This window comes from Trachurus japonicus, chromosome 1 (assembly GCF_045865225.1).
Source record: "Trachurus japonicus isolate A0001 chromosome 1, Traja_1.0".
NCBI lineage: Eukaryota > Metazoa > Chordata > Actinopteri > Carangiformes > Carangidae > Trachurus > Trachurus japonicus.
In genome coordinates, this window is record NC_140907.1 from 39,508,296 (window position 1) to 39,580,384 (window position 72,089).

General features: G+C 40.6%; 3 protein-coding genes across 4 annotated transcripts in view; all 3 read left to right on the forward strand.

Annotated features, from left to right (window-relative positions):
- Window positions 1–7,364: 7,364 nt before the first annotated feature.
- abcc10 (ATP-binding cassette, sub-family C (CFTR/MRP), member 10) lies at window positions 7,365–51,385 on the forward strand. Its single transcript, XM_085788114.1, has 26 exons — window positions 7,365–7,421; window positions 7,779–7,843; window positions 9,262–9,475; window positions 12,954–13,426; window positions 15,300–15,499; window positions 17,670–18,056; window positions 20,130–20,477; window positions 21,779–22,006; window positions 22,943–23,099; window positions 24,637–24,770; window positions 25,442–25,521; window positions 26,410–26,581; window positions 27,428–27,526; window positions 27,777–27,966; window positions 29,188–29,265; window positions 29,729–29,923; window positions 32,458–32,587; window positions 33,971–34,169; window positions 36,292–36,635; window positions 40,763–40,932; window positions 42,014–42,174; window positions 43,009–43,262; window positions 44,687–44,832; window positions 46,465–46,562; window positions 50,037–50,149; window positions 51,174–51,385. Exons 3-26 carry the CDS (start codon window positions 9,300–9,302, stop codon window positions 51,313–51,315), a joined length of 4,674 nt encoding a protein of 1,557 aa, XP_085644240.1. The 5' UTR covers window positions 7,365–7,421; window positions 7,779–7,843; window positions 9,262–9,299; the 3' UTR covers window positions 51,316–51,385.
- A 4,215-nt stretch (window positions 51,386–55,600) lies between these two features.
- On the forward strand, window positions 55,601–65,485 carry LOC146992587 (uncharacterized). Of its 2 annotated transcripts, XM_085787742.1 has the most exons (6): window positions 55,639–55,700; window positions 58,118–58,172; window positions 58,278–58,395; window positions 58,516–58,685; window positions 58,959–60,307; window positions 60,851–65,485. In XM_085787742.1, the coding sequence occupies exons 2-6, from the start codon at window positions 58,170–58,172 to the stop codon at window positions 64,842–64,844; spliced, it is 5,634 nt and encodes a 1,877-aa protein (XP_085643868.1). In that variant the 5' UTR covers window positions 55,639–55,700; window positions 58,118–58,169; the 3' UTR covers window positions 64,845–65,485. The 2 variants fall into 2 exon arrangements, with proteins under 2 accessions (XP_085643860.1, XP_085643868.1); XM_085787734.1 differs by having other exon boundaries at window positions 55,601–55,700; window positions 58,959–65,485.
- Window positions 65,486–67,904: 2,419 nt separating this feature from the next.
- Window positions 67,905–72,089, forward strand: part of LOC146992588 (B-cell receptor CD22-like) — a 199,764-nt gene continuing 195,579 nt past the window's right edge. Inside the window, exons 1-2 of the mRNA XM_085791023.1 lie at window positions 67,905–68,108; window positions 69,713–70,024. Of these exons, the coding sequence (XP_085647149.1) occupies window positions 68,036–68,108; window positions 69,713–70,024 (385 nt within the window). The 5' untranslated portion in view covers window positions 67,905–68,035. The remainder of the gene's footprint in view (window positions 68,109–69,712; window positions 70,025–72,089) is intronic.

Sequence of the window (72,089 nt, forward strand, 5' to 3'; positions counted from 1 at the left end):
GTGAAAAAACTCACTGAATTAATATATTTAAAAGAAACATTTGATATTTACTACTTTGTTTTGAGGGTACAAAGGAGGTGACAGAAGATCTGGTGTCTCTGATGGTGAAACATCAACACTTAAAGGGTTAAATCTGCAGTCAGGGGTCAGAGGTCACTGTGCCTTAACAGTTCAGTCATCAACCTTTTAAAATTAATTTACTAACAAAGCTGCAGAAGGTGGAGGAGTGTGGGGTTTGTCGCACATTGTCGTGATCTGAAGGCAACAAAATACAATGGTACTGAACTAATTTCAAGGATTTAAAAAGTTACAGAAGTAGAAAACAACATAAAACATAAAATTTAAAATCTAGATTGACACCGTCACCCTCGAATATATCTGTGGCAAAGTTTCAAAAGTTGGCTGACAAAGTTTCTGCACTGCAAAAACTCAAATATATTACCAAGAATATTTGTCTTATTTCTAGTCAAAATGTCATTTCTAGTCAAAACTAATCTCATTATACTTCAAATAAGAAACATCACATAAAAAAGTAGCTTGTTTTTAGACACTTTTTTACTTCTTTCAAGCAGATTTTCACTTGAAATAAGTAAAAAAATATGGTAGTGGATCAAGTTTTTCTTCCTTATTACAACAAGCACAAAAAACTTGCTTTCACTGGCAGATTTTTCTACTTATTTCAAGTGAAAATTAGTTTGAAACAAGTGAAAATGATCTAAAAACAAGTAAATTTTTAGGCGATGAGTCTTATTTTAAGTGGAAAGAGTTTAGTTTTGACTAGAAATTAGACATTTTGACAAGAAAGAAGACAAATATTCTTGGAAAGATTTTGAGTTTTTGCAGTGTGTGGCAGGGACGGCATGGCATCTCAGAGATGGTTTAAAAAAAAAAAAAAGCAATATGTGAGGCGTTTGAGGGAACTTGAGTCACAGAAAATGTTGACACCCTTAAAAATCAGCTCTAAAATCAGTGTATGTGATGTAATTGGGAAATAACAGAGGACCGAGGATTGATCCCTGTGGGACGCCGGAATTAAGGAAATTTCAAATTCTCCATAAAGGAATCTCGAGTCACAGAAAATGTTCACACCCTTAAAAATCAGCTCTAAAATCAGTGTATGTGATATAATTGGGAAATAACAGAGGACCGAGGATTGATCCCTGTGGGACGCCAGAATTAAGGAAATTTCAAATTCTCCATAAAACGCTTAAAGTTCAAAGCGATTTCGCAGTGCGGTGCAGTTGACCTTATAAAAATCGAGTTGATTTCTTCGTTAACCACAAGGAAGAGGTTGTTAATAACGTCTCGGGCGATGGGAGGAGTCTGTTTATCTGGTTTTGTGATGAATATGATTTCATTTCATAGATCTATGTCGAAGGTTTTTCATGTCGGACAGTTAAAAAAAAAACATTAACTTGTACCAATGATGATGAGTCCAAACTGTCCAAATGATTGTGAATATAATTTCTCTTATGAAAACCACAGTTACGTGTTATTATTATTAAACTACCTAAAAACTCTCTACTACCTGTGTGGAGAGAGAAGTGCTGCAAAAAACGTTGGACCTTTCACTTCCTGCGTTGTCAAGGGCAACAGGGCTAAAACTAATTCCCCCTCACACAAAGTTTTGAGAAACAAGATCCAAGAGTTTTTTGTTTTTTTTCAGGTGCTAATGATTGAATCTAGTAAAACATATTATTATTGATAAACCTGCTTGTTTCCCTCTGAGAGATTCAAACCAAGTGGACGACACCACCGGTACGCTGCACATCAAGGGCTGGGCTGTTGTTTTTATTGTTTTTTTTTGCTTTTTTTGTTGTTTTTTGGTACTGAAACGTGTCTGTGTGTTTCTGAGAGATCAGATTCTTGTTCTTTACTTGTTCTTTTAATCACATTTTGTGATTTTGCTTGTTTCAGACAGTATTTGATTTAATGGCTTCTTGTTTAAGATCAACGTAACGACTTCTGCTTCTTTTGGTGTCTAAAAAAACCAAAAAAACCAAAAGAAAAGTGAGAATCTGGTACCTGAACCAGACGACACCCAGCCCCACTCGCCACTCCTCGTGTACGTTATATAAATATATATATATATTTAAAAAAAGAACAACAAATTCCAGGGTAACTCTGCTGTTCGTCTGCTTTACACCTTTTTTAAAGGGATAGTTCAACATTTTGACAAATTGGCCCATTGCCATAATAATCCCTATAATCATAGCAGTAGGTTCGTTACCTTTAATTGTCGGTGCAAGCTATTTTTAGAACGGCGGAGCAGAGCCGTGAGCTGCTCAGAGCTACGCTACGAACGGAGGCTCATTATGGGATTTCTTAGTTTCCCTCATCAAACTCATTAAATACACAATCCAACAACTCCACAACGCTCTGGTGGACAAGTTGTGAGCTGCACATTCACCACGCTATGAGATAATAACACAACGTTACCAGACAGAGTTGTTTTAGAGGGAAATTCATGCAAAACCACTGATGCACGTTGCCTTCAGGGACAGTTTTTCAGCAAGCGTTCTCTGTATTTACCCTGTATTTACCTCAAAAACAACTCTGTGTGGTAACGTTGTGTTATTATCTCATAGCGTGGTGAATGTGCAGCTCACAACTTGTCCACCAGAGCGTTGTTGTGGAGTTGTTGGATTGTGTATTTGATGAGTTTGATGAGGAAAACCAAAGAAATCCCATAATGAGCCTCCGTTCGTAGCGTAGCTCTGAGCAGCTCACGGCTCTGCTCCGCCGTTCTAAAAACACCTTGCACCGACAATTAAAGGTAACGAACCTACTGCTATAATGACTATAGGGATTATTATGGGCCAATTTGCCAAAATGTTGAACTATCCCTGGTTATTTGTAGCCTATGCATTTGCTGTAAGTAAATATGATTGGGTTTCCAGATTTTCCGGCTTGGAACGACAATCATGTCACAAGATGCAAAAAAAAAATGTCACAAAACAAAACAAACCCGACATCTTTCTCAGGCCTTCGATGGATCAGTTCCTTTGTACATTGACTTTTTCTCGGCTATGTGATTTAGCTTTAACTCTGACTTTACACTTGAGAGGTTTCTGTGTGTTGATAAACCGACGACCAGCATTAGTAGTCTACTTGCCAGCCCATAGGGCCCCATTGTGAACCCGGAAATGTTGAGTACCCCAAAGTTTTATGTTAGAAATAGATAGTATGGGTCCCCCGTATTCAGAAACTGCCGGATGCTAACTTATATATATTGGGCAATTAGCATAATTGACATACTTAGCATAAATTAGCATAATCGCCTATATGGGCAATATTTCAACAAAATTGACTTGGCTGATCTGAGCAATATTGGAGTGGTTTTAGGGGTTATTGATGATGCTGAATCCATTTCTGACATTTTCAAAATTCAAAATGGCTGTCTAAACCGGAAGTGACCGGATTTTAACCGCCAGTGGGCCGATTTTGATGGATTTCACTTGGTCACTTCCGGTTTAGACAGCCATTTTGAATTTTGAGAATGTCAGAAATGGATTCATCCGGCAGTTTCTGAATACTGGGGACCCATACTATCTATTTCTAACATAAAACTTTGGGGTACTCAACATTTCCGGGTACTCATTGTTGGCAAGTAGACTATAGGCCTACTTACTGTACAGTATTCTCACAAGTCACTTAAATATCGACATAACTGTTTATGCTTATATCGTTTTTTGATATAATGATGATGAAGACGTTGCTGACGTTTCACCCAGTTGATCATTTTTGAAGCCCATGGTTTACGGGAGTTCCTGATTTTTATTTTTTATTTTATTTTATTTTTTTATGTACGAACGATTAATTAATTAATTAATTAATTAATTCAGCTCTTTGGTCAGATGAGCTCGGTGCCATCAGCAGGTAGTGGAGTTTTCACTGTGGCGTGTTTTGATACTGTGCCTCCGCCTCTGTACATGGCAGAGAAATTTGACCAAAGAGCTCAGGTCAAGTTAAGATTTTCTTCTTCTTTTTAAAGGGATAGTTCACCCAAAAAATTCAAATTTCATTATTTCATCTCATTATCTCCTCCTCCCCCTCATGTGGACTAAGGGCTGGGAGAAGTTTCAGAGTCCTCCGTGGCTTCTCTGAGTTACAGGGGGTCTCGGCGTAGCAGTGCATGTCCATATAACGGTTGCAAATGGATACCAACTGTCTTCGTAACAAAAAGACACACCAAAAAACATCCAAATACCTCCATGCTGCTTGTCTGTAATGTCCCTCTTGTATTGAAGCCCCGACATGAGAAATTGTTCCGAAAAAAATTAAATAAGTCTATATTTTAAGCTTGTTTGTAGCGGAAGCTCCCAGTGTTGCTCTTCCTGGTCCGTCCAAATCAATGCAAATCGCACGAGATTCCGGCAGAGCAACACTCCGCTACAAACAAGCTTAAAATATAGACTTATTTAGTTTTTTTCGGAACAATTTATCATGTCTGGGCTTCAATAGGACGAATCTCCTTGTTGTTTACAACTACTTCCGGGTAGAAAACCAGCATTCGAACAATAGTGACGGACGAGAGTTTCACTATCTAATTTTTCATGTCACTATATCACCGTTTAGACTAATCTGATGTTAGTAAAGTCTATAAAACCAATGACTGGACAAACATTACTATTTCTGTGTGCACATTTTTGTAATTAGTCATGGTTATCATAGATTAGCCGGGCTAACGGTTAGCTACCTGTTTAACTTTAATAACTCAGTGACTCAATAAACGCTCCATGAAAAAATATTTTCTCCAGTGGATATCTGAGTTCCAACATGACTGAGCTAACTGGAGTAGTTTCATGTCGTGTCCCACAACGGGAGGGTTTTAACAGCTGACGTCCTGCTGTTAGCTTAGCTACCGCCGTTAGCTTAGCTACCGTCAGCTGTCCCTGTCAGCTGAGCCACTGATGCTTTCTAGACACTGTGATTCCCCCAAACTGAATAAATACAACACATAGCAACACAAAACACACACACAGAAATAGTAATGTTTCTTCAATCATTTCAGATTTGTCTAAACGGTGATAGGGCGTGAAAAATATGATATATAGCTAAACTCTCGTTCGTTACTATTGATCTCATTCAAATTATGTGCTGGTTTTCTACCCGGAAGTAGAATGTAAACAACAAGGAGATTCAGTCTATACAAGAGGGACATTACATACGAGCAGCATGGAGGTATTTGGATGTTTTTTGGTGTGTCTTTTTGTTACGAAGACAGTTGGTATCCATTTGCAACCGTCATATGGACATGCACTGCTACGCCGAGACCCCCTGTAACTCAGAGAAGCCATGGAGGACTCTGAAACTTCTCCCAGCCCTTAGTCCACATGAGGGGGAGGAGATAATGAGTGAAAATGAAATTTGAATTTTTTGGATTTGACTATCCCTTTAAAAGCACTTTTGAACCAGTTCAGCTAAAGTGCGTCATTGTTAAAGGAGGGGTTGGGGTTGTTGGGGGATGCGACAGTCAGTCGATGTAAAGCTTAGGTGGCCAATATTTGGTGTATTTTTTTAATGTGATGCCATTGGAGGTGGAGAGACAGAGCCTGCTCATATTTATGTTTGTATTTCATGTCTAAATATGTAAATACAGTGTGTGTGTGTCTGGTGTAGACACAAGGTAAATGTAGGATGACGAGAAACAAAAAGTTACGCTGCCTATAGTGTCGCGGTTGGCGCGGTCAGCCCTGAAGGAAACAGACTTTGTACAGTGTGTAAGGAATAAAATATAATGTGACATTGTATAGCTTCATTCCTGCTTTGTAATAAAACTTCTAGATCTTTTTTCTATTGAATTAAAGATGCCTTAGATAGCTGCACCCAGTATTTAATGATGTTTTTTTGTTTTTTTTTCCCTGTCTAATTCCAGGTAACAACATTTATAAAATAAAAATCCTTTTGTGTTTTTAACTTATGTTACATGTGCACTGTTTAAAAGAAATTCCCAGGTTCCAAAATTTGTAAATTTAATCTTGATTGTAATTAAAAACATAAGAAGATTTTCCAAATTGAGACATTTCTAGTGCTTGTTTTCTCTGAAATTAAACACTTTTTCTCCTTCTTCTCCTTCTTCTTCTCCAAGATCATCTGTTATATAATGTTCTGCAGCCATGATTCTTTTGTGTACATCAGGAAAACCCCAGAAAACCAGCTAATCCACTTTATAAAACTGGTGCTAAAAAATAAAAGTTTGCCCCCTTTTTTACAGCCGCCCCCTGAATAAAGAACTCAAACCATTCTGGCTTCTTTTATTATCATTTTAGGATCAGTTATAGATAGAGAAACACTTTCTTAATTTAGTAATTTAGTAATTGCATGACATTTATAGAAGATTTTTTATGTATTTGTGTTCATAAATTCAACATATTTGAGTTTTTTATAGAAAGAAGATGAGGTAAAAGAAAAAAAAAGTATACACACCCCAAAGAAAAATAAATCACATGCAAATATCAGCAAATTACAATATAGAAAGGTACAGACTTTATAAATCACATTTTAATCTACAGTATATTTTACACTACATATTTAAAGGATATTCAAGATAAACAAACTGAAGATGATAATTTTTACACTTTTGCCATTAATTCATGTCTATAAACAGTGAAACTTTATTTTTATTTAAACATTATTGGTGTTTGAGTTAAGTTAATTCTCAGGATCTTGTCTTGTCCAGCCATGTAGCCTATTTTAAATAATTATTGTTCATAAATTTTTGCAAATCAAATCATTTTCGAGGAAACGCTGCAGCGGCTTTTATTTTGAAAACCTCTCTGCCCCCTCAATAAAGATCTCAAACCATTCTGGCTTCTTTTATTTTCCGTGACTCATTTTAGGATCAGTTATAGATAGAGAAACTTTTTCTTTTAGTAACTTAGTAATTGCATGACATATACACAATTTTTTCATTGTATTTGTGTTTATAAATTCAACATCTTGGGAGTTTTTTTTAAGTATTTTTAAAGTATACACGCCCAAAGAAAAAGAAATCACATGCAAATATCAGCAAATCAAAATATAGAAAGGTGCAGACTTTATAAATCATATTTTAATCTACAGTATTTTTTTTTTTTTACACTATATTTAAATGATTTTCAAGATAAACAAACTGAAGATGATCAATTTACACTTTTGGCATTAATTCATGTCAATAACAGTGAAACTTTATTTTTATTTAAACATTATTGGTGTTTGAGTTAAGTTTCTTCTCAGGATCTTGTCTTGTCCAGCCATGTAGCCTATTTTAAATAATTATTGTTCATACATTTTTTGCAAATAAAATCATTTTGGAGGAAACGCTGCAGCGGCTTTTATTTTGAAAACCTCTCTGGCTGCCTGCTACGTCATCAGAAATGGCCGGAGGAGCTGCAGCTGTCATCCAGTTGGAAGAAGCCGGTGGTGATGGTGGCTTTAAGGTTGTTTATCTATCATTTAATCCAGTTTATTCACATGTATATTGAGTTGTATTGATTCATTTCGCACCGGTTTGTGTCGTTAGTGAATTATTTACGTGATATTTTGTCTGAGCCGCTTAAAACGAGCGGGAAACGTTGATGTTTTCGTTAGCTGAGCTAGTTGGTTAGCCTAGCCTCGTTTGTTTACATGTGTGTTCAGTCAGAAAGAAAACCGTCACCGTCTGTCTCTGTGTTTGTTCTGTCTGTCTGTCTGTCTGTGGTTAAATGTTAAATGTGCTGTGAAGTGAAACTGTGAGTTTAACCCTGACTGAATGACATGTTGTGTTGTTGTTGTTGTTGTTGTTTGTACAGAGTCAGACCTCCTCCTGCTGCTGTGGCTCCATGGACTCACCTGAGGTTTTTATAACAGAGGAGTGAAGCAGGTGAGACCGGAAACTCTGATAAAGTCAGTTTGAATGGAAACATCAGCGACAGACAATAAAGTTTTTTGAATTGAATTGAATTGATTTAACACGGGTCAAACTGATTTATTAAAGCTGGGCTACTTTAACCCTCCTGTTGTCTTTCTGGAACAAATTGACCCAATTTGTTCCCTTCCTCCTTCCTTCCTTCCTCCTTCCTTCCTTCTTTACACAACCCTTTTCCCCTTCCTTCCTTCCTTCCTTCCTTTCTTCCTTCCTTCCTTCCTTCCTTCCTTCCTTCCTTCCCTTCATCCTTACTTCTTCTTCCTTCCTCTTTTGATCCAATTGACCCTCCATCTTTCTGTCCTTCCCTTTTCCCTTCCTTCTTTCCACAATCATTTTCCCCTCCCTCAATCACTTCCTTCCTTCCTTCCTTCCTTCCTTCCTTCCTTTTTGACCCAATCTGTTCTGTCCTTCCATCTTTCTTTCCTTCCTTTTTCCCTTCCTTCTTTCCTCCCTTCTTTCCATTTGTCCTTCCTTCCTTCCTTCCTTCCTTCCCTCCGTCCTTACTTCTTCTTCCTTCCTCTTTTCACTCAAATTTCACTCATTATGTACTAGGGCTGTCACTTTTTATTCGACATTCGAATATTCGTGGGGTAATATTCGAATATATCCGAACGAATTACGGGTCATTCAATATTCGTTCGAACCTAATTTTTCTAAAAACTGACAGCCCTATTATGTACTCGCCCTCATGTGGACTAAGGGCTGGGAGAAGTTTCAGAGTCCTCCGTGGCTTCTCTGAGTTACAGGGGGTCTCGGCATAGCAGTGCATGTCCATATAACGGTTGCTAATGGATACCAACTGTCTTTGTAACAAAAAGACACACCAAAAAACATCCGGCTCGTTTGTAGCGGAAGCTTCTCGAAGCTTCTCTTCGTCCAAATTTGACGAACCAGGAAGAGGAGCTTCTGCTACAAAACAAGCTTGAAATATAGACTTATTTAATTTTTTTTGGGACAATTTCTCATGTCGGGGCGTCAATACAAGACGGACATTACATACGAGCAGCATGGAGGTATTTGGATGTTTTTTGGTGTGTCTTTTTGTTACAAAGACAGTTGGTATCCATTTGCAACCGTTATATGGACATGCACTGCTACGCCGAGACCCCCTGTAACTCAGAGAAGCCACGGAGGACTCTGAAACTTCTCCCAGCCCTTAGTCCACATGAGGGGGAGGAGGAGATAATGAGGGAATGAATTTCAATTTTGGGTGAACTATCCCTTTAAACTCACCAGTTTCAGGCTGCGAGGCAACAGGCACCTCAGGGAGATCTGGTTTTACTGGTTAAACATGAACCGAAGTCTCTTTTATCTCTCTGTGAAATCCCTCTCATCCTTCACAGATGATAATGCATCTTGTTGTTTCTCTCCAGATGTTTTCTCCGACGGCAGCTGTTGAGTAACCGTGGCGATGGCTGCGTTCGGCCCGGCGGAGCTGATCTCCGGCCTGTGTCACACGGAGCGTGACGAGCCGTTCCCTCTGTGGCGGGACGGACTGCTCAGCCCGTGTTTCAACCAGCTGGTGCTCGGAGCGCTGCCCCACGCTGGGATGGCCGTCTTCAGCGCCTGCTACCTCAGCGTGGCCCGGTGAGAGCAGCAGCAGCAGGAAGATAAAACATTCATAGAGTTGTAAAATTATTTAAAGGGACAACGAGGAGTTTTGGAAAAGCAAAGTGTTTTCTCACTACATTTATGAGCCTCCGCACCGTGAAATTCTTCGACCGGCGCAAGACAGACTCATGTTTTCATTCATCAAGAATTAAAGTCAGAGGTTGGAAGACGATCACATAAATGAAACCGAAAGTAAAGAAACGCTGGTCGGCTCGCCCAGCATTTCCACCACCGCTAATAATAACAAAATAACTATGGCTGTTTTCGACTAAGGATTTTCATAGTCGAATCTGATTCGTCAGATTTTGCTGTAGTCGACTGATCGTCGAACCTTTTTTTTTTTTTTCGCTCATTTGAAAAAAAACAAAAAACCTCCACTCATTTGATTGTGCCAGTGTTAATTTTGTTTGCTATTTTTCAATTTAGTTTTAGTCTTAGTCTTGTGTCAAATGCCCTTATAAGTTTGAGTCATATCTAGTCAGCTTGTATTCTTTTTTGTTTAGTCACATTTTAGTCGACGAAAAGTCTTGGCATCTTAGTCTAGTTTTAGTCAAAGAAAATCCAAAGTATTTTAGTATAGTTTTAGTCAATAGTCTTTTTTTAGTCTTTGAAAGCAGATTGACAGTAATGTTAATCACAACTAATCTACTCAAACCAATAGATTCATTTTAGTCTTTTTCTCACTCATCTCACAAGATTTATGTCATTATTGACAGCTGTCAGATGAGCCAACTTTCCAGCTTGTGTGTGCGTTTATGTAGGCTATTTGTTAGTATCTAAATAGAGATGAACACACACAGCGCAGAAGCGACCGACCAGCGCGGAGACGCGTCTACGCCAGGGACACCAGCCGCAGCGCGAGGCGCCGAGAAGCAGAGCCCTTTGATGTTAACGATTGTGTCGTTCACACCAGAGCCGTATCAGTAGTTGGGTTTCCATCCACCTTTTCTTATGCGCATTTTGTGAAAATGCGCATAAATACTTGAATGGAAACGCCAGAAATTCGAATAAAGGCAGTAAATGCGCATAAAAGTTTACACGCTTGGAGGGGGTGGATTTGTCAGCGTATCGAATAAAGGAAATGCGAGTTTTTGTGATGGAAACAGATTATGCGAATCGAGGCAGAGTTTGTGGGTGAAGCTGCTGGACTTCACCCAGCCACGTTCAAACAAATGGAGAACAACGCGGTGTCCCAGCTCTCGTCTCTGCACCCCGCGACACAAACGCGCTCCGTAACCCATAATCTTTTGTTTATGACGGTTAAGACTACACAAACACACGCCGTAACATCGTTATGTAACGTTATCCACCGCTACATTTATTGATTTTTCACCGGCTTCGTATGTAAACAGATGCACATGGAGGAGAGGAGCGTAACCAAAACAGCGGAAAAGCGAGCGGACTTGGACAGTTCCCGACTGTCTTTCTGTGTAAATATCTCATGTTACAACATGAAAACCTGCGTCTTCAAGTGCGGCCTATATAATATGTACAGTATTTTCTTTTAAAATGTAGCTGGTGCGGCTTATACAGGTGCGTCTATAGTCCTGAAAGTACGTAAATTGTCCATAATGTTGAGTGTCAGCTGAGTGTCAACTGTTGGATACAGTCACGCTCTCTTATGACGTAATCTCACGGTGCACTCCTCCTAATCGCAAAACACTAATGAATGGAAACGGGCATAAATTCGCTTTGCTTTTTGCGCATTTTTACAAAATCCGCTTTTAAATTCGATACGACTTGGATGGAAACCCAACTACTGGTTCACAGCAGCAGCGCCGCGGCCGCGAGACGCCAGCGATGCTGTCAAGCCGGGCAGGAAGTCGCACAAAGAAACAGCGAGAGAATCCGGTTAATTTTCAAAATAAAACACAGCGAGCGGAGCAGCGATTCCGCTGCCGGTTTACAGCGCCCGCACCCCCCCTGCAATGGCCATGCGCCCCTCCGCCCCCCCAGCCAGTTTGTAGCCTACTCGCCGCACTTACCACAGAGAGCAGAGCACCGGTGTGTGTGTGTGCGTTCCTCACTCAGGCACACACACACACCTGGCAGCAGCGCAGGAGGAGAAAAACATGACATGCATCCAGTGAAGGCACTTTTTGGATTGTAGCCTAATTTAAAAGTCTGTGACGAAAAAAGAAAGAGACATTTTATTAAGTTTTTATTTGATTAAGTAGATTTCGTCTCGTCTTTTTTCGTCAACAAAAAATGCGTGTAAATTTCGTCACAGTCAGTGTTTAAGGGCATTGATTTCGTCTCGTCTTCGTCTCGTTTTCGTCATGAAAAAAAACATTGTTGACGAATATTTTTCGTCTCGTCTCGTCTGACGAAATTAACACTGGATTGTGCAACTGCAGTGGGTGATTTATTAATACTTAGTAAGAAGCTAAGACTACCGTTTAAACGCACACATCATTTTGAACTCTTTATTAACAGAAAGTAGGCAGGTTTTGTATCAAAATAGTCTTTTTATAACGGAAAAAAGACATTCTATCTAACAATTTATGCTCAGCAGCCGTGGGCACCCCCATATAGTCAGAATGGTACGGTCTTGGTTAGATTCGACTACGAGGTTCATAGTCGAATCAGACCTCTCGGAATCGAATCGTCGAATAGTCGACTTTTGGAGGTCAGCCCTAAAAATAACCATAGAGACAAAACAATATGTTTATCTAAAATGGAGCCATTAACAAGTGGTAACGTAGATTCATCCACATTAAAGCAGAAGTAAGCGATCCGGTCGTTTTGGCTAATGCTGCGTTCCAGGCAGGCTTTTGAAATCATAAATTACAGCTTCAAGTCACAACTTACGACTTTGTAGCGTTCCAGGCAACCCACTCGTGTTTCTCCGACCTGTTTTACCGGTGAAAGTCACTATAACGGCCACTCGTAACTTCCGACCCGTGAACTCGTACCAGATCGACCTGGTACCACTTCACAGGTCGGAAAAATACGAGTTCCGAGTTGCCTTGAACGCACCATAACAGTCCTCATCCCTACGTCGCCACATTCAGGCGCATCCCTTGGCTGCACACACAGAGAGGACTGCCCCTTTATGCCGTTCTCTCTCCTCATTGGATAAAGGTTGTAGGATACGATAAAAGTTTTCTCCTCGACTCAGAGCAGAGCAGAGGGACTGACAGACCCGTGTTTCAGACCAAACACTCTATAGAAGTGATTGCTGTCGGAAGATACAACTATTTAAGACTTAGATTAACACAAATATATCACTTACTTCTGCTTTAATATGAGACTTTTTTATTGTCGCGGAATTTTTTGTTCTTTCGATGGAGAAACTCCTGGTTGTCCCTTTAAAAGTTTTACTGGGTGCTGCTGTAAATCAATATAATCTGTTGTTGAAAGAATTAAATTCCTGCAAATTCAAACCTTCTCTAGATAAACATGTAAACACCACGTTGTTGTTGTTATTGACGCTCTGTCTTCGTGTCCTCAGCTCCGTCCTGCTGCAGTCGCCTCGTCCCTGTGGTTGGACGCTGCGCTCGGCGGCGGCGCTGCTCTCGGCGCTGCTCTTCTTGGTGGACTCGGTGCTGGTGGTGTTGCTGCGGCAGCCGGACGTGTACCTGTTGGTCCTGGCCGACGGCTGCGGCGCCGTGGCCTGGCTGGTCCACCTGGGCGCCGTGGCCGCGCTGCAGCGGAGCGCCGCCTACAGGACGACCCGAGGCCCCGCGCCGCTGCTAGTCCCCGTCGTCCTGTCGGCGCCCAACCTCGTCCTCACCCTGGTGACCTTCTGCCACGACGACGGTGACGACGGGTATCTGACCCCGACGGAGCCGCTGAAGCTGACCCGGCTCGTCCTCGCCGCCGTCCGGGCGTCGGCGCTGCTGCTCTACCTCCTGGCCTTCCTGTTCCCCTGCGTCACCGACGACGACGGCGGCGGCTACGGCTTGTACATCAACGCCGACGACGGTAGGGCTGGGAACCGAAATTCTGTACTTTTTCGGTACCGACCGAATTCCCACCAAAGTACCGAGTATCGATTCACATAAAGTCAATCGGTACCACATTTCGGTACCTGAACGCACCTTCGTCGTGCGTCAGCGAGAGAGAGAGCAGTCTGCATGAGCACCGCACACTCACACCCGCCCCCCTTCTCTCTCTCTCTCTCTAAATGAGAGACAGAGAAGCGGTAGCGCCAGCCCGTCGTTTTAAATCACTACCTGAAAAACAGCCGCCCGTCATTTAACGTGAAGAACGGACTGTTGTAACAATCCGTACCGAAGCGGTCCGGTCCCGAGTCCCGAGTCCCGCTTCTCATCACAGCGGCGCCATTCAAGTCCTCGTCACGTAATGAGAGCATCTAAACATCTAAACGAGGATGAAGTCTCCCCCACTCCTCTCGTCAAAACATGAAGTCCACATGTTGCAGTTTCAGTTGTTTTTTTTATTTGACACAGAGCTTTCTGATGGCTGTAGGAGTCTCTCCATGTTTCTCATTTTCCCACAGTAAAAACGGACATTTTTTCAGACAAGACGACAGTCTCATAAACATTTTTTTTTTTCATTGAATGACTATTCCATTATATGAAAATCATTGCCCATCCCTAAAACATAAAATACTCTTAAAGGCTGAGGAGTTGTGATGTTGTTAGGAGGTAAATATTCAAATTTTAGACATTTTGATTTTATTTTTTTTAAATTACCACACACACAAAAAGTACCGAAAACAGGAACCGATTGGTACCGGTATCGGTTCCCAGGTACCGAGTATCGATACCGTATTGATTCAAATGCGAAAGGTACCCATCCCTAGCTGGGACGATACGCTTTTCTCCCGATTCAATTCTTCTACGATTTTTTTGGATGGCAATTCGATAGGCGACATATTCTGCTCATTTCTGCTTCTTGACATGGTACCTTGATGTCTAAAAGTAATGTTAGTAACATGCTTTGGTCAGAAAAACAGTTAGTTAGTTGCAGCTCTACTACACTGCAAAAACTCAAAATCTTTCCAAGAATATTTGTCTTATTTCTTGTCCAAATGTCTCATTTCTAGTCAAAACTAATCTCTTTCCACTTAAAATAAGACTCATCACCTAAAAAAATAATTTGTTTTTAGATCATTTTCACTTGTTTCAAAGACATTTTCACTTGAAATAAGTAGAAAAGTTTTTTGTGCTTGTAATAAGAAAGAAAAACTTGCTCCACTATCAGATTTTTCTACTTATTTGAAGTGGAAATCTGCTTGAAAGAAGTAAAAAGTGTCTAAAAAGAAGCTTTTGACGTTGATGTTGACATTGTTGTTTAAGTTGTTTAAGTTATTTGTCTTATTTCTTGTCAAAATGTCTCATTTCTAGTCAAGACTAATCTCTTTCCACTTAAAATAAGACTCATCACCTAAAATAATGAACTTGTTTTTAGATCATTTTCAGAAATTTTCACTTGAAATAAGTAGAAAAGGTTTTTGTGCTTGTAATAAGGAAGAAAAACTTGCTCCATTGCATTTTTTTCAAAATTGAGTTTTTTGCCTAATATCATCCATTAGTGGTCTGTTAATGCCTGTGTGGTGTTATTTTTAAATTTTCAACATTTTTTAATTAGTTATTCATAAAATAAAAAGGTTCTATCAACCAAAACACAAGCTGAGTTGGAACTTTGATGCTTAATATCTCGGAACTACCCAAAACGGAGATAGAACCGTATAATAATAAGCTCACGAAATGCACATTGCACAATATTTCAAAAAATTCAACAACAACAACAAAAAAAAAATTCATAAAAAAAAAAATCGTCAAAAAGGATATTGTGATATTTATGTGAATCTATTTTTTCTCCCCCCTAGGGGACGGACCGCCGCTGCTCCCCCAGAGCGCCGCTGCCGGCGAGGCGGACACGGGCGAGATGGTGGCCGAGGACTCGAGCGGCTGCGTGTCCAGACTCTTCTACCTGTGGTTGACGCCGCTGCTCAGACAAGGACGACGAGGACGACTGGAGCGGCCGGCCGACGTCTACCACCTCCCACGGAAACTACGGACTAGCGTGGTGCGTAGGGACGACGTCACCATTACTGGTTTAGTTTAGTTTATTAGCTTAAAGCAGAAGTAAGTGATATTTTTGTGTTAATATAAGTCTTAAATAGTTCTATCTTCTGACAGCAATCACTTACATAGAGTGTTTGGTCTGAAACACGGGTCTGTCAGTCACTCTGCTCTGCTCTGAGCCCAGGAGAAAACTTTCCTTGTATCCTACAACCTTTATCCAATGAGGAGAGAGAACGGCATAAAGGGGCAGTCCTCTCTGTGTGTGCAGCCAAGGGATGCGCCTGAATGTGGCGACGCAGGGACGAGGACTGTTATGGTGCGTTCAAGGCAACTCGTAACTCGTGTTTTTCCGACCTGTGAAGTGGTACCAGTTCGATCTGGTACGAGTTCACGGGTCAGAAGTTACGAGTGGCCGTTATAGTGACTTTCACAGGTAAAACAGGTCGGAAAAACACGAGTGGGTTGCCTGGAACGCTACAAAGTCGTAAGTTGTGACTTGAAGCTGTAATTTACGGTTTCAAAAGCCTGCCTGGAACGCAGCATTAGCCAAAACGACCGGATCGCTTACTTCTGCTTTAATAAGGGACAATGTGCAATTACACTAATCATTTAAAGGAGAAAATGAAAAGATGGTTGCACCAGATTTAACTCCCAGCTAATTTCCATCTGTAGTCCCTACACAATTAGGGTTGCAAAGGGGCGGAAAATGTCCGGTAAATTTCTAGAAACTTTCCATGGGAAGTTAAGCTGGGGAATTTTGGAAATATTCCAAATTGGAAACTTTCCTTGGGAATTTGGGGAATTTATGGGAATTTATGGGAATTATTGGGAATTTATTGGAATTAACTTGAAATTGGGGGTAATTTTTTTTTTTTTTTTTACTTTCTTTTTAAAGGACAATTCCAGGCGAATTCAACTCTGGGGTGTATTTTCATATCATTTTAGGTCTAAAAGAATGAATCTGAAGGTTTTCAGTTTAATGTCTCCTGTTTTGCGGTAGTTGTGTCTGTCCCCGCGTCGCCACGGCAGCAATGAATGGGAGTGGATGTAAGTTCTGCTGTTTAGGCTGTTTACAGCCCTCAAAGCCACAGACAGCGTCAGATGGAGACTCAAACATGCAGCCAGAAGTTTATTTACTTCAACAAGCCGACATGTTTGTAAAACTAGATCTAATTCAAAGTCTCCCGGAGTCTGGCGCGAGACCCAGTTGCCGTGCGCGGTGTGTTCAGGTGCAGTGGGAAAAGCTACCGTTTGTGTCATAAACACAGGAATATCAACTCTTGATTTGCTTCAAGTAAAAAAAACTTCTCGACGCATCTTTGAGTCGCCACCTGACGCTGTCTGTGGAAAAAAATGTAGACTTGAAGCAAGTAAAGAGTTGATATTCCTGTGTTTATGACACAAGCGGTAGCTCCCACTGCACCTGAACACACCGAGCGTCAACTTGGGTCTCGCGCGAGACTCCAGGAGACTTTGAATTAGATCTAGTTTTACAAACATGTCGGCTTGCTTGAAGTAAATAAACTTCTGGCTGCATGTTTGAGTCTCCATCTGACGCTGTCTGTGGCTTTGAGGGATGTAAACAGCCTAAACAGCAGAACTTACATCCACTCCCATTCATTGCTGCCGTGGTGATGCGCGGACAGACGCAGCTACCGCAAAACAGGAGACATTAAACTGAACATCTTCAGATTCATTCTTTTAGACCTAAAATGATATGAAAATACACCCCCGAGTTGAATTCGCCTGGAATTGTCCTTTAATTTTTGATTTACATTGACAGCAAGACAAGCTCATCAGAAAAATAACACTAATTTACAGCCTTCCGCTGTCACGAACACAACATACAACAGAAAATAATACTACATAATATAATAAAAACCAAAAACACAAATACATGTAAAAGACAGGAAAAAGAAAAAAAAAAAATTGTGAGAGTGTGTGTGTGGGGGTGTTGTCTTAATTTTTTTTAAAGGGACAACGAGGAGTTTCTCCAGCGGCAGAACGAAAAATTCCGCGACAATAAAAAATAATGTATAGTTGGTCGGTTGTTATGGAGAAATTCTTCCTGTCGGGTTTTATTTCTCCATAACAACCGACCAACGATACATTAACCCTTTACTTATTTTGGCCCCAATAATCGTCTCATGACATTTTCATATTATCCCCAGGTGTGTCGGCACTTCCACCAGTGCTGGGAGTCGTGTCGCCGGGGGGAATCGGCGGCGGGCCCGGACGCGTGGCCGCGGCCGGTCGCCGGGGGCAACCTGGTGAACGGCAGCTGGAGCCAGCGCTACGCGGAGGAGCCGCTGCAGCTGGACGGTGACGTGGCGCTGCGGCGGGCGCTGCTCGCGGCCTTCGGGCGGCGCTACTTCCTGCTGGGGGCGCTGAAGGCCGCGGTGGTGGCGCTGAGCTTCGCCGGGCCGCTGCTGCTCGGCGCCTTGGTGACCTTCATGGAGGACGAGGGCGCCGCCGTCGCCACCGGCGCCTGGTGCGCTGCCGGGCTGTTCGCCGCCACCTTCCTCTCCTCCGTCCTGCAGAACGTCTTCAACTTCCAGGTACGGACAGCAAGATTAGAGACGATTAGAGACGATTATAGTCAGAGAAATAATCACGATTATTATTAGGGTTGCAAAATTCTGGGAATTTTCAAAGTTGGAAACTTTCCATGGGAATTAACGTAAATATATGGGAATTAAAGCAGATATCAGTGGAATGTTTTTGTTAATATAAGTCCTAAATAGTCCTATTTTCCGTCAGCAATCACTTACATGAAGTATTTCAGCCTAAACACGAGTCTCTCCGTCACTCTGCTCTGCTGTAACCCGAGGAGAAAATTTTCCTTGTGGGATACAAGTGTTATCCAATGAGGGGAGAGAACGGCATGAAGGGCTGTGTGTGCAGCCAAGGGATGCGCGTGAATGTGGTGACGTAGCACGAGGACCAATTGATGCCTGACAAGGGCGGGGGCTGCTAACTCATGGTGCGTTCAAGGAAACTCGTACTTTGTGTTTTTCCTTCCTGTGAAGTCATACCAGTTCGATCTGGTACGAGTTCACGGGTCGGAAGTTACGAGTGGCCGTTATAGGGAACTTTCACAGACAACAGGACGGTAAAAACACGAGCTACGGGTTACCTGGAACGCTACCAAGTCGTAGTTGTGACTTGAAGCTGTAACTTACGGTTTCAAAAGCCTGCCTTGAACACAGCATTAGCCGAAACGGCCGTGCCGCTGTTATCTGCTTTAACAGGAATAAATGGGAATTAACGGGAATAAATCAGAAATTTACAAAATTGAAGGATGGTCCTTAACAGGGAACTTAAATATAGTTGGGGAAAATATATTGTAGCATAATCTTGGCTAAAACAACCAGATTTAATGCAAGTACACTTGAATATCTATACTATCTTATTCCAACGGTCAAAAATGTAAGCAACAAGAATTAAAACTTGATAAAGTTCTACTCACAAATAAATCTGTAGAAATGTCCTGTTTTTTAATTGTATTATTTTGCATGGATGTCTGTTTATGACAAAACAAAATATTTACATTTATGTTTAGATATGATACAGTTTGTTTAAATTACCCCCAATTTCCCATAAATTCCAATAATTCCCATAAATTCCCATAATTACCATGGAAAGTTTCCAATTTGGAATATTTCCAAAATTCCCGAGCTTAACTTCCCATGGAAAGTTTCTGGAAATTTACTGGAAATTTTACGCCCCTTTGCAACCCTAATTATTATATTAAATAATTTTACAACACTATGAATGTTTTACGACGGAGTATTAGGGCCACAGTGAGAATGTTTTTTTTTCACAGACTTCGAGAATTAAAGTCACCTGTTGTTTTAGAGGAGGAGAGTTGTTAAAATGAGGCCGTGGAGCATTTTGTGAAATTTCGGAAATATATTAGTAACCTCATTTGCAATATAGCCGAGACAAAACACAAAACATTTAAAGACAAGACATAACACAAAATGCTTGGAGCATACAAGCATATCCTAAATCCGAAATACCAAAAAGTAAAGTGACAAAGATAAATTGAAAACAGAGAAGTCCAGTTAAAAACAGGAGCAGTTGGAGGTAAAATAAGATGCAGTTATGGATTTAAATTGTCCTAATGATAAAAGTGTGGTAAGTTTCAGATGGTTTTGCAGATTGTTCCAGGTCATAAGTATCAAAATTTACGACTTTTTTCTTGTAATATTATGAATTTATTCTCGTAAATTTTTATTCTTGTCTTTCCACTTAAAATAAGACTCATCACCTAAAACTTAACTTGTTTTTAGATAATTTTCACTTGTTTCAAACTAATTTTGAAATAAGTAGAAAAGTTTTTTGAGCTTATAATAAGGATAAAAACTTGCTCCACTATCTGATTTTTCTACTTATTTGAAGTGAAAATCTGCTTGAAAGAAGTAAAAAGTGTCTAAAAACAAGCTGCTTTTTATGTGATGAGTCTTATTTTAGGTAGAATGAGATTTGTTTTAACTAGAAATAAGAAATAAGACAAATATTTGAGTTTTTATAGTGCAGGAACCTTTACGATTGAATAATTGTGGCTTTTAATTTTTAATACCGCGATTAATTGTGAAAACAAGTAATCCTGACATCCCTGCCTCCAGGTTTCCAAGGTGACGCTGTCGGTGCGCGCCGCCCTGGTGTCGGCCGTCTACGGCAAAGCGCTGCGTGTGAGCGGCAGCGGCCTGGCGGGCGCGGCGCTGGGCGAGGTGGTGAACCTGATGAGCACCGACTCGGACCGCGTGGGGAACTTCTTCACCAGCTTCCACGAGCTGTGGAGCCTCCCGCTGCGCTTCGCCGCCACGCTCGGCCTGCTCTACCTGCAGGTGGGCGCGGCCTTCCTGGGCGGCCTGGCCGTGGCGCTGCTGCTGCTGCCCCTCAACAAGCTGCTCGCCGCCCGGATCCTTAGCAACAACAAGGACATGCTGAGGCACAAGGACAGCCGCGTCAAGGTGAGACGCTGGGGATCGTTTAAAGGACAATTCTGCAATAATATATTGATATAATATAGAATTCATTTGCAAAAGCAGGTAACTCAATTTTTTTTTTTTTTAATATTTGAAAATTTTTGATTATTATTTGCACCAGGTGATATCAGTCAAACCAAAGTTGAGTGGCTTTGACCAAGGAGATGAGATGTACAAAAACAGATGTAACTAAAAAAAAAAGCTTTATTGAAAACAACACTATATAAAGAATAATTCAAAAGCATTAGCTCATTTTTTTTCAAAATGGCACTTATCTGCATTTGCAAATGAACTCTTCATAATAATATATAGATTTTTTATTGATTAATTTCTTTAATTTGGAACAAAATTAACTGTTTGAAATCAAATTGTGCGCTGAATTTTTCTTCCGAAGACGACACTGAACATATTTCACACATCTTTATTTCTTATACAAACCTCTTGGAGATCATTATTAGAATTTTTAATGATTAAATATTGATATTATCAGCCTTTAACAGCCCAGTTTAATGGATACTTGTGTTTTTAATGTTTTCCTGCAACAAAACAGACCAAAATATTCTGATCTGATATTTTAAACCTCTAAAACATTAAATTACATTACAAATACAAGTTGTTCTGTAGTGAAAGTGTAAAGACAGACAACAATAAGACAGTAAAATAAAACAGTCAAGACAATTAACACGACTAAATTAAAAGTTAAAATGAAATGAAATGAAATATAAAGTTGCTGCTGTGCTAATCAGGATGCTAAAATATCCAATAAAAAAGTCATTTAAAAAAACAACCAATAAACAAATAAGCTACAAATAATAAATACATAAGAGTCAGAGAAATGTTTTAAAATATAGATGTTATTCTAAGTATTAGTATTATTAGTAGTAGCTGCACATTCACCACGCTATGAGATAATAACACAACGTAACCAGACAGAGTTGTTTTAGAGGGAAATACAGAGACTGATGATGAAAAACTGTCCCTGAAGGCAACGTGCATCAGTGGTTTTGCATGAATTTCCCTCTAAAACAACTTTGTCTGGTAACGTTGTGTTATTAAATCCCATAATGAGCCTCCGTAGCGTAGCTCTGAGCAGCTCACGGCTCTGCTCCGTCGTTCTAAAAACAGCTTGCACCGACAATTAAAGGTAACAAACCTACTGCTATGACTATAGGGATTATGGCAATGGGCCAATTTGACAAAATGTTGAACTAACCCTTTTAATCTGTTAAGCATTTTTATACAGTAGCTGCTCAAAGACACATCACATCTCTCCTCCTCTCTCTCAGCTGATGACAGAGATCCTGTTTGGCATCAGGGTGATCAAGTTCTACGGCTGGGAGCAGCACTTCTCCCTGCGGGTGTCAGAGTGTCGTGGCCAGGAGCTTTCTCACCTGAAGAACATCAAGTACCTGGACGCTCTGTGTGTTTACACCTGGGCCGCGCTGCCCGTCCTCATCTCCATCCTCACCTTCCTCACCTACGTGTTGCTAGGAAACCAGCTGACCGCTGCCAAGGTCGGTGCTCGCCGATAGAGGCTGACAGTGGAGCAAGTTTTTCTTTCTGATTACAAGCACAAAAAACTTCCTTTCCCTGGCAGATTTTTCTACTTATTTCAAGTGAAAATTAGTTTGAAACAAGTGAAAATGATCTAAAAACAAGTTAATTTTTAGGTGATGAGTCTTATTTTAATTGGAAAGAGATTATTTTTGACTAGAAATGAGACATTTGGACAAGAAATAAGACAAATATTCTTGGAAAGATTTTTTGCAGTGCACGTAATATATTATTTCATAGATAAGTTAGAGCCATAGACTGCACACCGTTAAATCAAACTTCTGGGGATGAGAGAAAAGAATAAATAATCAAAACGTTTTTTGATGATTTTTAAATCGATTTTTTTATTTTTCAAAAATCAATTTTTTTTTTGAAATGTTTTTTTTTTTTTTGAATTTTTTAAAATATTGTGCAATGTGCATTTGTTCGCCTTTTTTACATACAGAGAGTCCAGGTTTTGAAAAGGGTTTAAGTTCACTTTATAATGGAGTATGTTAATTTATAGACTCCTACAATGTTTGTGTGCAGATAAATGTTAAAAATGCTAAAGACTAAAAATCGAGAGAATCGGCAATATCGTAGAATCGCAGTTTAAATCGAATCGCCATCCAAAAAATCGTAGAAGAATGGAATCAGGAGAAAAGCATATCGTCCCAGCCCTAATAACAAACATATGCGCTAAATTGTGATAATGTGTTCAAATCCACGCCGTCAGTCCGTCGGGGGGGGGGTGCAAAGTCCGTAGATGGAAACACACAGGATTCAAATTTCTTTTTTAATGCACATTTCCCAGTAATTCAAATCACTTTGGATGGAAACGTGGCTAGTGTGTGTGTGTGTGTGTGTGTGACGGTGTGTGTGACGGTGTGTGTGTGTGTGTCCTCGTTGTCCTGCAGGTGTTCACCACGCTGGCTCTAGTGGGGATGCTGATCGTGCCTCTCAACGCGTTCCCCTGGGTGCTGAACGGCGTCCTGGAGGCCAAGGTGTCGCTGGAGAGAATCCAGCGCTTCTTCAGACTGACCAACCAGGACCTGCAGGCGCACTACGCCCTCGGTGGGTAACACAACGCCACCGCTGCTGCTGCTGTGTGTGTTTATTTTAAAGGTCCCATATTAAACTGGTTTTCACCCATTTCACTAGTGGTCCGACCACATATCAAAACAAACCAGGGATGCACATGATTAACCGTTTAACCGATAACAAGAACTTTGGCCGATTAATACTGTCGGTTAATTTTTTTTAATTAGCTCCTTATGTCAGTGGTTCTCAACTGGTCCCCAAAACTGGACTGGACCCAAAAGTGGGTCTAGACCCGTTCTGGATGGGTCGTGGACAGCTGGTCAAAAAAGTAAATAATATTTAATGCACATCTGATGTTGGACATGTATTTTATTTTGAAAAATAATTTATTTTGAAAGGCACACGAGACACGTGAACACATGCAGTTGTAATGCTCCTCCTCACTTTCTGATTATTTGCTCCATTTGCTCTGAATGCAAAGATATCAGTTTCTTATTAATGTGGCCTGATGCAGTGAATCTGGTTTTGTTTTGTGGGTCTTTATTTTGTGCAACTTGATATTTATTCACTTTAGTGAACATGCTCTGAATGCAGAGATGCATTAGAAGTCAAATATATCGTTTTGTTGGTCTCCATTTTGTGCAGTTTGATATTTTTTTATTCACTTCCGTACATGCAGTTGTCATGGTAACTCCTCAGTTTCATTCATGTGCTCTGAAATGCACTTTGCTCAATAAAGAGATAAATGAGTTTTTAAAGACTTAAAAAAAAATTATTTATTTGAATTCTATAAAAGTGGGTTGTGACTTAATGACCATGGGAAAATGTGGAGCCCAGAGTGAGACTAGTTGAGACCCCCTGCCTTATGTCATCAATTCACGGGGGTGTGTCGACACGTGCAGACTTCCACGTGCCTTCATCACCATGACAACATATTGTCACGTGTATTGTTTTGCCTCGTGCTGACGGACCACTTGTTTACATAGAGGTTTGTTTATGCCGTTACCTGCAGCGGCTGTCGTCCGTCTGCCGTCTGCCCAATTTCACGTGAATGCAGCATGAAAAATACGATTGAATTGCTTGCGATATACAACCACAACGCTAGATGGGAGGAATTCCTACACAATGTACCTTTAACAGTTGGGGGGGGGGGGATTCAAAATGTGCATCCCTACCGCAAATCAATCTGCGGTGCGATATCCCATCAGTCCAAGGTCTTCACATTCATCGTTTCAACAAATATCTGCGTGAACACAAAATCCACTGAAAACGACTCTAAACGCTGTAGTTCATCCTCCAGGCCTGTGTGTGGCGCTGTAACGCTGCTACACACATCAACACCAGAAACAGAGAAGATGACAGAAAGCTTCTCTGCTAGATTCAAACTCTAATCGTTGTAAGTGGATTAAACGTTGACTGGGACTCGTGTCAGAGCAAATATGACGATCGGTGATGATTTAGGCGTCATAGAAAGGCCACGGAAACACTTAAAACTGCTACAAAACCAGTATGAAGTGGATTTTGCATAATGTGGGCCCTCATAAGACTGATAATAAGTGTGCCCCTGCAGTGTGTCCTGAGGACGGCCAGACCTCGGTGCTGCTGAGTCGGGGCTCGTTCTCCTGGCAGAGACCAGAGGAGACGGAGACCGGAGCAGCTGCAGGAAGTCTGAAGCTGCACGGCCTCGACCTGCACATCAGGAAGGTACAAACATCTGGATTCACTTCCTCTGTCTGTTTTATTATTATTTAATTAATTAATGACTTTAAAGGGACAACAAGGAGTTTGTATTTGGTTATAAAAGAGTCTCATATTAATGTGGATGAATCTACGTTACCACTTGTTAATGGCTCCATATTCACTAGGGGTGGGAGAAAAAATTGATTCACATAAATATCGCGATATCTTTTTTGATGATTTTTAAATCGATTTTTTTTTTCAAAAATCGATTAATTAATTTTTTTAAATCAATTTTTTTTTATTTTTTTTATATTGTGCCATGTGCATTTGTTCGCCTTTTTTACATACAGAGAGTCCAGGTTTTGAAAAGGGTTTAAGTTCACTTTATAATGGAGTATGTTCATTTATAGGCTCCTACAGTATTTGTGTGCAGATAAATGTTAAAAATGCTAAAGACTGAAAATCATAGAGAGAATCGGCAATATCGTAGAATCGCAATTTGAATCGAATCGCCATCCAAAAAATCGTAGAAGAATCGAATCGAGAGAAAAGCATATCGCCCCAGCCCTAATATTCAATAAATATATTGTTTTGTCTTTATAGTTTTGATATTATTATTATTTAGTGGTTGTCCCTTTAAATATATGCACAATGATAAAACAAACATCATTATTTCATTTCGTGTGTGTGTTCAGGGCTCCCTGGTGGTGGTGGTTGGGAAGGCCGGCTGTGGGAAGAGCTCGTTACTCGCTGCTCTGACGGGAGAACTCAACAGGTAACGACCACAACGAACAAACCTGACTGATCTGATTCAGTATCAATATCATCACATCTAACATTACTAATTTAATGTGTTTTTATTTATTATTTACTCTTCCTGCTTCACTTTTGAAACAACAACAACAGTTATGAGAACAATAAATATATAAATATGACAGAATCCGTATCGTAACGTCACGTGTGTTGGAAAAAAAAAGTGGATCAGTGCATCAGAAGTGATTCTGTATTTTACAACATGCGCAGATGTTGATGTCTCACATTTACAAAAAATCCTTCATCCCATCTGCAATAACTGTCCTTAAAGGGTTAGTTCAACATTTTGGAAAATTATTGCCATGCACAGAGTTGTTTTAGAGGGAAATACAGAGACTGCTGATGAAAAACTGTCCCTGAAGGCAACGTGCATCAGCGGTTTTACATGAATTTCCCTCTAAAACAACTCTGTGTGGTAACGTTGTGTTATTATCTCATAGCGTGGTGAATGTGCAGCTCACAACTTGTCCACCAGAGCGTTGTGGAGTTGTTGGATTGTGTATTTGATGAGTTTGATGATGAGGGAAACCAAGAAATCCCATAATGAGCCTCCGTTCGTAGTGTAGCTCTGAGCAGCTCACGGCTCTGCTCCGCCGTTCTAAAAATAGCTTGCACCGACAATTAAAGGTAACGAACCTACTGCTATGACTATAGGGATTATGGCGATGGGCCAATTTGACTAAATGTTGAACTATCCCTATAATAAGAAAACATAGCCTGAGCTGTTTTAGTTTTTTCTGTTGTTGAATGTTTTCTTAGTGAGTGTTTTAATGCTTCATTGAGCTGTTTTTAAAGATAAATTTCTGTTTTTACTCCAGACAGACAGTAAAGAATCTCTTTCTCTCTGCAGACAGAGCGGGGTGGTCTACGTGGCCGACAGGGACTCGGGCTTCGGCCTGGCGGCTCAGGAGCCGTGGATCCAGCATGCATCGGTACGAGCCAACATCCTGTTCGGCAAAAACTACGACCCGGCGTTTTACCAGACGGTGGTGGAGGCCTGCGCTCTGTCTGACGACCTCAATGTACGATCAATACACTGTCTACTCTCTGGTCATCCCTTCTTCTTTACTGTGAAACCTGAGCCCAGTTGTTCAACAGTAATCTGATCGGATTTTGGAAAATGGATTGGATCAAATCTTGAAAATGGGTTGTTTCAAAACCCAAAACGGATTCTGAGATCAGATTAGATCACGTAATCCAGTCTTGGTTTTCGTCTGGATCAAACCCTCATTTTGTGTTGTTCAAAACTTTTTAGTTGGATCTGGATAACTTTGATCCAAAAAAAATTCAAACTGGTCAAATAAACAATATTTATAATGTAGGATATACAGTAGCTATACATTTATTGATTTATATTTTGCACCTAATTTTAGTTAACTTTTGAATATTCTACAAATGAAAAACCTTCCCCAAACTGAATTTAATGAAATTTGAAGCTTGAATTTTGAAACACATGGGGAAATATTCACAATTTCATTAATGTAGCCCAACCAGATGGAGTCTGGTTGTTTAAAAGACATTGAAGAAACAGCAAAGAGCTCAGAAAACAATACATTCACTCTGTTTTCATATAAACACCAGTGAGTGAGCCCATGCTGCTGTTCTGCCTGTTTTTAACAGACCAATCAGCCTTCAGTCTGATGCACAGTCACATCTAGAGCATCATTATCCAGATTTGGTAATCTTGAAAAGTTTGGATCTGGATCAGACTGATCCAATCCAACTTTGCGTTGAACAACTGGGATAAAAGTAAAACAGATTACGTGATCCTGGATAGCAAAAAAAGGGATTTCAAAACTTTTGAACAACTGGGCCCATTGTTGTTACAGATGTTTAACAGATTTATTTATTCTGAACTGTTTCTTTAGGTTTTGCCGAACGGCGACAGGACGGAGGTGGGAGAGAACGGAGTGACTCTGAGCGGAGGACAGAAAGCTCGCGTGGCCCTCGCCAGAGCCGTTTACATGGTGAGTCAGAGTCGTCACGGTGACGGTGAGCTTCACGGACAAAATGAGACACCGCAGGATAAACAAGAAGTTGGTTTGGATACAGACAGACACTTTAAGGAATAAGCATGAATTTCATTTTTTGGTGAACTATTCCTTTAACATCAGGCCTGACAAACAGAATATTGAACATCCAATAATCTATAAATAAACATATAATAAACTGTGTGTGATCAGCTGATGTGTCATGTGACGCTCCGTGTGTCTGCAGGACAAAGACGTCTATCTCCTCGACGACCCGCTGGCGGCCGTCGACGCCGACGTGGCCGCTCACCTCATGCAGAAATGCATCATGGGACTTCTCCAGGGGAAGACCAGAATCCTCTGCACGCACCGGACGGAGTTCGTGGACGGAGCGGACGTGATGGTTCTGATGGACAACGGCACCATCGTCAGGACAGGTGGGACGGAAGTTAGTTAGTTACTTAGTTAGATACTTTAATATTCCTTCACAGGAAATTATGGTAGTTACAGCAGCAGCATTCACATGTCATTCATTGCATCAATAATAAAAAATAACATCTGGATCTGAACGATAGACAGAGAAATACAAACAAATTATGACTTAATACAGATTTATTAGAACCAGTTAAATTAGTTTTTTTAATTTAACAATAATAATGAGCGTGTTAAAGGAGAATTCCGGCCATTTTTGACCGCTAAATCGTTGTCCTTCCTGATTAGTGCTGGGTACCTGAGAGGTACCGACCGAAACAACCCAGTACCAAGTCGTATCGAAACTGCCCCTGTCAATCGATACCTGCAATCGATACTTTTTGTACCCAGATCAAGAAAAAAAAGACTGTTTTCTATGGTTTTGCTCGCAGCCAATCGCTGCAAGTGTTCTTCGATTCAATGTGCGGTGTGATTGGTCCACCACCGCAACAACAACAGTTTGTACGGCGGTGAAGCGGGTCTCTCTCTCTCTCTTGTCCGTCTTTTGAAATGAGAAGCGGCACCTGAAGCTACTGGTCGCCGCCGCGGCGCTACCGCCAATCGATCGTTTTAAATCACCGACTGAACAGCTGCCCGTCATTTAAAAATGAAATCGCGGACAGTGAGACTCACCGTTACTGCTTCTATTTTTTTTTTTTATTGTGAAACACAAGACAAACAACATAACGGACATACTACAGCAATAGATACAGAAGATGTGCGCGTGCAGTTCGAGTGCAGTGTAGTGTGGTGATGGTAATAGTGCAAAGATAAGGAAAGAAATGAAAGAATCACGACGGTGACATACAGTAGGTCGCAATAACAAACACGATATAAAGGGTAGTAGGGATAACAGTTGTGATAGCAAACATATAGCAAACATAACTCATAATAGTACTAATGACAGCATTAATTCTGAAGGTGAGAAGGAAGAAATAGGGACAGCCGGGGTAAAGGATGAAAGAATGAAACAAGGGAAGAGGGAGCAGAGGATGGATGCTTAAGTGGAATTGGACGTGAGTGAATAAATAAGAATAGACAGATAAATTGATTAGTCTTTCCATGTTTCTCCTTCTGCGCCAGTGAAAAGGGAACATTTACTCTCTAATGCTTTCAGCATTCACACTAAAAAACCATGATGAGAATGTTGTAAACGTGCAGCTGTGATTTAACTGCTTCTTCTTCAGGGACTCCGGCTGAAATCCTTCCTCTGGTGGAGTCGGTGCCCAAGAAACGGAAGAACGACCACAACACCAAGGAGAAAGGTGAAGGTTAAAAACTGATTCGTCACTTCTTCCTGTCGACTGATTCTCTGACCGACTCGGTAACACTTTACTTGAATAGGTATTCATAACCATGACATAACAGCTGTCATAAACATCAATGAATACTTATGACAGCTGTGGTTAAGTGTCATTCGCTAAGTTATGTCACTTTTGATGAAAAGTTGACATTGTTGGAGATGTTTTTGTTCTGACAACTTGACATAAAGACAATTTAAACTGTCATAGCAGACCTAATGGACAAACTTTAACAATTATGTCAAGTTCTCATAACAAAAACATCTCAAACAATGTCAACTTTGCATCAAAAGTGACATAACTTACCGAATGACACTTAACCACAGCTGTCATAAGTATTCATTGATGTTTATGACAGCTATTATGTCATGGTTATGAATACCTATTCAAGTAAAGTGTTACCACCGACTCTCTTCTTGGACCTCAGACGGTTCTGAGCAGGACGAGGACGCTCCAGGTTCGATCCCCGAGCTGCGTGTGGACGAGGACGACGAGCTGCTGCTGGCGGCGGCGGAGCAGAAGCAGACCGGCGGCCTCGCGTGGAGAGTCTACGCCACCTACTGGTCGGCCGTGGGAGGAGCCTTGGCCTCGGCCGTCCTGGTCTCTCTGCTGCTCATGCAAGGTTCGGACTTAAAGCAGATAACAGCGGCACGGCCGTTTCGGCTAATGCTGTGTTCAAGGCAGGCTTTTGAAACCGTAAGTTACAGCTTCAAGTCACAACTACGACTTGGTAGCGTTCCAGGTAACCCGTAGCTCGTGTTTTTACCGTCCTGTTGTCTGTGAAAGTTCCCTATAACGGCCACTCGTAACTTCCGACCCGTGAACTCGTACCAGATCGAACTGGTATGACTTCACAGGAAGGAAAAACACAAAGTACGAGTTTCCTTGAACGCACCATGAGTTAGCAGCCCCCGCCCTTGTCAGGCATCAATTGGTCCTCGTGCTACGTCACCACATTCACGCGCATCCCTTGGCTGCACACACAGCCCTTCATGCCGTTCTCTCCCCTCATTGGATAACACTTGTATCCCACAAGGAAAATTTTCTCCTCGGGTTACAGCAGAGCAGAGTGACGGAGAGACTCGTGTTTAGGCTGAAATACTTCATGTAAGTGATTGCTGACGGAAAATAGGACTATTTAGGACTTATATTAACAAAAACATTCCACTGATATCTGCTTTAAGCCCTATTCGCACGGGATTAGTTTTACCTGGGGACGTCTGGTGATTTGTAAATGACCCCCCCCACGTCTGTGTTTCTTGCGGTGCATTCTCACGGGATAAGTGAAGTCTGTATTTTTACTCTAATTTACTGACATTAAGGCTCCGATGTGACGTCAAAGCTGCACGTGGTAACATCAGCTGCTGTCACATCCATGTGAGAAGCAAATGTAAATAAAATGTCAAAGCAGCAACGAGACTTTGCAACAGTGCAGTTGCAATAACGGGCCGTCATGGCGTTTGTATTAAAAAGCCGCATGTCAATATCCTATTTCGCTTTTTTTTATGGATCTGAGCTGTTTATTTAAATGGGTCTCTCTCCAGCACCGATACCAGCCCGTGTTTGCACCTAAAACGCCTTCAAAAATGCCGCTCATAATTTCCACCGCAGCCTCAAACCGTACCGTAGCCTATGATTTCAACCGGGGAAGAAGTAGAAAAGGCGCGCAATAAAAACAACAAGAACAAAAAATGCCCCTCAATTACTGAGATGCAGATTGGCACGGGACTAGTTTTACCACGGGACGTCGGTCTTTAGTGAAATATAGTCTGTAATTTGCGGTGGGAATTTTTACTTTACAAATTACTGACATGGCGCATTCGCACGGGATTAAGATCACAGACGTCCTCAATTATTACAAATTACCAGAGGTCCCCAGGTAAAACTAATCCCGTGCGAATAGGGCTTTAGACACGGTTATTATCAAACTCTAAAACATTAAATTACATTACACATACAGTGAAAGTGTAAAGTGTCCCCTTCAGACAGACAACACAAGACAGTAAAATAAAACTGTCAAGACAATTAACACAACTAAATTAAAAGTTAAAATGAAATGAAATGAAATATAAAGTTGCTCCTGTGCTAATCAGGATGCTAAAATATCCAATAAAGACCAATAAAAAAGTCATTAAATAATAAACAAATAAGCCACAAATGATAAATACATAAGAAATGTTTTAAAATATAGATGTTATTCTCTCTTTCTCTTTTCTACTAATTTACTGTCAGTGAATAAGAATTAAACAATATGACCCTGTAACAGTCTGATCTAAAAATAATAAGACTTTTAAAGGGATAGTTCAACATTTTGGCAAATGGGCCCATTGCCATAATCCCTATAGTCATAGCAGCAGTAGGTTCGTTACCTTTAATTGTCGGTGCAAGCTATTTTTAGAACGGCGGAGCAGAGCCGTGAGCTGCTCAGAGCTACGCTACGGAGGCTCATTATGGGATTTCTTGGTTTCCCTCATCAAACTCATCAAATACACAATCCAACAACTCCACAACGCTCTGGTGGACAAGTTGTGAGCTGCACATTCACCACGCTATGAGATAATAACACAACGTTACCACACAGAGTTGTTTTAGAGGGAAATTCATGCAAAACCGCTGATGCACTGGCAGATTTTTCTACTTATTACAAGTTGTTTGTTTGAAACAAGTGAAAATTATCTAAAAACAAGTACATTTTTAGTACGTGATGAGTCTTATGTAAGTGGAAAGAGATTAGTTTTGACTTGAATTTACCTCTAACACTGCAAAAACTCAAAATCTTTCCAAGAATATTTGTCTTATTTCTTGTCAAAATGTCTCATTTCTTGCAAAACCGCTGATGCACGTTGCCTTCAGGGACAGTTTTTCATCAACAGTCTCTGTATTTCCCTCTAAAACAACTCTGTGTGGTAACGTTGTGTTATTATCTCATAGTGTGGTGAATGTGCAGCTCACAACTTGTCCACCAGAGCGTTGTGAAGTTGTTGGATTGTGTATTTGATGAGTTTGATGTTGCAGATTCTCTCTCACAACGCTGAACAGAACAAAGCAAAAGGAATAATATCTGAGTTTCTTGTTTCATATTTCAACATCCAACCTCCTCTGTGTTTGTTTCTGTGTTTGTGTGTGTGTGTGTGTGTGTGTGTGTGTGTGTCTCAGCCTCTAAGAACGTGTCTGACTGGTGGCTGTCCCACTGGATCTCTGAGCTGAAGAACAACGGTTCCTCCAGAACCAACGGCTCCTTCGACCCATCGCCTCAGCTGCTGCTCTTCTCTCCGGGACCACTAATGTACGTCAACGGTTTGAACCAGAGCAAAACAAACTTGATTTAAATATTCATTATTTATCACATTAATAGTTGTTGTTTTGTAATTTCCTCTGATTAGCAATTTGCAAATCAGCCAAAGACTTTTTTTATTGTTTGTGTGTGTTGTTATTATTGATTTTTTTTTTTTTACAATATTTTTTATTGAAATTTCAACTGCATTTCAAACTCAACATTGAATGTACAAACCTTTTCACCCATATCCCCTCGAACAGACAAAAAAATAAAATAAAATAAAAAAGCAAATGGACAGTGACATCAGACGTAAGACTAATGGAGTAAAATAAATAAATAAGAATAAAATGGGACAAAAATAAATAAATAAAATATAATTAAATTAAATTAAATTAAATATAAGGCAGGATCATTTCATTAACCTGTTATTCAGACAGTGTTATCTGTCAGGAATGACATAAATGATTGTTATTATTGGTTATTAATTATAATTTACTACATTTTCCCTTGAATCATCAGGATGTGGTTCATGTTAGTTCATAGTAAGAAGAAAACAATCAGTTCATAATTAAACTGTTATTAAAACACTATAATTCAACAGCAAAAACTATTACACAAGCTGTTTTTAGAACAGTGGAGCAGAGCCGTGAGCTGCTCAGAGCTACGCTACGGAGGCTCATTATGGGATTTCTTGGTTTCCCTCATCAAACTCATCAAATACACAATCCAACAACTCCACAACGCTCTGGTGGACAAGTTGTGAGCTGCACATTCACCACGCTATGAGATAATAACACAACGTTACCAGACTCAAAATCTCACCAAGAATATTTGTCTTATTTGTAGTCAAAAACGAATTTTTTTTACGTCTGTCAAGCAGATTTTCACTTAAAATAATCTGACAGTGGAGCAAGTTTTTCTTTCTTATTACAAGCACAAAAAAAAACATGTTTTCATTGGCAGATTTTTCTACTTATTACAAGTGAAAATTAGTTTGAAACAAGTGAAAATGATCTATGAACAAGTTAATTTTTAGGTGATGAGTCTTATGTAAGTGGAAGGAGATTAGTTTTGACTAGAAATGAGACATTTTGACAAGAAATAAGACAAATATTCTTGGACAGATTTTGAGTTTTTGCAGTGTTAAGAGGTAAATTCATGCCTTCAGGGACAGTTTTTCATCAACAGTCTCTGTATTTCCCTCTAAAACAACTCTGTGTGGTAACGTTGTGTTATTATCTCATAGCGTGGTGAATGTGCAGCTCACAACTTGTCCACCAGAGCGTTGTGGAGTTGTTGGATTGTGTATTTGATGAGTTTGATGAGGGAAACCAAGAAATATAGGGCCAATTTGACTAAATGTTGAACTATCCCTTTAAAAAAACCCACCAGGTGTCCTCTTCCCTCTCTGGGCCGGTCGTCTCCTCCGGTCGACTCCAGCTCCAACGATGTGAACTTCTACCTGCTGGTGTACGGCTGCATCGGCGCGGCCAACACCGTCTTCACGGCGCTCAGAGCGTTTCTGTTCGCCTACGGAGCCGTCAGCGCCGCCGCCACCGTGCACAACAGACTGCTGGACCGAGTCCTCAAGGTAGGGGGGTGTGTGTGTGTGTGTGTGTGTGAAGTCCTGTGATCCATTGATTAAGTTAGATAAGTTAATCCACAAAGAGGCCAGACGAGAGAAATAAAAGAAAATCAATCAAAATTTATTTATTTATTTTTTTTAAACTTTATTTTTTCACGTTTTTTTGCACAAAACATAGGTAGCATCAGTATAATAGACAAAAATAGGTATGGGTACAATATGATGTGGCTAAATAGTACAAATGCTTGCCAAGTTGTGCCCTTATAAACACAAAGAAAAAGAAAAAACAAAAGCATATGCACATATACTGTACGTCTAAACACGTGTTATCTTGAGTACACATGTTCGCTTACACCCATATGACTAAATAATCATCTACATATTCATATACAAATGCACACATACATATGAACACTCGTGAACACAACATGGGGGAACCGTGGGTTGCGAGTAGGTCATATGTCACATACATTACAGCAATATGGTCATAGTCGTTCTTAAAACCAGGATATACATAGCATTAAGGTTGATTATCACCTCTTCTTGTAATATAGGTGCTCCATTTTTCCCAGAGGGCATCACCTTTGTCCCTTTGTAATCTGAGACTAAACGTCAGTAGTTCCATTGTTTGGATGTCTTTAATTATGGCTTCCCACTGATTAACTGTGGGAGGTTCTGTATTGAGCCATCTTCTTGTTATGGCTTTTTTGCTAAAATCAATCAAATTTTATTTATATAGTAGCCTCGTAAACCAGCCTCTCGCGGAAATGCATTTCATTTCATTTCTCAGAGAGTCCGGCCTCATCCCCCCTCTAAGCGTTTGGGCTGGGCGGCAGCAGGGCGGGAGTAGTAGCAAAGACGGTTTAATATCTTTGGTAGTAGCGTTGACAGACAACCCCATTCAGCCAATCAGCAAGTTGGTGTAGTGACGGGGCTTTGCACCAGTCGGTCCCTGATTGGCCAACGTGCTGTGTCAATCACAGCGGGCGACGCTGATTGGCTCTAAGGCCTTCTGAGGGTTTCAGGCCAAACGCTTAGAACGGGGATGAGGCCAGACTCTCCCTCGGAATGAAATGAAATGCAGTTCCGCGAGAGGCTGGTTTACGAGGCTATTTATATAGCACCTTTCAAAGCAAATTAATGCCATTTAAAGTGCTTTACATTTTGATTGAAAAAGTATACATATGTATACAGTATATATAAGAAGTGAAACAAGAAGAATGACATGGAGACTAATGCACGAAGATTAAAAACAACAATAAAATATAGCAATAGTAAAAAAATATATATATAAATAAAAATAAAAACAATAAAATATGATAAAACATATATAAAAAAAACAATAAAAATGGGGCGCCGAGTGGCGCAGTGGCAGGCGCCCCATGTTTTGAGGCTATAGTCCTCGTGCAGGCGGCCCCGGTTCAAATCCCACATCCGACGGCCCTTTCCTGCATGTCATTCCCCCTCTCTCTGCCTCCCCCTTTCCTGTCTATCTCACTATGTGCTATCAAATAAAAGGCAAAAAGCCAAAAAATATATATACTATACTTGGTTTTATCTTATACTGTTGATAATATGTTATGTGCTTTTAGAACAGCCGCCTATAGACTAGTGTTGAAAATTAGCACATGTGCTAAACACACCCAAGCAAAGCATCTGGTCTGTCCACTGGAACAGTCTCAGTGTATCTGTGATGTCCATATCAAATAAATAAACATAACATAACATAACATGATAAAACATGTAGAAAAAACAATAAAAATTTAATAAAATAGAATAAAATGCAGGACTAGTTACGCGGCCCCGTGCTTATTCTGTGGGTAATGGGGGCGGGACTAGATCAGCTTTTGCTTCTCCCGCTTTCCCTTTCGGCCATGTGTATTGTATTACTTGAACTAAGATGAAGTGTGATGATGATGATTTAAATTGACATGCCCGAAATAAACAAATTGATTGATTGATTGATTGATTGATTGATAGATATATAGAACAAAATTAAAAAACACTCAGAAGAAAGATAACAATAAGAGAGAAGAAAGAAATGAAATAGAATAAAATAACTATGAGACTATAACATAAAAGCCACAGTCTCTGAAGGTTTCTTTTCTTCTCTTTTTGTCCCTTCCAGGCCACGGTGTCCTTCTTCGACACGGTGCCTCTGGGCCGCGTGCTGAACCGGTTCTCCTCTGACGTGAGCAGCGTGGACGACGGGCTTCCCTTCGTGCTGAACATCCTGCTGGCCAACGTGTTCTCTCTGCTGGGCCTGGTGGCGGTGCTGAGCCTGGGGCTGCGCTGGCTGCTGCTGCCGCTGCTGCCGCTGGCGCTGCTGTACCACCGCACGCAGCGCCGCTACCGCCACACGGCCCGCGAGCTGCGCCGGCTCTGCAGCCTCACGCTGTCGCCCGTCTACTCACACTTCACCGAGACGCTGACGGGGCTCGCCACCATCCGGGCCAGCGGCAGCTCCGCCAGGTCAGACAGAGAGAGAGAGAGAGACAACACACACACACACACCAAGGGCTTTTATTCTGAAAATCACTAGGAAGAGAAACGGTAGAATCAATACACTGCAAAAACTCAAAATCTTTCCAAGAATATTTGTCTAATTTCTTGTCAAAACTAATCTCTTTCCACTCAAAATAAGACTCATCACCTAAAAATCATTTTCACTTGTTTCAAACAAATTTTCACTTGAAATAAGTAGAAAAATCTGCCAGTGAAAGCAAGTTTTTTGTGCTTGTAATAAGAAAGAAAAACTTGCTCCACTATCAGATTTTTCTACTTATTTCAAGTGGAAAAAATGCTTGAAATGAGTAAAAAGTGTTTAAAAACAAGCTGCTTTTTAATGTGATGAGTCTTATTTTAAGTAGAATGAGATTAGTTTTGACTAGAAATAAGACAAATATTCTTGGTAAGATTTTGAGTTTTTGCAGTGTGTGTTCTCAGTGATTTCAGAGTGAGGTCACAAACTAGATTTACCAGGATGGATCAGCTGTTACACAAAATATGAACACAATTAATTAACACTTAAAGGGATAACGAGGAGTTTCTCCTTCGGCAGAACGAAAAATTCCACGACAATAAAAAAGTCTGATATTAATGTGGATGAATCTAATAATAATAATAATAATAATAATACATTTTATTTAGAAAGCGCCTTTCACGCCACTCAAGGACACTTTACAGCAGTTAAAATCATCAAAAACACAGAATAAATCATCAATAAATAATACCAAAACAAAACACACAGCACGGAATAGACAACATTAAAAAGCACAAAATAAACAACAATAAACACATCAGTAAGAATGAATAATGAAGAGAGCAAATAAATAAAACTGTGCAGAATAAAAGGGAAGTGTTAGGGTGAGGGGTGGTGGGGTGGATAGGCAATTTGAAACAGGTGGGTTTTGATTTTTGTTTTGAAAAGAGGGAGAGAGTCAATGTTACGGATGTGAGATGGTAAAGAATTCCAGAGTCGGGGAGCAGAGCGACTGAAAGCTCTGCTCCCCATGGTGCTGAGGAGAGCAGGGGGGACAGTGAGGTGGAGAGAGGAGGAAGATCTGAGGGAGCGTGCTGGAGTGGCAATGTGGAGAAGATCAGACAAGTATGGAGGGGCGAGGTTGTGGATAGCTTTGAAAGTATACAGAAGGATTTTGAATTGGATTCTTAGTGTGACCGAGAGCCAGTGAAGTTGCTGTAGGATGGGGTGATATGGTTGGGAAGAAGGAGTTTTGGTGATGATACGTGCAGCAGAGTTTTGAACCAGTTGAAGCTTATGGAGAGACTTGTGAGGGAGACCAAAGAGGAGCGAGTTGCAATAATCAAGACGGGAGGTGACGAGACTGTGGACAAGGATGGAGGCGGTGTTGGGAGTGAGGGAGGGACGGAGTCGATTGATATTACGTAAATGAAAGTAGGCAGCCCGAGTGGTGTTATTGATGTGAGATTTGAATGATAGAGTGCTGTCAAGGATGACACCCAGACTCTTAACCTGAGGGGAGGGGGAAACTGAGGAACTGTCGATAAGAAGGGGGAAACGGTCAATTTTGGATAGTGTAGATTTGGTGCCAACTAGAAGGATTTCTGTTTTATCACTGTTTAATTTGAGGAAGTTGGAAGTGAACCAGGATTTGATTTCGGTTAAGCAGGTGATGAGGGAAGAGGGTGGGAGTGCGTACGTTACCACTTGTTAATGGTCCATTTTCTATAAATCTATGGTTTTGTCTCTATGGTTATTTTGTTATTATTAGTGGTGGTGGAAATGCTGGGCGAGCCGACCAGCGTTTCTTTACTTTCGGTTTCGTGGCGAGTCATGAGAATAACGCCGCAGTATGAATCTCCGTTTATGGTGGGAACTACGACGGTATGTGATCGTCTTCCAACCTCTGACTTTAATTCTTGATGAATGAAAACATGAGTCTGTCTTGCGCCGGTCAAAGAATTTCACGGTGCAGAGGCTCATAAATGTAGTGTGGAAACACTTCACTTTTCCAAAACTCCTTCTTGTCCCTTTAATTAATGTTTTTTTTTTCTTTTCTGTACAACAATACTCGGAGAACTTATTCAGCTTTTTTTGAGTTTCAAGCTTCTTGTGCACGTGAGTTTGTCAGAGACACAAGAATAAGAGGAGAGGGTTTGAAATAAAATAAAACAAAAGTAATTGAAATAGAATAAAAATAAAGAAACAAAAAACAGATCAGTTTAACTAAATCAGTACTCAGCGTCTGAGGTGAAAATCAGGTCTGAACTCTCCTGGTGTGAAGCCTCAGGTGTGTTTGGTACATTGTTTCTGTCTTTTATCCAATATTTGTACAAATGAATGCGTCACTGTTGATTTAATTTGGTCAAATTGTAAAATGCGTTTTCAGAAAAACAGATTATTTTACAGATTCATTTTTATTTGCCTCAAATTCCAAAGAAGAATGCGACAAAATATAGATAAAACAAATGCAAAACATGTTCATTAGGGGTGTAACGGTACACAAAAGTCACGGTTCGGTACATACCTCGGTTCAGGGGTCACGGTTCGGTACGGTTTCGGTGCAACAGACACTATTGAATGTATAACTAAAATCTGTCTTGTGTTATAAAAGTAAAAAAAAAAAAAAAGAATATAAAATTAAACAGGTGCATTAGGAGTGTTATAATGCCATTCATTAATTCCAGAGGGAAAAAAACTTGCACTTGACAACTGACAACTATTACAAACAAAACAAAACAAGAAACTAACATCAATGTTGGTTTACACAGTTAATTTAGACTAGATGCCAGTTGCTTTGGTGATGTTTCTGGTCCTGTCTGTGTTCATCTCAAGAGGCTTAGAAGCAGCAGGATAAGTTGTTACACACAAGTTGTCTTTTTCCTTGCACCAGTGATTGACATGTGGGAGGGAGGGAAGGAGGGGAGGCGGGTGAACATGCGCTACGTGTTTGATGCGTTTCTAGCGACGCAGCACGCATCCGTGAAACACTTTGTCCGGTGGACCAGTCGCGACACAGTCTATGGTCGCGAGCTGTCGCCACCGCCGTCGCCGTTGTGTTTCATTGAGAAGCCACACGGTGACATAAATGAGGCAGCAGCTTCTCTAACTTCTCTCTTATCACTTCTCTTCTTCGTCTGTTATGACAGTTGCAGCTTCGAGGCTCATTACCGCCACCTAGATTGGAGTGAGGACTCGACTTTTTTAGTTTTTATATATATATATTCATTCAGACGTATTCGTCGTGTGACTGTGTGCACCGAACCGTGACCCCCGTACCGTGACGGCACGGGACGAATACATATACCGTTACACCCCTAATGTTCATATAAAACTGTGGATAAATCTAATTGTGGATTTTTATCAGTGTTTGGAAAACGAAGCCAGGTCATTAAAGTTTCTCACATATTATCCACAGTTTAATTCAGAGTTTGTGTGTTAATTAACAGAAACAAACAATAACAAGGAAGAATTTACACTTCAGTTTCATTTATTAATGTATTGTGTATAATTTGGCCCATTCATCAGGAAAAAATGACAAAGTTTCTGTCTTTTTATTTAATATTTGTACAAATGTATGCGTCACTCACTGTTGATTTAATTTGGCCAAATTGCAAAATGCAACTTCAGAAAATTTGATTATTTCATAGTTTCACTTTAATTTGAAGTGAAAAATTCAAAAGAAAAACTTTTCATTTCATTGTTGTCTGAAGGAAAAGAGTGAATAAAGATAAATACATGAAGAATGTGAAGAAATATACATGTGTATATATAAAACTAAAACAAAAACCCACATGTGGTTATATAAACTGTTGATTTTTATCAGTGTTTGGAAAACAAAGCCAGATAATTATACAGTAGTTTCTCACATGTTGTTCACAGTTTAATTCAGATTTTGTCAGAAACAGAATTTACACTTTAGTTTCATTTATTTATTTTGTATAAATTGATCTGTGTCTGTGTTTTATTTAATATTTGTACTTATTTACACATCAATGTTGATTTAAATTGGTCAAAGGAAAGTAAAATAATTCACATTTTAACTTTTTGAAGCTTTAATCAACACAGTCTTCTTCTTCCTGTCGCTCCTCTCTGACCTTTGACCTCCGTCCTGCAGGTTCGAGGAGGAGAACACGCGTCGTCTGGAGCTGAACCAGCGCTGCCTGTTCCTTAGCAACGCCGCCATGCAGTGGCTCGACATCCGCCTGCAGATGATCGGAGTCGCCGTGGTGACGGGCCTCGCCGCCATCGCCGTCGTCCAGCACCAGTTCAGCTCCGTGGATCCAGGTGAGACTCAGGCTGTTTTCTAAACCGCATACTACCGTGCTGCCTACTACATACTGCGTTAGTACTGTATACTGCATACTGAATGTGGGATTCAGTATGCTACTTCAGCAGACCGACACCGTTCACATCGCAGTATGCAGTATACGAGTTTCCCAGAATGCATTTCACGGCAACCGGTAGCAGTAGCTGTAAAACAGGTGAAAAGCTGTTTTATTTCTCGCTCTAGCGCCGTTATTATGTAACTTTATTAAGTTTTAATATGTTTTCATGCAAGAAAGTAACTGTTTAGATCCCAAATATACGGCCAGTTGATCCAAACGACGGCTGTTTAGAAGTTTGCTCCGATGTTTTTCGGAGAAGTGAAGCTCCACCAGGCAGCAGCCGGTCTGCAGAGCTGCTCGGCCGGCCAACCTCCGTCGTCATCCCGGGAGAGAAGGCGATCGCTAATTAACTTACCTGCAGGTTTTTAGAGGTTTACCACCGGCTGGTTATTTTTAGGAGATAAATGTTGGTCTCAGTGATGAAATCTAACAGCTGTATCAGTAGCATTAGTTAGTGTGAATGTAAAGTGAAGCTTCCTGTGTGTATCAGACAGAAGAGCAGCGCTGCCTCGGGGCTCTGGAGCCTAAACGTTACGTACAGAAATCACCACATTTACAAAAAAATAAATAAATATTTTACAATGAACCGATCAATCTGCATTAAGTTTTATTTTATTAAACTATAGTTACGGTACACGGCTACACTACCGTCTTTGGTTACGCTCTGGTTACGGTTAGACGTCAGGGGAGCATTGCATTGTGGGATACAGTAGGCGATGTAGACTGGTCAGACGCAAACTGGAGATATTTTCCGAATCAGTACGACATCCGGGAACTTTTCGCATACTGCAGATTTTGCTTTTGTTCGCATACTGCATACTGCATACTACATTTTGGCCAAATCAGTACGTACTAGCAGTATAGTATGCGGTTTTGAATACAGCCTTATAACTCAGCAGCAGCTTGGGAGGGGGATGGCGTTGGGGGCGGAGCCTGTGCAGCGCTCTAACCTGTGGCCCCTCCCCCTCTCTCCTCCTCAGGTCTGGTGGGTCTGTCTCTGTCCTACGCTCTGTCCATCACCTCGCTGCTGTCCGGTCTCATCTTCAGCTTCACGCAGACCGAGATGCAGCTGGTGAGCGTGGAGCGCACCGAGGAGTACGCCACCGGGCTGCCCGCCGAGCCGCAGCACCTCAACCCGCAGGTGAGTCACGTCACCACGGCAACGGCTGCTACGGTCCGGTCTACAGACACGATACCAGACAGAGTTGTTTTAGAGGGAAATGCAGAGATTGCTTGATGAAAAACTGTCCCAGACGCATTAATTTACCTCTAACACTGCAAACACTCAAAATCTTACCAAGAATATTTGTCTTATTTCTAGTCAAAACTAAACTCTTTCCACTTACACAAGACTCATCACCTAAAAATGTACTTGTTTCGAACAAATTTTCACTTGAAATAAGTAGAAAAATCTGCCAATGAAAAGAAAAACTTGCTCCACTATCAGATTATTTTGAGTGAAAATCTGCTTGAAAGACGTAAAAAGTGTCTAAAAACAAGCTACTTTTTATGTGATGAGTCTTATTTTAAGTAGAATGAGATTTGTTTTTGACTACAAATAAGACAAATATTCTTGGTAAGATTTTGCCTCTAAAGCTGCGTTTACACCAGACCTTTCACTGGCAGATTTTTCTACTTATTACAAGTGAAAATGTGTTTGAAACAAGTTAATTTTTAGGTGACGAGTCTTATGTGAGTGGAAAGAGATTAGTTTTGACTAGAAATTAGACAAATATTCTTGGAAAGATTTTGAGTTTTTGCAGTGTTAGAGGTAAATTCATGCCTTCAGGGACAGTTTTTCATCATCAGTCTCTGTATTTCCCTCTAAAACAACTCTGTGTGGTAACGTTGTGTTATTATCTCATAGCGTGGTGAATGTGCAGGTCACAACTTGTCCACCAGAGCGTTGTGGAGTTGTTGGATTGTGTATTTCAGTTTAGCTCAACAAAGTGAAGTTTTTCTCTCTGTGTCTCAGTTGTCGTCGTCGTGGCCGGACCGCGGCCGGCTGGAGTTCCGCGGCGCCGTGTTGTCGTACCGTGACGGGCTTCCCAACGCGCTGGACGGGGTGAGCGTGGAGGTTCGGCCCGGGGAGAAGGTGGGCGTGGTGGGACGGACCGGCTCGGGGAAGTCCACGCTGTTCCTGGCGCTGTTCCGCATGGTGGAGCTGGACCGGGGCCAGATCCTGGTGGACGGGCTGGACGTCAGCACCGTGGGGCTCGCTCAGCTCAGGTGGGAGGAGCCTCCGCATTTTAATTGTTGTTTTACCGTTGACTGTGTGGTTGTGCGCGGTGCAGGTTGTTGTGTGACAGGGTTCTTACGGGTCCTTAAAAAGTCTTAAAAGGCATTGAATTCATTAATCTAAAAACAAGGCCTTAATTGGCATTAAAATGTCTTAAATCAATTTTTCAAAAGTCTTAAAAATGTTAACACATGGTGAGTGGTATTTTATGATTATAATTAGTCTCAAATCTCAAAATAATTGGTAACATTCCGACATAGAGAAGTTAGTGGCGGCCGTCAACGCTAAATTTCTCACGGCCGCCAGCTCCAGAGTCAGTGTTGTTTTTGTTCTGTTTTGTTTTCCGGACTTTTTATGCATTTATTTTGAAAGGACAGCTAGAAGGAGACACATCTGTAGCAGTCACTTTACCTTGGACCACATAGGAAAGTGGGTAAAATTGTCCCTAACCCTGTGTAATAGATGTGGTGACGTTTGCATTTGTGTTTATTATGAAGTCGATCTTAAATTTCGTTTCAAGTGGCATTAAAAACGTCTTAAAAAGTCTTAAATTTAAGTTGGCTTAAGCTGTAGGAACCCTGGTAATGTCCCTCTTGTATTGAAGCCCCGAAATGCAAAATTGTCCCGAAAAAAATTAAATAAGTCTATATTTCAAGCTTGTTTTGTAGCGGAAGCTTCTCGAAGCTCCTCTTCCCGGTTCAAGAGGAGTTTGTAGAAGCTTCCGCTACAAAACAAGCTTGAAATATAGACTTATTTAATTTATTTTTGACAAATAAAAAGTGACTCAAGTTTAGAGTAAGTATTAAAATATTCCTTTGACTTTATCTGTGTGTTTTTATTTAATATTGTTTGTATTGTATTGTTATATTGTCTTTTAAAATATTTTTTTTATGTATACACATTTTAGAAAAACCATTACCTTTTAATTTAGCTTCATTTGCAGAAAAAACTAAAAACTCTTTTCATAACCTCCAATAATTAATTATGAATAACAAATTTCCAAGTATTTCAATAAGAGTTATATATAAAGGGTTAAAAGTCTTGAATAAAAGAAAAATTGCTTAAAATTCAAAATAAAAACGTTACTGTCTTTGTCGTCTAAAGGAAAAGTGACTCACATCAATGAACTCAGCATTAAAACAAGAATGTGACTGAATCTATATAAAACAAATCTCTTTCCCACGTGTTCTAATGTTCAAACTCAACATTAAACTGTTATTAAATCTAAAACGAAGCCAGTTTTTCACGTTCACACATTTTGTAACAGAAATTAACAATAACAAGAAGGAATTTACACTTTAGTTTCTTTTCATTTATGTGTTTCGTTTAAATCAGAATTAAATACAAAACAAAACATGATGATAAAAGTCTTAATGATCCGTGTGTGTGTGTGTGTGTGTGGCGCCCCCTGCAGGTCCCGGCTGGCCATCATCCCTCAGGACCCGTTCCTGTTCAGCGGGACCGTCCGGGAGAATCTGGATCCGTGTGGACGACACCGAGACCCGGAGCTGCTGGACGTCCTGGACCGCTGTCACCTCGGCAACGCAGTCCAAAGGATGGGTGAGCTCTTCATCATCAGCATCATAATAAACTTTATTTCTATAGCACCTTTCAAAACCAAGGTTACAACGTGCTTCACAAAATACAAATACAATATCATTGAGAAAATAAAGCAATTAGAAAGTGAAGAAAACATAACAACATAAGATAAAATAATGGAAATAGATAAGACAATAGAAACAAAGATCAAAAATATGGAAAAAACAAAACAAAACATTAAATACACAGTCTGTAACACCGGAGAACTGATCAAATCATGGATGAAATAATAAATCATTATTACACGGCTCTATTGAATGCTGCTCTCTGATTGGCCCAGGAATTGCTCCTTTTCGGACACTGCTCTAAATTTAATTTTTTATGTTCGAAATAAATAAATTCATTCATTCATTCATTCATTCATTCATTCATTATAGCGCAATTCATACCAAAGGGCATCTCATAAACACAATACATTTAACCGTAAAAATTGGAAACGGGGGGGAAAAAAAACATAGAAACATACAGTTTTTTACATTTTAAATAAAACCCCAAATAGTGAAAATTGGAAATTGCAAGAAAAAAAGAATCAAAGAAAGTACAGTAAAATAAATAAAAACTAGACTTAAACAGAGCATAAAGTATGAGTTTGCAGCATTAAATATTGATTTGTATTAAAACAATCGAGATGATTTACAGTGCAAATCCAAGATAAAGATTTAAAGTTCTTTAAAAGAGTTCAGACATAATACACATGAAAAGAGAAATTCTATTTTATTTTATCTTTTTTCTCTCTCTCTATTTGTTATCGTTATTTGCTGCTGTTGCTGTTACACAGTGTCAGTGATCTCCCACCCAGAGATCAATAAAGTTTATCTTATCTTAGTTCTGCATCACAGAGATAAACGTGAACAAATATAAATATTATCATGTGATTTTCTGCCACATGTGTAAATCATTCACAATCAGTAAAAGACAGGGATGCAAACAGCGCGCCGAAAAGCGAAACTCGCTTTTTTCATGACCAATTAGGTGACTTGTGTGAATCGTTCAGATCCGAAGAGTTTTTGTTTTTGGGAGGGGGGGGGGTCTCAGCGTCTCAGCTGGGGGTTCCCTACGTTGCTGTGTCAGGCAGGTGTTTCCACGGAGCTCTGCCCCGTTTCAGAGGTGAAGGAAGCCCTGAGTGGAAAGACGTCGCCTCCGCGATGTAGAATGTGTTCAATTAAAGTGAAACTAACACATTATATAGGCCTATATGTCCATTACACACTGAATGAAACATCCCATGTCTTTATTTATTCAGTTTATTTTAATAGTAATAATTATGACTAACATTCAGTGAAGACCTAAAATTCAGTATCTCCAAAATTGAAATATTGCAAAGGATTTTTTTTTTTAAAGCATTTTTAATCTAGAAATGTTGGCCTTCTGAAAACTATGTCCATCTATATGCACTCAATACTTGGTTGGGGTTGAACTACTGGAAATTGACTTTTAAGTGATATTATAATGTACTTATTTGTTAATGGTGAACACCCCCCCCCCCAGGAAATTCCTCTCTTTTTTGGTCCTGACCCGTTTGCATCCCTGAAAAGATTATTATTATTAATAAGACTTCCTCTGTGTGTGTGTGTGTGTGTGTGTGTGTGTCAGGTGGTCTGGATGCTGAGGTGGGAGAACGAGGTCGGTTCTTCTCAGTGGGACAGAAGCAGCTGCTGTGTTTGGCCAGAGCTCTGCTGACTCAGGCCAAGGTGAGACACACACACACACACACACACACACACACACTCTGTTTAGTTTAGTTAAGTTAAAGGGACATTGTGTAGGAATTGCTCCCATCTAGCATTGCGGTTGTATATCGCAAGCAACTCAGTTGTATTTTTCATGCTGCATTCACCTGAAATTGGGCGGACGGCAGACGGACGACAGCCGCTGCACGTAACGGCATAAACAAGCCTCTATGTAAACAAGTGGTCCGTCAGCACGAGGCAAAACAATACACGTGACAATATGTTGTCATGGCGATGTGGTATTGTTTTACCGTCTTTCTCTGGACTTCTGTGACTAAAATGACATCTGGTTTGTTAGCGACGGCCGTCTGCCCGACTGCAGGTGAATGCAGCATCAGTGTAACGCTCCATTCCTCCTCACTGCGTTACCGCGGTGACTGAGCCGACAGCTCCGGTGTCTCCGCTGAGTTTCCGTGGTTACCGTTACCATCACGCTGCCACTGAACGTAAAAACATGGCTGTAAAGTTTTAGAAAGAAGACTCCGATGCACTTCGTGACTCTTACACACTTTTAGTCAGCTTTTCAAAACACAAGAATACAGCGTAACTCTTATGCAAAAACCCGTGTTACACTCGCATGCTATCCGTCTTTCTCTGAACCTTATTTCTTCCTCTTCCGGCTTAACCAACACAATAATAACTGAAGAGCGCCTCCTTCTGGACGAACTACAACATTGCATGCACAACAACATTACAATGGCGACACCACATGGCAGCCAGCACCGAGCTTACCCGCTCCATGTAGATATGAACGATATGAACGGCTCATTCAGAGCTGAAAGGAACACTTCACTTTGTTGATGGGGGGGATTACTGGTTAATGAAAAACAGACTGAAGAACCAAATAATCCATTTTCCTGAAGAGATAAGAGGAGAAGTTACACAATGTCCCTTTAAGTTAAGTTTAGTTTAGTTTAGTTTAGTTTAGTTTTCTGTGCTTGAAACCAGCTGTTGAGCAGCTGCTGTCGATAAAGTTTCTGTTCATGACACGGAAGTTGCTCGTCGTGATCGTCGGTCTGATCTCGGCTGGTCTAGAGCACTGGAAAAGAGAGTAAGGACAGCATTGGTCCAATGGAAGCGCCTCCTGGTGGAGGAATATGGGTAAAGCGCCCAAGAACTGACATCTCTGCATTGTTGGTGAATGAGCAGTGTGGTGTTTTCAATAATTTAAGGACATTTATAGATCACCCACGTTAATAGCATCATTGAGGATCCTTTACAGATAAACATTAAAGCAGAAGTAAGTGATATATTTGTGTTAATATAAGTCTTAAATAGTTGTATCTTCCGACAGCAATCACTTCTATAGAGTGTTTGGTCTGAAACACGGGTCTGTCAGTCACTCTGCTCTGCTCTGAGCCCAGGAGAAAACTTTTCTCGTATCCTACAGTTTTTATCCAATGAGGAGAGAGAACGGCATGCAGGGCTGTGTGTGCAGCCAAGGAACGCCGTGAATGTGGCGACGTAGGGACGAGGACTGTTATGGTGCGTTCAAGGAAACTCGTATTTTTCCGACCGTGAAGTGGTACCAGTTCGATCTGGTATGAGTTCACGGGTCAGAAGTTACGAGTGGCCGTTATAGTGACTTTCACCGGTAAAACAGGTCAGAAAAACACGAGTGGGTTGCCTGGAACGCTACAAAGTCGTAAGTTGTGACTTGAAGCTGTAATTTACGATTTCAAAAGCCTGCCTGGAACGCAGCATTAGCGAAAACGACCGGACCACTTACTTCTGCTTTAACCAAAAAAAAAAAAACAGTTTTCTACATGAATGTTTCAATCTACATTTTGTAATAAACAAATTCTAAGTATAATCTGATATGACCAAGACACCTAAAAACAAAAACACGGCCGTTTTCATCAATTTACCAGCAAGTGGGCAACACACATACATTGGAGTGAATGGGTTTTCTGGGCGCTTTTGCAACACCTATATCCTGCCACTAGGGGCGCAAAACCCTTAAACCCTTAAACCCTTAAACCCTTAAACCCTTAAACCCTTAAACCCTTAAACCCTTACACCCTTACCACGGGAGAGCTCTAGGCTGATCACGCTGCAGGAAACTGTGATGTGTTCAAGATCCAACGTTTTTATTAGTCCAATGTTTTTGATTAGTTTGAGCAGAAACAAATTATTACGTAACATCACCTGATTGGATATAAATCAAAACCTGCTCTGGTCCAGGAAACACAGCAATGCAACATGTTTCTCGTTCAGAAGAAGGAGCCGTTTGAGACTTTTAATGTGAAGCAGCAGCAGGAGGAGGAGGAAGTGCTGGTTTCACAGACTTTACAGAGTGAAGATTAAACTCAAAATGACAAACTGCTGCTCTGTTTGTTTCTATTGTGAGTTGATATTTGAACCCAAAGTTGGAATTGATATGATTTTTTATTTTTTTTCCTACCAACAATAAAAAACAAAACGTTTATTCACAAAACACCTTTGATGGTCTATAAATAGAGTCTGAATTGTTGAGGATTAGACGAGCCGCACCTTCTTCACCCGTCTGTGACCGAGTCGTTGAACACACAACAATCTCCTGTGGTTCAGTTCCAGTGTCGACTCATAACAAGAACATGTGATCTGATTAAATCAAAATAACTGGATCCTCATTAAAGGGATAGTTCAACATTTTAGCAAATTGGCCCATTGCCCCTAATCCCTATAGTCATAGCAGTAGGTTCGTTACCTTTAATTGTCAGTGCAAGCTATTCACCACGCTATGAGATAATAACACAACGTTACCAGACAGAGTTGTTTTAGAGGAAAATACAGAGACTGTTGATGAAAAACTGTCCCTGAAGGCAACGCACATCAGCGGTTTTGCATGTATTTCCCTCTAAAACAACTCTGTGTGGTAACGTTCTGTTATTATCTCATAGCGTGGTGAATGTGCAGCTCACAACTTGTCCACCAGAGCGTTGTGGAGTTGTTGGATTGTGTATTTGATGAGTTTGATGAGGGAAACCAAGAAATCCCATAATGAGCCTCCGTAGCGTAGCTCTGAGCAGCTCGCCGCTCTGCTCTGCCGTTCTAAAAACAGCTTGCACCGACAATTAAAGGTAACGAACCTACTGCTGTGACTATAGGGGTTATGGCAATGGGCCGATTTGACTAAATGTTGAACTATCCCTGTAACTACGACTACTTTAAGACTTGAGTGTTTGTTTTTAAAGTTAAAGTTCAATGTTATTTTATGTTATTTTTTTATTTTATACCAGTTTATTTTATTCTATTTGTGTATGTTGCATTTACAAGGTCAAATCCTTGTTTTATGAGTTCACTGTGACCTTTGATCACTTTGTACCAAATCTGAGGAAGTTCTGAGGACGTCGATGCAGAGACTAACGCAGTTTTCGTCCAGTAACCTAGCAACAGATATTGTCCGTGTCCTGGTATTGATTATTGATTGAAGTCTCTCTCTCCGTGCTGCAGCTGCTGTGCATCGATGAGGCGACGGCCAGCGTGGACCAGAGGACGGACGAGCTGCTGCAGCGGACCATCAGAGACACGTTTCAGGACAAGACCGTCCTCACCATCGCCCACAGGTCCACGTCCTCTCCTCTCCTGTCCTCACACACACACAGTTTACACTCTAAACCGCATCACTTCAGACATTAAAGGGATAGTTAACCCAAAATTCAAATTTCACTCATGATCTCCTCCCCCTCATGTGGACTAAGGGCTGGAAGAAGTTTCAGAGTCCTCCGTGGCTTCTCTGAGTTACAGGGGGTCTCGGCGTAGCAGTGCATGTCCATATGACAGTTGCAAATGGATACCAACTGTCTTCGTAACAAAAAGACACACCAAAAAACATAAAACAAATACCTCCATGCTGCTCGTATGTAATGTTATTACTATGAGTGAAAATCTGCTTTAAAGAAGTAAAAAAGTGTCTAAAAACAAGCTACTTTTTAATGTGATGAGTCTTATCTTAAAGCAGAAGTAAGTGATATATTTGTGTTAATATAAGTCTTAAATAGTTATATCTTCCGACAGCAATCACTTCTATAGAGTGTTTGGTCTGAAACACGGGTCTGTCAGTCACTCTGCTCTGCTCTGAGCCCAGGAGAAAACATTTATCGTATCCTACAGTTTTTATCCAATGAGGAGAGAGAACGACATGCAGGGCTGTGTGTGCAGCCAAGGAACGCCGTGAATGTGGCGACGTAGGGACGAGGACTGTTATGGTGCGTTCAAGGAAACTCGTTTTTTTCCGACCTGTGAAGTCGTACCAGTTCGATCTGGTACATAGAGACGTACTGGTATGATTTCACGGGTCAGAAGTTACGAGTGGCCGTTATAGTGACTTTCACCGGTAAAACAGGTCGGAGAAACACGAGTGGGTTGCCTGGAACGCTACAAAGTCGTAAGTCGTGACTTGAAGCTGTAATTTACGATTTCAAAAGCCTGCCTGGAACGCAGCATTAGCCAAAACGACCGGATCGCTTACTTCTGCTTTAAGTATAATGACATTTGTTTTGACTGGAAATAAGACAAATATTCTTGGTAAGATTTTGAGTTTTTGCAGTGCATGATAAAAGTCTTAATGACCCGTGTGTGTGTGTGTAGGATCAACACCATCATGGACTGTGACCGGGTGCTGGTTATGCAGGGAGGGAAGGTGGTGGAGTTCGACACGCCGGCCGCTCTCTGCAGCGACGAGCGCTCCGTCTTCCACCGACTGGTTGGCGAGACGACGGAGAGACACTGAAGAGACGACGGAGAGACGAGAAGATATATTTTTATACTTGATCCTCAAGAGAAATTTACACAAAACTGTCGTCAAGTACATTTACTTTGTTCTTACAAAGTTTAATCTATAAATGGACGTTTTTTGTTTTGTTTTGTTTTGTTTAGACATTTTGTTTCTTTTAAAGGGATAGTTCAACATTTTATCAAATCCTCCTCTCACCATAATCCCTATAGTCATAGCAGTAGGATCCTCACTTCAACTTCAACTTCAGGGGTGTCAAACTCATTTTAGTTCAGGGGCCACAAACAGCGCAATCTGATCTCAAATGGGCTGGACCAGTAAAATAATAGCATGATACCATATAAATAAAAAGAACATTGAATTGTTCCCTTTGTTTTAGTGCATTATTAAGATGTTTACAGTTAATGAACTATTCTTTTACAAACCAACTTGACATTTCTTGATTGAATGTGCAATTTCAACAATATTATGCCTCTTACAGTATGTCTTCTATGTAATTTTTAACAGTTGGCAAATTCATCCTGAGGGCCGAATTGAACCCTCTGCCCGGCCGGTTTTGGCCCGCGGGCCGCATGTTTGACACCCCTGTTCAACTTCAACTTCAAACAACTTTATTAATCCCACCAGGGGCAATTGATTTCAGCAGCTTGCACAGTCCAAACAAACACAGTACACACAATAAATACATATAAAAGATAAGACAATAGAGTAGAATGCCAAGGATACAGTGTTGCCAAAGATCAGTTTGAATAAGTGAATAAATACATAAGTTGCACATGTTTGACCAATAAAATGTGCATTGTCCTTTAATTATCGGTGCATGTTGTTTTGAGATCGGCGGGGCAGAGACGCAAACTCATCAAATACACAATCCAACAACTCCACAACGCTCTGGTGGACAAGTTGTGACCTGCACATTCACCACGCTATGAGATAATAACACAACGTTACCACACAGAGTTGTTTTAGAGGCAAATGCAGCCGGAACTACATTCCAGACACGGCTGCTGGGCGGAGGGATTTCAAAAGCGTTTAAGTAGTTCAGAGTATTTGCTTCATGTGTCGTAATGTTACATGATTATTTCATAGCGTGGTGAATGTGCAGGTCACAACTTGTCCACCGGAGCGTTTCGGAGTTGTTGGATTGTGTATTTGATGAGTTTGTGTCTCTGCCCCGGCGATCTCAAAACAACATGCACCGATAATAATGTAATGAAGGGATTATATTTTGATGAATTTGCCAAAATGTTGGACTATCCCTTTAAGCTCTGTTGTCTCCAGGTTTGAGGTCTAATCATTTATTTCCGCTCATGGAGAAACGACCTCCATTAGCAGAAATAGATGATTATAAATGAAGTTTAAGGAGCTGTTTGTATGTTTTGTTAACATGAGCATGAGCAGCTGTTTAACTGATCAGCATCTTAAAGAAACATAGTGAGTTCAGCATCAAACTCATCAACATCTGCCTCCAGAGGTGGAAAAAACAACGGCAGCTTTAACTCCAGTCTTTATTGGATCTCTTCATGCATGCTAACCAGCTAGCCTGTGTCGTCGTAGTTCGGATCAGAAGACGGATTTTAACCTCTCGTCAACAACGGCCGGAGAGAAAACAGACAAAGAGCTCCTTTATGTGACAATCTACACACGTTTTTCACTACTTCTTCTTCCTGGAACTTTATTTACCTGCTTGATTTTACTGCATATTTGTCCTGACTCCTGATAAGAATTTTTTTTTTTATTTATGACTCATTATTAGTACAAGCAGGGAACTTGCATATAAATCTCCAGCAGCCTGTTTTTAAACTGACTTTGTTCTACGTCTGCAGGTTTTAAGGGGAACAGAATATTTCATTCATCTTGCAATATTTAACTTAAAGCAGAAGTAAGGTGAATGTTTGTGTTAATCTAAGTCTAATGTCTCTCCTCATTGGATAAAGGTTGTAGGACACAAGGAAAGTTTTCTCCTCGGCTGACAGACCCGTGTTTCAGACCAAACACTCTATGTGATTGCTGTCAGAAGATACAACTATTTAAGACTTATATTAACACAAACATTGCGCTTACTTCTGCTTTAACAAAGGGAGAAATATATATATATAAAAAAGTTATCTCTGTTAGTTGAAGGATGTTTTTCTTTCCTGTCATGTTACATTTAAATCTAATTTAGCCTCTAAACCACAGACTGTGGAAACACGTCTGATCAAAGCCCTTCAGCTCCTCCTCAGCTTCTGGATTCATTTCTGTTCTGACAGTGAGTTTATGCAGATGATTTGAATGTTTCATCTATATATCAATCATCTATTATGTGAAACTGACCTTCTTTTATAGTGCCGTTAATGAAGGGTCACTACAATCATCACACAGTCGTCTCTCTTTACTTACTTTTCTATGGTGTTTTTTATTCATTTTCTGTTTTTTTTGTTTTAATGAGATGCTGACAGTTTTGTGTGTTGACATGATCTCCGTCCATCCACCTGGAGCAACATGGATGTGGGGCTCAGTTTTCTGACCCTGGATCTGTTACAGCTACCTCCTGCTCTGAGGCGGCCACACAACTTTGGTTTTAAACACAAGCACAACAACGGTGGAGTTCAGTCTCTATGTAAAGTGTAATGTGGAGTTCCTCAGGGAAGCTGTTTGGGTCCCCTACTTTTCTTTTTTTTTGAATATACATGTATTTTCTGGATGAACCCTTTCAGTGAAGGTCATGTTGACTTCTGTTGCTATGCTGATGATACACTACTCTACATCTATGTGTGATACAAATGCATGACACCATCCGGTCTCTTATGTTTTTTTCTTTTGTCTGGACGGTTTATAAATGTGTCAAAGTTAAATTAAATTTTTTGGTACAACAGTACATTTCAGCGTCTTGTCTGTGGCTCCACAGCTGAAACTGAGGATTTTGGAAACTCAGTCGTGTGAGTTGTATCTCCATCGTGCAGCGCTGCATGATGCTGGAAAGCCTTTAATGCACCGTTTAGTTTAAGGCCTTTGAATTAATTAATATGAAGCTCTTCGTTAACTGTTTTGTTTTTCTACTGTATCGGGATGTTTCAGGGACAGTTTATAAACCAGAGCTGCAACTAATTATTAACATTTTCACTATGAATCAACTTGTCTGTTGTTTTGTTTTCTTTATTCATTATTTAATTGAAAGTGCCCATCACTGTCTCCTACCTAGAGCAAAAAAGAACCAATCTAAGCAAGAAAATTCACATTTGAGAAAATGGAAATTTAGATTTTGGGGGCATTTTTGTTTAAAAGCAGAGTCATACAATTCATGTACAGCTGAGCAAAGTAATTCAGTCTCCTTTATTTTATTTTTTTGATTGACTCATCAATTAATTGTTGCAGCTCTAAAGTAAACTTTTAAGATAAATGATTTAAATGTAGATACTGATTGAGAGGGTTGTACGACTGGTGTTGTAATTATTTGCCGACAGAGCTCCTGTATGTGATGATACCGTGTGTCACATATGTATGTATCTAAATGTTTATTATTGTGAGAAGATTTTCTTTGTTTGTTTTTTTCTTTGATAACTTGATAACAAAGTGCTTTATTATGACTGAGTGCACGTTAGTAATAAACTGCTTCATCAGTGATCAACTTTGCTGTCGTACACCTGAGAACATTGTTGTGATTATATAACCTGGCTGAGAGCCTTCCATGCAGCTGCAGCCGTACCTGTCCAGGTAGGATTATATAATGTCTGTGTGTGTGAATGCACTTGTCCTCTCTCTCTGTCTCTCTCTTTTTGTGTCGGTCCAGGTTCACACAGACTTCTGTCTTTGTGCCGTAATCAGTGACTCACCTGGTGAACGCCTGCCGCTCCCTCGGCTCGGCTCAGCATTTTTCCCACATTATGACACTTAACCTTGTTTTCACGGGGAGTGTTCGCTCTGTGGTCCTTTCAAAGTCATAAGGTTTCAGCCTTTGATGCTGGCTTTAAGTTCTGTGTGTTCTGTGTGTTTGTGTATGTGTACAACAAAACACCCGCAACACTTTTACCTCACAAAGACGTGATAAAAAAAAGTAAAAAGTGCTGCAGACGTTCATTTTGTGCTGATTGTCTGCTTGCAGTATGTGTGTTTGTTTGTATGCAGGTGAGCCGCAGGCATGGGGTAGTCAAGGTGTGTTAGTATGAGGGTGTGTGCTCAATGCGCTCTGTGTGTGTGTGTATGCATGTGACAGTTAATGTGGGCGGGTCCTTTAAAGGCTGAACCTGTTCGTCTGCCTCAGGTCAGGTATTCGTCCAGCTGACAGCAGCCGCCTCGCCTCAGTCTCCGGCTGCAGAGCCACCGCTATGGACTGAAACTACCAGGAGACTTCCACCACTCAACCTCTCACTCACCAAAACACCTGTCTGATGGATCCTCAGGTGAGTTCTTGTGTTTTTCCTCTGAGCTCTGAGCTTCACCCTGCGAGGTGCCGGGCGGTTGACAGTGGGTGGGCGGTGTGTTTCCAGTTTCAGGTGTCATCATCGCTCAGGTGGTTTCTGTCATGTCTCAGTCTCAGCCTCCACTCTCCTTGTCTCTGCTCTCTCTCTGTGGATGCATTTCTCTTTATCATGGAGCAAAATTAGGCTTTTATTTTGAAAATGCGTGCAGTTCATTTTCTTTTCTCTGTTTTATTCACCTCTGATTTTGATCTTCTTGGACATTTTAACATCTCTGTGCTAGACTTGTAGTTCTGGAGAGACCACTTTTTTGTGGTCTTGGTCTTGGTCTTGTCTCGGTCTCGGGTCTAACGGTCTCGCAATGTCTCGGACTGGCAGAACGGTCTCGAAGGGATTTGTAGCCTACAATATCCAGGCAGGCATGCTTTTTTTGGGGGGGGGGGGATATAATTATTTATGCACCCCCTTCAAGTGGGACCAATCACATGCATTTTGTGACACAGATGCGTTGGCACTCGTCCTCTCACAATCTACAACTCATGCGGAATAGCAAAATATGGTGTAACTAGTTGTTTTTTTCTTGATCTCGTTCTCGTTCTCGGTCTCGGTTTTGAGCTCAGCTGGTCTTAGTCTTGACTTGGTCTTGGTCTTGTCTTGGTCTTGATACTCTCTGGTCTTGGTAGTGTCTCGGTCTACTCTGTGCTGCAGGTCCAGCTCCTTACGACTGAATGTTTTGACCAGTGTGATTGCAGGCTTGTGCACTTTGGCTCCCCTGTCTGGTGTTTAATATGTAACTTTGAAAGTAGTAAATCAGCTGCTTCCTCTGTTCAGGTGGAACCATGTGGAATAATATGAGCTTAAATACCAAACTGTGATTAATGGGAGGATTTAATCACACAAAGTAAATGCAGAGGAGTTAGACTGACAAAGTTTTGTACACATTCATTCTTTAATATATCGTAACATTTTGAATGCACATTTCATATTGAGTTTTGATGAACTCGGTGTCATTATTGCTCTGTTTTTCCATAAAATTATCATGTGTAGATGGTAAAAAATCTGAAGCAGTTCAACATCGTAAAACATGAATTTCCATAAATTATTGTCGTTTTCTGTTAATTTCAAAATAAACTGACACATTTTATTCTATTGATTTTGAGATAATTGCTACAATAATTACATTATTACAACTCTGTGTATCTGTTGCTATAATAGTGCAGTGATTATGGTGGAGAGGTTTTGCATTTGTTACTTCATACGATCCCGACAGAACAAACAATGTCGGGATTGGACGTTTGCCAGGGTTTCCGTACTCGAAAGTAGTAGGTGTGGTCATTTTGACTCCATGTACTTTCACAAAACTAAACACCCAACAACAGGAACACTTGTTCGTAGCACTCTCGATAAACCTGTTTGTGGTTTTCCCTTATTGTGACCCCACAGCCTTAAGGCCATAACTCAAATACCTGAGAGATGCACCGGCTGACTCACCTGTGTATCAGTTATTTACCTAGTTACAGTCAAACTCACTTCCTCTTGGTTGCAGTCTTTGTGTTTTGTGCTGTTAAGCAATAATCAAATGAAAATGTGTTAAATCTCTGATAAAATATATTTGTCTTAGGGCAAGTACCAAGTACATTTCATAATACATTTAATATGTATTTGTCCAAAATAACCTTTTAAAATACTGAGATGGAATGTAAACATCAATGTAAACAGATTTTTTAACACTGTAAACCTTCTATTAAAGGAATATAAAATGTAAAAAATTCTTGGACTACAAAGAAATGTATAGAAAGACACAGTTAGATGGGGTGGCGTATTTAGGTGAAGTCGTAAAGATAAGTTTCTTAACCTGAAGTGGAAACTTTGCACTACCACTGATAACTATGGTGACACTGACAAGTTGTGGCATCTTCTCTGCACAAACTTCTTATGAATTCTACCTCAATTCTTTAAACAGATTTTAGAGGTGAAACTATCACGTTATTGTTAATGTACTTTTATTCATTTGTGAGTATAGGTAGGCATGCATGTATGTATGTGTGCATGTATAAGTATACTGTGCATGCATACGTGTACACACTCTTGTATATATGTTATTGTAGAGGATTTCTCTCATTTTGACGTGTAATTTTTTGCCTGACAGTGACTGAACACTGTTTTTGTTTTTTTGTTGGTAATAAGGATCCCCTCGAAAATGAGATGGTACAACTCAAGGGTCTATCCTTTGAAAATAGTCATATGACACAATCTCTTTACTGGATTCTTCTGGCTCATTTGTGCCATTTAAGGCCAAATTCTGTTCCTGTTGGTCTGTGATAAACTGCTCTGTATGTCATATGTGTGTGACCATATTTATTGAAACTGTAGACTGAATATTTTCTTTTCTTCTCTAGGTTTAGTCAAAGGCTCAGTTTTTAATGCCACTGTGACAGAAACACAAGGATCATGGTACGGAACATCAACACATTGTTTCACCTTCATTATATTTAAGTCCGGTTTGAGGAACTGCTTCTTTTGTAAACACTTTCTTTGCTTTCATTTCTTTACTTGCAGCCATCTCACCAGAGAGGACGTAGCCTCTCTGATGCCTTCACCCTGGAACAATCAGATGAGGGTGCGCTGGTCATATCCAGCGTCAACGAGACTTCAGACAGTCAGGGTCTGAGGGAAGGTATGATTCTTAATTTGCTCCTTAAGATTTGTTGTACACTTTGATTTGCACCCACGACAAAATAGAAATGGTCTGGAACATATTATTGTTTTGTATAAACATCAGATTTTTCTTTTGCAGGAGATGAAATCTTGGGGGCAACAATCAATTTCGACCAACTGTCGAAAGAGGAAGTGCTAAAAGTACTGAAGGTAATGGAACCATTTGACGACAAGGTCCGGGTCCTCACCAGGAGCAACCTGAGCAGGAGCCTCGATAACCTGGACCAATGTGCCAAGAGTCCTGAAACAGTAGGTCTTTTTACTCATACTACCAAATCAAACTGAGTTAATGGAATTTTTCTACACATTAATGGAGCACTTAGCATGAAATGTTTGGATCTTATTTTTCTTTAGTGTAATTTTGTCCTTGAGTATGGTAGCTGTTTTTTCATGCAGCAAACTGTATTACATTGATTCCCTCAGAAACAATGCTTAAATTCATCCTTGGGCCTAATTGCGTAAGAGTGAGTCCTTGAGATTATAGTTGCAAACCAGTCAACAAGTTGTATTTTTTATTTCTAGATGCTGAAGGATTCCTACAGCAAACTCTACAATGCCAAAATCAAGAAGTTTATGGGAAGCGGTGAGCCGGCTGTAGCAGGTTCATCCAAGGTTGGCGTAAAACAAGACAATGGTTTGCCTCGCCTCGGAGTTGACTTTGGACTTTTGAGGACCAAGAGTTTGGACACAGATATCAATTCCGATTCAGAATCAGATGGAATAGCTGGAGAGTTAACAGATGGCGGCAATCTGAACCTTCCACCATTGCGTATCAGTGGAGCTCAGGTGCCAAGAAATCAACTCAAAGTTGAAGCTAAAAGTCCACAGCTTAACACTCCAGACTGCAATTTGACTGGGACATTACCAGGAGGTCCAAAGGTAAACACTACAGGTGGTGTGCAACTGCCCAACTCTGACAGTCCATCAGTTGACTTGACAATGCCAAACCTGGTCCTTTCTGGACATTCTCTTAGTGGCCCAGAATGTGAAATCAAGACACCAGATAAACTCAATCTCAAGTATTCCAAGAAACTGAAAAAGCCCAGTCTAAATGTGGATGATCTCTCTGGATATGTAGAATCACCCAAGCTTAGGCTCTCTGGGAAATCCCCTGATGTAGACCTGGAAATGCCAGGTGTTAAAATGTCACCACTTGATCTAAATGGACCAGACATTAATATGCCCAAATTTGGGTTCCCAAACAAACTTGGAGCTGATGTCAAAACACCAGACCTTAGTCTTAAAACACCAAAGGTAAAGGGTGGGATTAATGCACCTGATTTAAATCTTCCCAAAGCTGACCTGAAAGGGCCAAACTTAACCACAGACACTCCTTCGGTTAACATTAAAGGTCCATCTGGGAAGTACAAGGCTCCTAAATTCACAATGCCCAAATTTGATTTACCAGAAATTCAAATTCCAGATTTTGAGGGACCAAATGTGCAGTTGCCTAAGCCAAATGTTGACTTAAAGGGCCCAGACCTGGACATTTCAGGCCCATCTGGAAAACACAAAATGCCAAGCTTTGGGTTTTCTGGGCCTAAAGTTAAAACCCCTGATTATGAGTTAAAAACTCCAAAAATGGATGTGTCTGCTCCCAGGTTTGAAGGGGGGATCAATATGCCTAGTGTGAATATGAAAGAGCCAGACCTCAACATGCCCTCTGGTAAATTGGACATTGATGCAGATGTTCCATCTGGCAAGTTTAAATGGCCAAAATTTAATCTTTTTGGTACATTGCCAAAGGGACCAAATATGGACATGAACACAGATCTAAATTCACCAGATCTTAGTCTGAACACTCCAAAGATAAAAGGTGGAATTGATGCCCCTAACTTGGACCTGCCAAATATGGATCTTAAAGCACCAAAGTTAGATGTTAACACTCCTGACATCAGCATTGGCTCACCCAAAACAAAGATGAAAATGCCCAAAATTAAAATGCCTAAATTTAACCTCCCAAGCCTCGAGGGACCTGAAATTGATGGAAACTTTGATGGTCCAGACATGGATATCAACGCACCCAATTTCAACCTCAAAGGCCCTAAAGCTGACTTAGATGTTGATATTGCTGGTCCATCTGGAAAATTCAAAAAGCCAGACCTGAACCTGCCTGATTTGGGACTGTCTGGTCCAAAGCTAGATGGTCCTAATCTAGACCTGAAAACACCAGACCTAGATATTTCTGGTCCCAAACTCAGTGGTGGAATAAATGCACCAGACATGAAAATGCCCAAGCTTGACCTTAAAAGCCCAAAGCTAGATCTCAATGCCCCAAAGGTCGATCTAGACATGCCATCAGGTAAACTGAAAATGCCAGAGCTTCATGCTCCAGACTGGGATGTTAATGCTCCATCTGGTAAATTGAAAATGCCAAAATTTAATCTTTCAGGTACATTGCCAAAGGGACCAAGAATGGACATAAACACAAATCTGAATTCACCAGATCTAAGTCTGAAAGCTCCAAAGATAAAGGGTGGAATTGATGCCCCTAACTTGGACTTGCCAAACATGGATCTTAAAGCACCAAAGTTAGATGTCAACACACCTGACATCAACATTGGCTCACCCAAAACAAAGTTGAAAATGCCCAAATTAAAAATGCCTAAATTTAACCTCCCAAGCTTTAAAGGACCTGAAATTGATGGAAACTTCGATGGTCCAGACATGGATATCAATGCACCTGATTTCAACCTCAAAGGTCCTAAAGCTGACTTTGATGTTGATATTGCCGGTCCATCAGGGAAATTCAAAAAGCCAAACCTGAACCTGCCTGATTTGGGACTGTCTGGTCCAAAGCTAGATGGCCCTAATGTGGACCTGAAAACACCAGACCTAGATATCTCTGGTCCCAAACTCAGTGGTGGAATAAATGCACCAGACATAAATATGCCCAAACTTGACCTCAAAAGCCCAAAGCTAGATCTCAATGCCCCAAAGGTCGATCTAAACATGCCATCAGGTAAACTGAAAATGCCAGAGCTTCATGCTCCAGACTGGGATGTTAATGCTCCATCTGGTAAATTGAAAATGCCAAAATTTAATCTTTCTGGTACATTGCCAAAGGGACCAAAAATGGACATAAACACAAATCTGAATTCACCAGATTTAAGTCTGAAAGCTCCAAAGATAAAGGGTGGAATTGATGCCCCTAACTTGGACTTGCCAAACATGGATCTTAAAGCACCAAAGTTAGATGTCAACACACCTGACATCAACATTAGCTCACCCAAAACAAAGCTGAAAATGCCCAAATTAAAAATGCCAAAGTTTAACCTCCCAAGCTTTAAAGGACCTGAAATTGATGGAAACTTTGATGGTCCAGACATGGATATCAGTGCACCTGATTTCAACCTCAAAGGTCCTAAAGCTGACTTTGATGTTGATATTGCCGGCCCATCTGGAAAATTCAAAAAGCCAAACTTGAACCTGCCTGATTTGGGACTGTCTGGTCCAAAGCTAGATGGCCCTAATCTGGACCTCAAAACACCAGACATAGATATCTCTGGCCCCAAACTCAGTGGTGGAATAAATGCACCAGACATAAATATGCCCAAACTTGACCTCAAAAGCCCAAAGCTAGATCTCAATGCCCCAAAGGTCGATCTAGACATGCCATCGGGTAAACTGAAAATGCCAGAGCTTCATGCTCCAGACTGGGATGTTAATGCTCCATCTGGTAAATTGAAAATGCCAAAATTTAATCTTTCAGGTACATTGCCAAAGGGACCAAAAATGGATATAGACACAAATCTGAATTCACCAGATCTAAGTCTGAAAGCTCCAAAGATAAAGGGTGGAATTGATGCCCCTAACTTGGACTTGCCAAACATGGATCTTAAAGCACCAAAGTTAGATGTCAACGCACCTGACATCAACATTGGCTCACCCAAAACAAAGCTGAAAATGCCCAAATTAAAAATGCCAAAGTTTAACCTCCCAAGCTTTAAAGGCCCTGAAATTGATGGAAAGTTTGATGGTCCAGACATGGATATCAATGCACCTGATTTCAACCTCAAAGGCCCTAAAGCTGATTTAGATGTTGATATTGCCGGTCCATCTGGAAAATTCAAAAAGCCAAACCTGAACCTGCCTGATTTGGGGCTGTCTGGTCCAAAGCTAGATGGCCCAAATTTGGACCTAAAAACACCAGACCTAGATATCTCTGGTACCAATCTCAGTGGTGGAATAAATGCACCAGACATAAATATGCCCAAGCTTGACCTTAAAAGCCCAAAGTTAGATTTCAATGCCCCAAAGGTCGATCTAGACATGCCATCAGGTAAACTGAAAATGCCAGAGCTTCATGCTCCAGACTGGGACATTAATGCTCCGTCTGGCAAATTGAAAATGCCAAAATTTAATCTTTCTGGTACATTGCCAAAGGGACCAAACATGGACATAAACACAGATCTAAAATCACCAGACCTGAGTCTGAATGGTCCAAAGATAAAGGGTGGAATTGATGCCCCTAACTTGGACTTGCCAAACATGGATCTTAAAGCACCAAAGTTAGATGTTAACACCCCCGATCTCAACATTGGTTCACCCAAAGCAAAATTTAAAATGCCGAAATTGAAGATGCCTAAATTAAATTTTCCAAGTCTAAAAGGACCTGAAATTGATGGAAACTTCGATGTCCCAAATGTTGATGTGGATGTGCCGAGTGTCAATCTTAAAGGCCCCAAAGCTGACTTGCCAAATCTTGGTATTTCTGGTCCATCAGGGAAATTCAAAAAGCCAAACCTGAACCTGCCTGATTTGGGACTTTCTGGTCCAAAGTTAGATGGCCCTGATTTGGACCTAAAATCACCAGACTTTGATATCTCTGGTCTCAATCTCAGTGGTGGAATAAACGCACCTGACATAAATATGCCCAAGCTTGACCTTAAAAGCCCCAAACTAGACCTCAATGCCCCAGAGGCCAACTTAGACATGCCATCTGGTAAACTGAAAATGCCAAAGATAAAGGGTGGAATTGAAGCCCCTGACTTGGACTTACCAAACATGGATCTCAAAGCTCCAAAGTTTGATGTTAATGTACCAGATGTCTCACCCAAAGCAAAACTGAAAATGCCCAAACTGAAAATGCCTAAGCTCAGTCTAAGAGGACCTGAGATTGATGGTCCAGACATTGACATCAATGCACCTAATGTCAACATAAAAGGGTCCAAACCTGGCTTTGACATGCCAGATGTTGGTTTTGGCAGTCCATCTGGAAAAATTAAAAAGCCACATTTGAAAATCCCCGACGTGGGATTTTCTGGTCCAGAGTTAGATGACCCCTATTTTGACTTCAAGTCATCAGATTTGAATGCCAAGTTACCAAAAGGACCAAATTTGAACATTAATTCAGACCTGAAAGCCCCAGACTTGAATCTCAAAGGCCCCAAGGTGGGCTTACCAAATGTGGACCTAAAATCTCCAAAGTTAGATATGAACACTCCAGATGTCAACATTGGTTTGCCCGATGCAAACTTCAAGAATCCCAGAATCAAGATGCCAAAAGGTCCCAATATTGATATAAATGGAGACCTAGAAGGACCTGACCTGGACATCCCAAATGTAAATTTTAATGTCCCAAAGGCTAGCATAGGCCAACCAGACATGAGCTTTACTGCCCCAGAGGCCAGAGGAGGAATAAAAGGTCCAGACCTGATAGGGGATTTCAGAGGTCCAAAGGTTAGTTCTCCAAACATGGACTTCAGGATGCCCAAAGTGGCAATGCATAGTCCACAGATGCATCTCAAATCACCAGACCTTGACATTGATGATCCTTCAATGTATTTAAAAAGACCCTCTTATAAGAATCGCAAATCAGATACGACAGGGATGAGTATGAAAATGCCTGCTCTAGATGTAGATGGAGATTTAAGATTTGGTCACACTGATAGAACGTCACAGAGGACCAAAGTAAGGTCCAGCTACCCTGGGGTGGATGCAGATATTGGCCGCCATATTGATTTCAACCGTGAAGATCTCAACATTGATGATTTCACAGGAAAGGAACATGTACTCAGAGCCAGAGGTACAAAACTGAACAACCAGGGGTCACGTAACTATGGTCAAGTGCTCCCCTCATCTGGTGTTAATCTTGACATGCGGGACCCCAGACACACCAGAAGAGCCCCAGCAGGTGATGCTTATTCAACGTACCACAGAACCATGCAGCCCGTACCTAATGGACAATTGCCACAGTTTTCTCCCGATTTGGGAAAAAGAGCACCTAATGGTTCGGATGCATACTATGTCACTGTTTTTCCTGCTCAAACACAAAATCAAAAGACGCCAAACCGTAAATATAACACACTTGGAGGGCTTGACTTTGACTCAAGAGACATAGATCTTGAAGTTCCGTATCCAAATAACCTAAAGGGGACAACGATCTTTCTCTCCAACCTAGTGTAGGTCTCAGGTCTCTCAGGAGTATCGACTGTTTCTTTAAGTCTGTGTTTTGTTCGTATTGATTTATCATGACTTCGATTGCTGTGTATTGTTGTATGATTTTGTGATTTTTAGAAAAAGAAATGTAGCACTTTTTTTTTTTTTGCACATTAAGCCTCTCCTGTTATTTTGTAATGGTGCAGATAACATTTAATGCTGCATTCTTGCACTTGTTTCATATGTAAATTCAACATTTTCAAATTTTTTAACGATGTGTGTTTATACTATGCCATGCTTGTTTGAAAAGAAGGTTTTTATATCTATGTATATATATCGGCATATTTTCAGAGATGTATAGGGTGTGATTACAATATTACAACTGTTGTATTTTTCATTATTATCTTAATGTTAACATGCTCAAAATGTGGCATATTTTTCTATTACACTGTGCATTTGACACTTTTGACAAACTCATGATATTTTATATTCTTGGGGATGTAAATAGTTGAGATTATAAAAGTGTTATAAGCACTTCATTTTTTAACAGTATCATAACGAAAAACTAGTCTGAGATTACTGTGCTGTATGTATCGATATAAACTCTGTAAGGCCATGTAAAAGTTATTACAATTACACATAATGTTGTTATTGTGCCAAAATGTTAAGTAAATAACTATTTGGATCATTTGTGATGTGTGATGTGATGTTTTTTTTATGAAACTTTATTGAAAGAATAACTCGTCAAGATGTATGTTTTCATTTTTCAAAAATCAATTATTTAAAATATATATAAACATAATTCTAAAACATACACCTGACAGTAATTAGCTTCACCATATAAATAGAAGAACAACTCAAATGTTTAACATCATATCATTAAGACAGAGATGTCTTGCTCTTTTTCAAGAAGTACCAGTAACTGTCACTGACTTCACATTCACTAAAACAGTGTCTCAGTAGAAGAATCACAACCTGGGCTCGGACTCTCCTCAGCTTGTGGAGGGAAATGGAGGCACTGCTGGGCTTCTTGGCCAATGAAGCAGAGTTGTTGGTCCAGGAGAGCTCCTCCATTATCTGCACACAGAAACTTGGTGCTGCTCAAACTCTCCACAGCAGAACTGTTGATGGTCAGAGGAGGGAGCTGTGTGTGTATTCATCTAAAATCCATTGTCTCCTTTGTTTTTTCTCTACTTGAAGAGATTATTGTCAGAGTGATCCTCTCCACTCTCCACTCCCCAGCTCTGATATGCCACCACAACCCATGGTTTCCTGTCTCCAACCTGATGCCCAGCTGTCCCAGGTTCCCAATGCCCTGCCTGGAGTCTCTTCAACTCCTGTCTCCAAGGTCCAACCAGGCCTCCAGGTGGCAAGGGCAAGGCAATTTTATTTGTATAGCCCGTTTTAACAAACAGTTTGTCTCAAAGGGCTTCACATGGCATCATAACATCCTCTGTCCTTAGACCCTCACATTGACTGAGGAAAAACTCCATGGAAAACCCTTTTAACAGGGAAAAATCTGAGAAACCTCAGGGTGAGCAACAGAGGAGGGATCCCTCACCCAGGACGGACAGACGTGCAATAGATGTTGTTACAGACAAGACAACAGTTTATAACAGAGAATGTTGGGCCTCCAAAAAAGGTGGTCCTCCAAAATCTCCATGCACATCCACCCGGCCGGCCCCCAGGGTCTTCATACCAATCTTTTGTTCTTCCCTTTTTGGTTTGGATTTTTGAATATTTTGTCCTCCTCTCCCAACTGTTGTTCTGGTGTTGTTTGGACCTAGTGTCCCTCCTCCTGACCCCCACTGCCTTCCTGAGTTCGTGTCCTCGTTTTGCCTCCTATGTCCTCTTGTCCTTCTGTGTCTGTGTCTGCATTTGGGTTAGGACTTCCTCGGTATTTTGTAAGATGACATGACAGTATGTCAGACTTGTACTGACTTCTTGAATATTCATAATATAAAGAGGAAGTCTATCTTGTTTTCACACATTCGTTCTATCTTTTGCTCAATACACTGTGCACAGACGATCATCACCCTCCTCTCTTGTCAGACGGGAACTGTTTTTTTTTTATCAGATTGATGTTTCTTTCATCCACTGTTCAGCAGCTGATGTGTTTTATTGCGTCTGAAGTTACACAGAGAGATGAGAGGAGCAGTGATGAGTTTAACAGCAGCATCAAGTGGATTTATCGTTGTCCTTCGTATCTCTGTACCAGGTAGGCTACTGTACTGTACATCTACATTTACTTTGTCAGACATTTAGTTCACACACAAGGACCAAGATAAAAACAGTTTCGAGTCAAGAGATAATTCTTCATTAGTTGCTTTAAATGTTTAATGGCTGATAATGACCTCATAATGCAAATCATACAACACATGAGTTTCTTTGCCACATATCTGAACCTCAATATTTAAGAGAACAAGAGAACAGCTACCAAGGCTCAAAATAAGGAACCACACTGTACCAGTTAATTGTAATAATTTTATTCAGTGTGATGTTTCCACTCCTTGTATGGTTCACAGTGACCTCCCCTTCCTTATCTATTATCACAGTAGAACTGTGTGGATATGATGCTGCATTCACACTAAAATGCAAACTGACCCCATAATAGGGGAAATGACAAAGTAAATTTCACATGTTTTAAAGGTCCATTGTGTAACTTCTGCTGTTCATGAAAATCGATTATTTCGTTCAAAAGTATTTTTGTCATTAACCAGTAATCCCCCCCATCAACAAACTGAAGTGTTCCTTTCAGGTCTGAATGAGCCGTTCATATCATTCATATCTCCATGGAGCGGGTAAGCTCGGTGCTGGCTGCCATGTGGTGTCGCCATGTTTTTACGTTCAGTGGCAGCGTGACGGTAGGAAACCACGGAAACTCAGCGGAGACACCGGAGCTGTCGGCATGGCGGTATGAATCCACACTGACAAAAAATTAAAAAATGTCATAAGGATTATCCTGGTAAAACTTAAAATCTCTTCAGTTCTTCTTTACCTCTCAGGACTTCCTCAGTGGTTTGTCAAGTCATTGTTATAAAGTACAGAGGAAGTTATTCATCATCTTTTAACAGCTTGACTTCTGTCCTCTGTGCACAGACGATCATCACCCTCCTCTCTTGTGAGACAAGGAGTGGTTTTTGATCAGATTGATGTTTTTCTTTCATACACTGTTCAACAGCTGATGTGTTTTATTGTGTCTGAAGTCACACAGAGAGATGAGAGGAGCAGTGATGAGTTTAACAGCAGCATCAAGTGGATTTGTCGTCGTCCTTCTTTTCACTGTACCAGGTACTGTACATCTACATTTACTTTGTAGGACATTTAGTTTACACATTCAGACCAAGATAAAACAGATTTGAGTCAAGAAATAATTCTTCAGTAGTTGTTTTTACATGTTTAATTGTTGATATGACCTCATATCTGCATCCGCATATCTGAACCTCAAAACTTAAGTGGTGAGTGTTATTACACAGTGAGGATAGTGCTGTTTGAATGAACTGTATAAATGGAGCTGGCTCATCTAAAAGATTCAGTAACTGTAGAGTTTATCTACAAATGTTGTACATTTGTAACTTCTGTTCAAAAGAACAAGATAACAGCTGCCAAGGCTCAAAATAAGGAACCAAGTGTTGTCTGTGAATTTTGTTACTTTGTGGTGTCAGAGTGACTTTTCAACTCCATGTATGGTTTACATGTCTTTTGTCATCTATGATCACATACTGTGGCAGCAAAGTGTGAATACATGATATATATAAATACTAAACTCAACCACAGAGTGAACAGAGGAAACAAACATAAATAGATATTTATTCAATAAAGCTGCATTACGACTCACAGGTCTAATGCGAGGGGCATAAGTGGACTTACGCCATTTTGGCTCTGAAAAATACATGTAGGACCCACATGTTTGTTCAGAGGCAGAAGGGCGTAAGTGTTGTTGATGCCCTTAAACAGCATTCAAAATGGCTGACACAACTGCAGACATGGAACTGTCTGAGGCAGAAAAGATTTTGATTAATATTGTAAAACAAACAGATGAATCCCATATTGAAGAAGTTGAAGATGAGTCAGAGTTGTTTTTGAATGTATGTCCTCACAAGAGTGATGACAGTAAGACAGAATCATGCCTTGAGAGCCTTACTGGGGTCATTCCTATGTTCCTCGGGTCCTATGTTCCCCATGTTCCCTGTGACTGGGGAACATAGGAGCCTTTTTTAGAAAAAAGGCTCCTATGTTCCCCGCTTTTCCCCGAAAGGACCCGGGAAACATGCAATTTTTGCTCCCATACCTGGAAGTAGAGTTGGGGCTTGGCAGATTTTTTCCTATTTTTGAGTGAGAAGTTGAGTTGTATTGGAAAAAGTAATTATATTATGAATTGATGAATGCGTTAAATAAAAATTAATTATTCAATCAATTCCCTTTTTGACCAGTCATTTTGTGCATTGTTCAGCAGATACACCCCATATGGAAATGTTTGGTGCCAAAAAGGCGTTATCTGACGTTTTTTGCCATAGTTTTTTAATTTTAAAATGTTTTAGAACATGTTCATTGTGTTAATATGCCATTTTATTACTTAAATACTCATCCATCAAAGTATGTCTGTGGTTGCAATGTTGTGGTTTAAGGTTAATGAATACAGTTGAATGAAGTGTGGTCAAAATTTGGTTTTGTCTCTCCTGTAAAGTTTGTCAAAAGCCACCTATGCCCCTCTGGCTCCAAGCCCTTGAATGGCAGAAACTTATTTACATCATGAGTTTGAAAGTGAATAAAAATGATGAGACCATGAGAGGTGTTTTAGTCATGTAGCAGGTTTACATGTTGAATTAGCTCCATAAAACTTCACTGTGTTGTTCTGAGTCTGACTGTGGTTTCTGCTGTGCTCTGTGTTACAGTGATACAGGGTCAGAGAGGCTGGGGAGTGACTTACACTGACACTCACATCTGTGCCTCTAAAGGATCAACAGTGCAAATGAACTGCACATACAGTTACCCATCAACGATAAATGGCCATGTTACTACAATTCAGGAAAGATTCTGGTTCAATAAAGGGGGTAATCATGATGCTGTGGATCTGACAACAGACTCAGACTACACAGGTCGTGCAGAGAATCACTGTAAGTCAAACAGTTGCACTCTGACAATCAGAGACCTGAGAGAGAGCGACTCAGCTGTTTACAAGTTCAGATTTATAACAAACCAACGAGGTGGAAGCTGGACAGGGGAACCTGGAGTGACTTTGTCTGTCACAGGTAACATTTTCACTGGAATATTTATCAGTTTGGTTCAAGTCATTGACGACTGAGAATCTTTATTTGTCTCTGTGTTTGTTCTTTTCTAGTTTAGTTCATGTCTGTTCTTTCTTCACAGATCCAGACCTCCAGGTGCTGGTGGAAAGATCATCAGACCAGGTAGAGCTGAAGTGTCACAGCAGTTTTAAAGCAGCTGATGGTCGTTCATTTGTCTGGTACAAGAACAAACAGAAGATGTGGAGGGAAACATTTTCCATCAGAGTCTCTGTTAATGACACCAACAGATATTCCTGTGCTCTTAAAGGATGTGAGGATCACCGCTCTCCTCCAGTGTGTGAGTTTACTCCACAGTGTCACTAATACAATGTCAAACTAAAACCTTCTACTACACAGTTTATGTCTCATACTGGATCAACCTCTGTATAAACTATCAACTACATCATATTCACTTCTACTGTGAAAAGACAGTTAAAGTTGACTTCTCCTCATGTTTCCTCCTCCAGATGCTCCAAAGCTTCCCTCTGTGTCAGTGAGTCCCTCTGCTGAGATAGTGGAGGGCAGTTCAGTGACTCTGACCTGTAGCAGTGATGCTAACCCAGCAGCTAAACTCACCTGGTACAAAGAGAAGGACAAGAAACGTCTCAGTGACCGACCACAGTTGCTCTTCAGCTCCATTCAGCCCTCTGAGTCTGGACAGTATTACTGTGAAGCTGAGAATAAGATTGGGAGGAAATCAACACGTTTCTCTATTGATGTCAAATGTGAGAGTTTATTTTAAAACCTATATGAAGCTGATTAGTAACCACAACAATGTTTTCCAGACAACATTTCTTATGCTCCTAAACACAGAACTATGAACTGTTTCTCATTTAAATATAACATGTAGCTCTGTAGTTAAACTGTATTGTTGATGTTTCCTCCTCCAGATGCTCCAAAGCTTCCCTCTGTGTCAGTGAGTCCCTCTGCTGAGATAGTGGAGGGCAGTTCAGTGACTCTGACCTGTAGCAGTGATGCTAACCCAGCAGCTAATTACACCTGGTACAAGGAGAACCAAACTCTTCTTCAAGGAGCAGAAAGAGTTCATCATTTCTCCTCCATCAGCTCTGAGGACAGAGGGACCTACCACTGCAAGTCTGAGAATAAATATGGACGGATCGACTCTACGTCTCTGTTTATAGACGTCCAGTGTAAGTAGAGGACACATCTTGAGATTCAAGTTCTACATAACAGTTTTATTATTACATCTTTATGTTTCCTCCTCCAGATGGTCCAAAGCTTCCCTCTGTGTCAGTGAGTCCCTCTGCTGAGATAGTGGAGGGCAGTTCAGTGACTCTGACCTGTAGCAGTGATGCTAACCCAGCAGCTAAACTCACCTGGTACAAGGAGGATGAAGACTCACCAAAAGCTTCAGGACAGATCTTCACCATCACTGACCTCAGACCTGAACACAGTGGGAATTATTACTGTGAAGCCCAGAACACAATAGGACGTCAGAAGTCCACCTTAAATCTGACTGTTGTTGTTCCAGGTGAGTTACACACAGACTGTGTCAGAAATCATATCACTCTGTCTGGGCTGTAGCTGTGGACATCTTTGAATGTTGGATCTCAACTTTTCCTCCCAAGGTCTCATGTCCTTGAGACTGGAGTGTTGTCTGTCAAGAGTGGTTGTAAGATTTTAGAGGACAATGTTTATAAAACCAAGTTATTACTATACTGGGTAACGTCCTGCTAGCTCATTTTATTCCTAGATTGTCATTGTCATAGAGTGTCATTAGTCCTAGATGATAAACCGCTCATGACATGTCAGGAGACAAAGTATCTTGGGCATGATGATAGAGATATTTATAGGCAGTGTTCAAAGCAATATGCTCAAGCTAATATGCTCCTTCATAGGTTTAGTATGTGCTCAGTTGATGTTAAATGTTCCCTGTTTAGATCTTTCTGTACACCAATGTATACAGCTCACCTCTGGTGTAGCTATAAGAAAAGCAGTATGCGGCGGCTCATAGTGGCCTACA

Excerpts from the sequence above, each read along its gene's own strand:
- abcc10 (XM_085788114.1), top strand. The coding sequence starts at position 9,300 with ATGGCTGCGTTCGGCCCGGCGGAGCTGATCTCCGGCCTGTGTCACACG. Across the intron at positions 26,582-27,427 it reads CTCTGTCTGACGACCTCAAT|GTTTTGCCGAACGGCGACAG; the intron begins GTACGATCAATA and ends CTGTTTCTTTAG. Across the intron at positions 32,588-33,970 it reads TTCTCTCCGGGACCACTAAT|GTGTCCTCTTCCCTCTCTGG; the intron begins GTACGTCAACGG and ends AAAACCCACCAG.
- LOC146992587 (XM_085787734.1), top strand. Across the intron at positions 58,396-58,515 it reads CAGTCAGGGTCTGAGGGAAG|GAGATGAAATCTTGGGGGCA; the intron begins GTATGATTCTTA and ends TTTCTTTTGCAG. Across the intron at positions 58,686-58,958 it reads GTGCCAAGAGTCCTGAAACA|ATGCTGAAGGATTCCTACAG; the intron begins GTAGGTCTTTTT and ends TTTTATTTCTAG.